This window comes from Sminthopsis crassicaudata, chromosome 4 (genome assembly GCF_048593235.1).
Source record: "Sminthopsis crassicaudata isolate SCR6 chromosome 4, ASM4859323v1, whole genome shotgun sequence".
Classification (NCBI taxonomy): domain Eukaryota; kingdom Metazoa; phylum Chordata; class Mammalia; order Dasyuromorphia; family Dasyuridae; genus Sminthopsis; species Sminthopsis crassicaudata.
This window is the reverse complement of record NC_133620.1, coordinates 27,181,991-27,245,884: the sequence shown is the minus strand read 5'-3', so window position 1 is coordinate 27,245,884 and position 63,894 is coordinate 27,181,991. Positions and strand designations below refer to the sequence as shown.

Genomic DNA, 63,894 nt, shown 5'->3' with positions numbered 1-63,894 from the left:
GAAGTTTAAAAGGTATGCTTAGATCTGAAGTCAGAAAAACTGAAGAGCTTAGGCCCCAGAGAAGCCCAGTCAAGCTCAGAGATGACTAGAGTTGGCTCAAAGGACCCTTGGAGATGCCCCTACCTTGTCCAATCTCATCACCCCCATTTTACAAAGAAGAAAACTAAATTAATTACATCGTTGACTGGCTTTTTTCCTTGTTTTCCCTAGAACACTTCTAGGGTCCCTCTCATCCCTGTGCTTACTATGTACCTATTTGGCACATTTATGCTTTGTCTGCCTCAGTTTCCCCATCTGTAAACTGGGGATGACAACAATAGCACCTACTTCCCAGAGTTCTTGGGAGGGATCAAATGAGATAATATTTGTAAAGTGCTTCATAAACCTTAAAGTGCTACCTACAGAAACTGCTGTTTAGTCTTTTTCAGTCATGTGGCTTGTTATCTCCTCCTCCAACTCATTTTACAGGTGAGGAACCTGAGGCAAGCATGGCGGAGTGATTTGAGCAGGGTCACACAGCTAGGAAGTATCTGAGGACACATTTGAACTCAAGATGAATCTTCCTGACTCCAGGCCCGGCCGTCCCTGCCCTATGGCTCCACCTAGCTGTCCCAGTATGATCTTGGTTGCACTAAGAGCTGTAGTTTTGAGAACTGAGGGACCGGCCCCTGCCCTGACCAGGCCCCATCTGAATGATGAGCTTCAAATCTAACCAATAGTTCAGAAGAACTGTGATAAGCGAGTGTCCAAAGGAGGGCAATCACGTTGGCCAAGGAGCCTCATGTTCATCTCATACAAGACTGGAGATGTTCTAGGTGGAGAAGGCTCCGGAGCCAAGAATTCTGCCCTCAAGTATCTCAAGGGCAGTTATCGTGGGGGATAAGACCCGTTCCTCTTAGCTGCATGTAGGGGAGAAATTTCAGAAAGGCCAATTGAGCCTGATATGCAGAAAAACTGAAAAACCAAAGGTGTTCCAAAGTGTAATGGGTCCCCCAAAGTGAGGGGGAGCATGGCTGAAGGTCTGCAAGAGGAGGCTGCCTGACCACTTGCTGGCTATACTGGCAAGGCAGCCCAGATCATGGGGAAAGAGTTGGATTCAGAATCAGGAGGGCCTGGATTTGGAGCCTGCTTTGGAGACTTATGAGCTGAATGAGTCTGGGCAAATCACTTCAACCCTCCAAACTTTAGTTTCATCATCTGCAAAATGGGCAGAAACCCCACCCCACGTTTGTTGGACTCAGGTCCTCCTGACTTCAGAACGAGTGCTCTAACTATTACACCATCTAGCTCCCCTCCCAGATTTGTTGGAAAGCTCAAACAAGATAATTGTAAAGTACTTGAAAATTTTTGAAGTGCCACAGTCATTGGCTATTGTGAACTATTAATATTATATCAGGAAGATTCTCATTCAGGTCCAAGCTGGACAAGATGACTGAGTTCTTTTCTAGCTCAGATCATTTGGGAAGTGCCACATCCTTAAGAAGCCTTTCCCAATTCCCCCAATTCTTTATTTAAAGTTCTTTCTTGAACTCCCCTCCCCCCAAATTATGATTTTATTGTTACAGAACAAAGTTTCTTAAACTGTGCTTAAGACTCCATATGTGGTGACTTAACTGATTTGGGGGATCATGAATTTATGATTTATCAGTAAATGTTTGATTCGTATACCTGTTTTCTATACCTATATAGCCAGGACTGTGTAAAAGTTTCTCAGACAAAAAGGGATTATGAGTGGAAAAAGTTTAAGAAATTCTGGTATTAGGGCAGCTAGATGACACAGTGGATAGAGCACCGAGGAGAGTAGAGTAGAGGAGAGGAGAGGAGAGGAGAGGAGAGGAGAGGAGAGGAGAGGAAAAGAAAAAGAAAAAGGAGAGGAAAAGAAAAAGAAAAAGGAGAGGAAAAGAAAAAGAAAAAGAAAAAAGAAAAACCCTAGTATGGAGAACTCCCAGTGAGGAAAATACCAATGCAGACCAGAAAGCAAATTGTTCTGGGCCTTAGACCTAATTCATTGGTTGTCAGAGAGAGCAGTCATTCCGCAAGAAATGGGCAACCTCACAATTTCCAGTTCTTTGCCACCACGAAGAGAGCTGCTATAACATTTTCAAACATAAAGGTTCTTTTCCTTTACTTAATCATCTGTGGAAACAGACTCAATAGTGATATTGCTGGATCAAAGGATCAGGTTTTATGGCTCTTTGGACATAATTCCAGTTAGCTCTCTAAAATGATTGGATCAGTTCACAGCTCCATCAGTGACTTGCCCAGAGACATACTGCTGATATGTATCAGAAGTAGAACTTAAAGCCAGTTCTTCTGAGGCAGCCTTTCCTTAAGCAATGTTCTCATATTATTTGTCTATGTGTCACCCTGCCCTAGTAGACCAAGTGTATCACTGAGAAAGCTAGTTACAGGATTCGTGTCTGGCCTAGTTGGGTAACTGTAGCTAAGTCTTCTCATCTGCAAATCGGGTTTAATAATATATATTACATATGACATTAGCATCTACCTCCTAGCAGGGTTGCTTTGAGGATCCAATGAGTTAACCTAGTTAGTGTTTTGCAAACTTCAAAGAATTCTAGGAACAGGAAGTGCTATTGTTCTGGGGCATCCACACTCCCTTCTCTCTCAGCCTTCGGCCAGCAAATAGGTACTTAATGTTGATTGGCTTGCTGAATAGGAAAGAAGTGGGAAGGAGGCCCCTGCCCAGTGGAACTTGGGGGAATCTTTGGGAAGAAAAGATTGACATCCCCGGAAACAGGTACATGATCTGAACAAGTTAGAAAGTAATATAAACAGAATAGAATGATGTGCTAAATGATTGTTAAGTACCCAAATACATGGTACAGAGAAGTCAGGAAGGGAAAAACTGACTATAGGTTGGGAAGGCCAGCCAAGGCTTCCTGGAGTTGAAGTAAGGATGTGGAAATATAGCACTTACACTCTTTCTGTTGTTCTTTGCTTTCATTTTTGTTTTTCTTCCCAGGTTATTTTAACCTTCTTTCTAAATCTGATTTTTCTTGTGCAACAAGATAACTGAATAAATATGTATACATATATTGTATTTAGCATATACTTTAACATGTTTAACACATATGGGACTGCCTGCCATCTAGGGGAGGGGAGGGAAGGAGGGAAAAGTTGGAACAGAAGTTTTTGCAAGGGTCAAATGTTGAAAAATTATCCATGCTTAGGTTTTGTCAATAAAAAGCTATAATAACAAAAATTAAAAAAAAAAAAAAAAAAAAAAAAAAAGAAGTAAGGATGTGGATAGGGGAAGATTATGTGAATGAAAGGGAATTAAAGAATATTGAAAAGTGGGAATCTGTCTCTGTCTGTCTCGTGTCTCTCACACACACTCTCTCCTCCCTCCTTTCTGTGTTTCTCCCTGTCTTTGTCTCTGTCTCTCCTCTCTCATCTGTCTCCATCTCTATGACTCTATTTCTGTGTCTGTATGTCTCTGTGCCTTTGTGTGGCCTTGACTCTCCTTCCTCCTCTGTCTTTTTCTGTTTCTGTCTCCCCATCTCTCATTTCTGTCTCTTTCTCATCTGCCTCTCTCCTGATTCTATCTCTGTTTCTATATCTGTGTCTGTCTCTATCTCTCAGTCTCTCCTTCTGGGTGTGAAAAAAACAAGGAAATCAGCCTGGACAGAGGGTCTGTACCTAGGAAAGCAATGAGAGATAAGGTTTGATAAAACAAAACCACGAAAGACTTTGAAAGTCAGAGTGAGGTATTTGGACTTGATCTGGAGCGATATGACAGGGGTGCTCCAGGAAGATTAGTCTGCAGCCAGTGCAGGATGAAAAGGGGGGGGGGGGGAGGAGGAAGAAGGAGGCTGGAGGGATTTGCTGGAGCTTCTCTGCAGTCCAGGCACCAGGTGATAGTTATGGTAATGGAGAGAAAGAGATGAGCACAAGAGACAATTTGTATGTCAGCTAGGTGTCAAAGTGGAGAGAGCCCTGCACTTGGACCCAGGAAGAATGAGATTCACATCCTGTCTCAGTCATTGGCTGCGTAGCCCTGGGAAGATACATCTTTCAGCCTCAGTTTCCTCATCTGTAAAAGGATAATAACTGTACTGCCCCTCCCAGGATTAGTGTGAGAATCCAATGAGACCTTTCCAAAGTACTTTTCAAACTCTAAAGGGCTACATAAGTGGTAGTTCTGTTACAGATGAAGACAGGGAGATTTAGAAGATAACTCCGAGCTTTCAAGTCGGTGAATTAACCTGGTGGTGCCATCAAGAGAGATAGGGAAATCAGAAAGGCAGGTCTACCTAGGAAGGAAGTAGAGATATGTATTTGCACAGATAATGGGATATCCAGGTGGAGATATTCTGGTAGTTGGAATTGGAAGTATTGGATGGGGAAATCTTACTGCTTAAAGTTGTAATGGACCTTTTCATAAAGAAATTGACTCCTATGAAATGTTCAAGGATAAAAGTAAAGTCTTATACTTAGGTTAAAAAAATCAATTTCTCAAGTTGCCCAAATTAAAAAAAAAAAAAAAAGGCAAATGAAAAGGCCGATGTTTCAATATATAGTAGCAAAAAACCAAAGCAAAACAAAAAACAAAAACTGAATGTAATTTTAGTCATTGGGGTCTAGTGAAGTGCAAGGTCTATGAGTTAACAGTGTGATACAGCAATCCCCTCTCCCCTCAAAATAAAATTAATGTAATTTTAATTTAAAATATTCAGAACTAGATGATGCTAATCTTGCTGTCCAAGTTGAACTACATTTAGAAGTCTCATGCTCCACTTTGGTTGTCATATTTTGGAAAATGATACACTGAAGACTAATTGAGAGTGACTAGGCCAGTGACTGAGAATCAGCTGAAAAAAGCTAGAGCCGTTTGACCTGGAAACACTATCTGCATGTACTAGAAAGGTTGTTCCCCGCTTCTCTAGAGGCAGAGCTAAGAAAAATAGTACCAATGAAAAGAAAATGCAGAAGAGCCAAGTGTGGTTTGACCCAAGGGAACACTTCCTAACAATAAGCTGCCTCAAAGTGGTGTGTCATTTGGGAGGAGAATGGTTTCCCCTTACTGAAGGTCTCAGAGTCATCTTCTGGGTGGGTAGTCATTCAATCAACAATTACTAAGCATCTATTTGCACACTCAGCTAAGTACTGGGTATACTAAAGAGTCCAATTCATGTACAGACTGGACTAGTCACTAGGTCTTTTCCAGCTTAGATGCTATGAATCATCCATTTATCTATGTGCAATGTTTTTAGTATTGGATTTTCTTAAAGAGCATCTTTGTTGGTTTGTGTGAGATTTTCACCCAGGCTACCTAGAACATGCAGAACATGGAGGTGTTCTTTAGCCAGCATCATACTGGATCATGCTCATCTAAGAAATCTTTTTCAAGTCGATGGGGTGAGTAGATTAGCAAAGAACTAAGGGGGAAGGAGCACCTCAGTGGATTGAAATCTTGCCTCTGACTCTATGTGAACATGAACAAATCACTTAAGGTATCTGAGGCTGCTTCTTCATCCATGAAATGGCAATCCTGCCCGCAATATTACTCATGGAGCTTTGTGGTAGAGCTCAAATAAGATCATACATAAAGTACCTTGAAATGCTGATGTGCTTTGTAAATGTCAGCTATTAAGGCCACCGAAAGGAGACGATTTCTGGCTATTGTTTATTAGTATATATTAAGATGTCAGGTTTTGATTTGCATTGGAGGAAGTGCCCAAAGTGATAAAACCATTTTGAAACACAAGCAGAGTTCAGCTCAATTTAAGAAATTCCTATTTTGTTCAAAAATAAAATTTGACACCTTGGAAGTGAGTTTCTTCATCACCAAGCATGGCTAGATAGGTAGAATGATTCCTTGTGAGTGAGGGGTACTAGAGAAGAAATCCTGTTTGAAGAAATTGAGACAGCAGCATTTTCCTTCCTAAGGTTCCCTCATTCTCAGCCTCTCCTCTATCCAGCCCTTTTCCTGCAGGTACCTCTCTACTCAAGAATCTTTAGTGGCTCACTTGTACTTCCAGAATAAAATAAATATAAATATAATTTTCTAGAATAAAAGTCTTCAGCTTAGGGTCGTGATGTTACGTTAAATCTCCACATACTCTAGGTTCTAGCTAAACTATTCAAATCAGACACATGAAGCATTGCCTTTCTTATCATTATGTCTGGAATGGATCCCTCTCCTCATCTCCATCTCTTTTTGGGAGGCTCAGCTAAGGGACATCCCACTGGGGAAGTAGCAGGACCCTCCCAGTTGGGGCGTTCACTCCGCCCTGATTCTCTAATGTTTATCTGTATGTTAGTCTGCATGTAGTTATTAAGCATTCATAATGAAGCATAGGGAACAAAAAGCAAGGCAAAAAATATATATCACCCATCTTCAGGGAACTCTTAGTCTAATAGGTGAGACATGCAAACAATTACATACATACAAGATACAAATGAGATAATATCTGACCCAGCTCAAACTAATTGGGACCAATGACTTGCCTTGGACAAATCACCATTGCCCCCGCTTAATAGGTTAATTGGTTATTAAACACACCCTGTAGGAGTTTTCCACCATTTTAGAAAAGGGGATGTGTGAGGAAGGAAGGAGGACATATTTAGGACACATCAGAAAGACTGTAATCCAGGAGAAACGGAGCAATTAGAGCTCTGAAGAGAGGGACTGCGCCAAACTAACAAGTCTAAAGCTTCTCTCACTTCTGTGCTCAGTGCTCCTTCTTCCTGAAGAGGAGTGGAGCCCACGTCTGGCCAGAAACATTAAGACAATTCCTTAAGATTCTTCTTTAATAAATTTTCCTCAAGATCTGATTTTCAGTGTCAAGACTGGGTTTCTAACAGAGGAAATGTAGAAAAACTGGGACACTAATGCATTGTTGGTGGAGTTGTAAAGTGATCCAACCATTCTGGAGAACAATTTGGAATTATGCCCAGAGTTTTGATTCAGTAATGACATCACTAAGTTTGTATTCCAAAGAGTAAATAAAAAAGACAAAAGGACCCACATGTACAACATGCATATGTGTAGCAGCTCTATTTGTAATGGCAAAGAATTGAAAAATGAGTGGATGCCCATAAATTGGGGAATGGCTGAATGAGTTATGGTATATGAAAATAGAATGTTTGTTATTGTTTTGTAAGAAATGATGAACTGGCTGATTTCAGAAAAGCCTGGAGAGACTTACATGAACTGATGCTGAATGAAGTGAGAAGAAAAGGAAAACATTGTACACAGTTATAGCAAAATTGTGTGATTAGCAACTATGACAGACTTAGCTCTTCTTAGCAATTCAGTGACCCAAGGCAATTCCAGTAAACTTTGGATGGAAAATGCCATTCACATCTAGAAAGAGAACCATGGAGACTGAATACAGATTAAAGCATACAGTTTTCACTTTTTTCCTTGTGTTTCTTTTACTTGCTTTTTCCCTTTTGCTCTGATTTTTCTCTTCCAACACGACTCATATGGAAATATGTAAAAAAAATGAATTTTCAAGAAAAAAAAAAAATGAATTTACCAAAAAAAAAAAACAAAGAAAGAAAAAGGGCTGCAGTGTCACAATTCCATTTGGCCAACAAAGCTGCTGGACACAGCTGCTCAAAAGTTGATGGTGATGCCTCCAAGGAAGTAGCTTTGGGAACAGCCCTGGGGTCCTCTACTAGGAATCTTTTGAAGGTGGTCAGAGGGAATAATCAGTGGTGGCCATTCACAAACTCTAGCAGAAACATTCTTTGATCCACGTATGATTTGGGTGGTTCCAAAGCCCCAAATCTCTTGGATCTGACAGCCTCAGGTCAGTCAAACCTTGGAAGGCTTGAGGTTCCATCCTGACTGGTCATGCTTGGCATGAAAGGTTCAAAGGGCTTTTGTTTTATTGGACAGGGACTGTCAGATTCTTTGCTTGTTTTTCTCCCCAAACTCTTCTAAGGTGTTTTCTAGTCTTGCACATGGAGCCCACACTCATGAAATAGTGAACAGGTTCATTTTGGGCCTGAGATTAAGCGAAACATACCCCAAGCATCACAGGGAGCTCCATTCCATTAAAATACAGAACGATTCCCAGAAACCCCTCTTCTAAAGATTTCTATGAAGTGAACTCAGACAAAAAAACCCCTCCCACAGAAAAACAGTGTAAGAAGGTAGAGGAGATGGAGACCCGTGGAGGCCACCATATCATTATCTTGAGCACAGGGAACGATGCTCAGCTTTAACTGCTTCATATCTGTCTCCCTGGACCAACAGGTGACATTTCAAATCTAGAATTTCAGTGTCTCTTCCAGGGCCATCCTTGTGACAACTAAACTGCTCGGGGCCAGACGCCAAGGTTTGACAGGAGTTTTTACCATGGACTTAATCAACCAAAATCCTACAGAGTCAAACCATAGCCCTTCAAAATAGCAATCTTATAGAGCCTTGCAGTTATGATGCTTTTGCTTGATAATTTATTCTTTTTAAGGGAGGAATAGTGGAGAACTCTTCTCTCCAGGACACAATCATCAAACTTCCAGAAAGTAGTTCGTGAAGCTTTCTTTTAATTCAAGAACAGAAAACATCTCATGACAAAAATCGGCTTTTTTACTGACCAATTCAAAAATGTTGAATGTTCCTTAACGTTTGAAGGATGTTATTTCCCAACAAAAAGATCTATAAGGCTACGCTAGCAGGTGATCAAGGCAGACAGCCTGCACATTTTTATTAAATTCAAACACTTGAAAAACTCAATCCCAAGTTTACAAACACACACCACAAACAAATTGCTCTGGATTAGTCAGAGCAACCCAGTGAACAGACAGTGCCACACAAGCCTCAATCATGCAGGATCCCAATAGTATAAATTGCCTCAAGATTTTTAACAAATAAGCAGCTTAATTAAAAGGAAAGATAGAAAGTTCTTAAATAAAATGTATTTTAGAAAAATGTATTAGAGAAAAAAAAAAAAGAAGTCAAATTGCCTGGCTCTAAAAGGGTAATAATCCTCTCTCCAAGGCTGAGAGTCCTTTATTTCATAGTAACTCAGGGCATATGCATAGAGGGGAGCTGGCTGAGACTGAATCAACTTTAACACAAGTTGACAGTAAACAACCTTTACCAAGATATTAGCTAAAATGATTTTTCTTTCCAGTGTTAGACCCTAAGAATGAGGGTAAGCATTCATAACCCGGGACTCCACCTCCATTGTTCTGGTGACTACAGTACTGACTCCCAGAACCAGAGCTCTGTGCAGAACAGCTGGCCATTTCCTGGGGTATGGGCTACTGGCTCTTTGATCACTTCAGAGATGAGCTCTACAATGACCTCAGTTACCCAATTCAGTGGGGCCAACTCATTCTCTTCAAGAACCAAGCCCTTGGCCCGGCCTAGCCCTCTGCCCCAATTTAGGAAAGGTGGGCAGTTATTTAATACCTAAAATAATTTGGGCAGCTGCCTGAGATGCCGGACATCTAAGAATGTACCCACTGAATTCATGCTATTCATTTCTCTGAGCGGGTCAGAAGGCTGCAGATTTTCAGGCAACACCTGAATGTCCCTTTGGTTTTCCTTCTCAGGATGCTGAGTAAACTCAGGCCTGCCAGTCAGCAATTTGACGGAGGGATTTTTCTTTAAGTCTCTCAGGATGAAGGCAGAGGAATCATCCTCAGGTGAGCTTGAGGCTCTTGGCTGAGCTGCTTGATTTGTGACGTCTCTTAACGCTAGCAGCTCAGGCTTTGGCAGCCAGTGGGCATCCACCACCTCCTGGTTGTAGCATTTCAAATCTAGAATTTCAGTGTCTCTTCCAGGGCCATCCTTGTGACAACTAAACTGCTCGGGGCCAGACGCCAAGGTTTGATCCAATGAATGTTCACTCTTGGTGACTTCGGTCGCATCTGGAAGCTCTTCCTCATCCTCACTACTGTCACTGCTTTGCATCAGCCCGTACCTCTTCATATATTTCCTGGTGGCAAACGACATGTTTGGCGAGATCAAACTAAGCCCCACCATATTTTTGTCTGTATTGATATGGAGAAGGCTGAAGGACGAGTCGGGAAGATTTGGGTTTGTTCGATTGAAGGAGAGCTGTGACAGCTGATTTTCATTTAAATATTTGAGAGCGATGGCATTGGCCTCCATGCTCAGATCCACACCGTTGGGGCTTAAGCCACTCATGCCCACGTTAGTAAAGGACATACAGTTTAATCCAGAGATGACCGCTTCGGGACTGATGCACGCCAATACACTGAAAGATACAGAAGACCAAGACTGAGTTTGAGCCTCCTGCCTAACTGTAACGAGAACACTGGGGAACCAACTCCTGAAACCCCCCTCAATGTGTACATTCTACAGAGACTAGGCTTTCCCTGAAATATCCAGATCCTCCACAATACCTAGACAGACAGGGCAGGGACTTGACTCACTTTCTCAGAGATTCAGATCAGATCAATCTCAATCTTGAGATAGAGTTGGAGACCACAACGTTGAGAGTGGAACAGTCAGACCCATCACTGGCTCCAGGTGAATTCCCTACCTTTTAAAGATGCTTTGCCAAACATGAAAAAGAAATGACCTGCACAGTGACTTGTGGAATATAACCTCTCAGTAAGTCAGGGACAACTTTTAAAGTCAGTGCCAGACACAGCATTAAGTGGGTACACAAAGAAAGGCAGCCACTCCTTTTCTCCCAGATCCAAAACTGGCCCCTTCCCTCAAGGATCTCCTGTCCTGATGGGAGAAGGCAACACGTACATAGACAGAAACACATAATTCATACAGAAGTGGAAGGGAGGCCGGAGATGGAAGAGGGAGGGGGAGCAGAGCATTCCAAGCCAGAGAAATCCTCCAGGAAGGCTTTCTGTTGGGAAGTTGTCTGAGGGTTGAGGGGCTAGAGCTGAGCCTTGAAAGGAGGAAGCATCTCAGAGGATCATGCTGAAATCACAGACCATTACAGTCAAATGTTTCTCAGACACAAAATCCCACTGAATTAGTTCTCACCAAGGCTATTAAAACCACACTTAAGCCCAGCCTACTGCCTTTCAGATGTGCTGTGAACCTCCTGCCAACCTCAATCCCATTTACTATCACAAGGTAGAAAATCTCACTGCAAAATACAGGAAACCGCACCCTGATCCATTCTAACCTCCATTTTCACTTCCTTGAGAAAGTCACTAAAGCCATTTTGGATGTTACCGAAAGGTTCTCTAGGAATTTCCATCTCTACTTCCTGTTCTGCATTGATATTTGAGTAAAATGGAAGCAATGAAGAACTGGAATCCTTCTGCCAAGATATCTGTGAGGTTTTGTCTCTTGCACAAATGGCTAACCCACAGGCCAAGAAATAGAAGGGTCTTGGAAATAGGGCTTAGCTGATAACCAAAATGCAGGCCCCTTTCCATCCCATGGGTCTTATCAAAGCACAATAAATGAGCCAGTCTACAAAAATTAATTGTTGGGTCTCAAAGTCCTTTCACCGAATGTGGCCAGGTCCCGATGAGAGGAGAGGAAACAGCGGAAGGAGCTCGTGAAGCAGCAGGTCCACTTGGGTCTCTGGCCAGAGCTCTTGACTATAAAGTTCTAAAGAGATCTTCATAATATCCCCAGAATATCAGATTCATCAAAATATGGTTATTCTATCCCAAGACTGGACATGTGCCCATTTATCTCAGAAACACAAAAAGATTACCTGGCTTGGTCCACTTTATGTGAATTTTTCTTCATTTTACTTGGGGAGTCAATTTTTACTCCAAGATTTCTCAGCTGCTTAAGGGTGGCATGAAGGACACTGTCCTTGTCTGTCCGACTGGGGTCAGGTCTTTTGATTTTTCTATCCCCCTCATTCTGGGTTCCAGTGCTGCCATTGCTGGGAAGTGCTGCTGCTCTTGTGGATGGGGGCTCAGTGTCTTTGGAAGAAGTACTTAACAGTTGGTTTACCTGCCCCTAATAAAAAGAAATTAAAAACTGATTTCAAAAGTGGTATTAGGGGGGAAAAAAGCTAAGAAAAAACCACTGCTGTTGTTCCCTTGCTCATTCACTTGCCTGCACAGGCTGAGAGAGCATTTATCGTCCTCCAATCCAAAAGCAATGGTAACAAGTCCTCCCTGTGAAGGGCCTTCACTGTGAAGCCAGTGTTGTCTACCCCATTTTACGGTTGGAGAAGCTGAGTCAAGAAGACCCAGCAAGCAAGTTTCTGGAGTAGCTTAGATAAATGTGTGAGTCCTCCTTAACTTTGCATTTTGTTTAATTAGGTACAGACTTATAAAAGCCAAACTAATTTTAGAACCAAGCCTGTATTTCCAAAGATATGGTCTGAATAACAAATATGCTTATGGGGAGGAAGTTCCTGGGCCTAGTTGCCCAGTGTACATTATAGGAAAAATGGAAATATCAACGTGACTCATCATCCACAGATGGTCAGAAAAAGGTGGGATGCTTGATGCCAGCTCAACTGCCCTGCATCCAACATGCAACCAAACTAAGGAACATGGTCACCTATTCAAGTTACTAAAGTCAAAACCTATTCATGGTCTCTAAACAAGTGCCTACCAATCCAAATAGGACAGCACTCAATAGTGTTCTTACCAATAACTCCTGGTAAAACTTCTGATCCTCGAATGGAGACGGCGGCAAGGGCTCCCTCACTTGAGTTGACTCGGCTTGGGGTTCACCCACTGCTGCTGCTGAGGCTCGGCTGTCAGGGTCCGCTGGGGGTTCTGACTGTAACCTCCCACTAATACCTTCTCCCAGTATAGAATTTGGGAGAAACAGTGGTAAGTCAGGCTCCTTTCTTGCGGCTGGGGAAACACTGTTTGAAGAGAGAAGACAGTAAGATACAGGGATCTTAATACTGATGATGATAAATATTGGAGGGGATGTGGGAAAACTGGGACACTAATGTCTGGTTGGTGGAATTGTGAATGGATCCAGCCATTGTGGAGAGCAATTTGAAACCATGCCCAAACTCTGCATACCTTCTGATCCAGGAGTATCTCTACTGGACCTGTATCCCAAAGAGATGATAAAGGAGGGAAAAGTGCAAAAACGTTTGTGGCAGCCTTCTTTGTAGTGGCAAGAAAATGGAAACTGAGTAGATGCCATAGGTTGGAGAATGGCTGACTAAGTGATGGTATATGAATGTTATGGAATATTATTGTTCTGTAAGAAACGATAATCAGGGTGATTTCAGAGAGGCCTGGGGAGACTGACAGGAACTGATGCTGAGGGAAGTGAGAAGAACCAGGAGATCATTGCACACAGTAACAACAAAATTATATGATGATCACCTGTGATGGGCCTGGTTGTTTTTAAAAATTAGTTGACTTACATGTAAAATGTATGGTATTGCCTGTCGTCGGGGGGAGGGAATAGAGGGAGGGGGGGTAAATTGGAAAAATGAATACAAGGGATAATATTATAAAATATATATATATATATAATAAAAAAAAAAAAAAAAAAAAATTAGTTGACTTAGGCCAATTCCAATAGACTTGTGATGGAGAGAGCCATCTGCATCCAGAGAGAGAACTGCATGAACTGAGTATGGATCTAAACAGAGTATTTTGTTGTTGTTTGTTACTGTCTGTTGCTTTTTTTCTCATTTTCTCCCTTTGATTTTTCTTGTACAGCATGATGAATATGGAAATATATTTAGAAGCAATGAACTTTGTTTAACTTATATGGATTACTTGCTATCTAGGAGAGGGGGGAAAATTTGGAACTTGGGGTTTTGCAAAAGTGAATGAAGAAAATTATCTTTGACATGTATGTATTTGTAAAAAAAAAAAAAAAAAAAAAAAAAAAAGCTATTAAAAAAAAAATAAGAAAAACAAAATATGCGAGATATAGTCCACATACCTCTACAATGAATGTCCCTGAGAATTTTTTTTATTTTTGATTGTTTTATTTTTATTTGCTTACTTATCTTAATCCCTCCTCCCCTCCCCCCCCCCAAAAAGATGCCAGGCCAAGTTTCAGCAAGTTAGTGGTCTCAGTCCCTCTGCCCACAGCTACGTATCATAGCCCAGGGCAGCAGTTCTGGAGTTGAGGCTGCTCCATATTGAGTAGGGAAGGATCTGAGGAACTTCCCATTCCACTTCCTCCTCTGGGCTTTACAAGGACTCTTTATCTGCTGTGGGCATATATGCCCCTAGTAAATACTGGAGACAGTCATTCGTTGGGGAACAAGATGAGAAAAAAATACCCCAAACCATCTATTTTAAGAGAGGCACCCTGTACATAAAAGGTCTTATGAATCTGCATCTAATTCTTCCACCACCTGAGGAAGATTTTCAGTGCACACTAAGATTTTTTTTTTCCTGTCCCTTATTCTCAAATACATCAATTCTTTTTGAAGTCCTAGCACCAAAAACTTGAAAGTAAAACATGGCCCTACCTCAAGTTCTTTCTTACTAAAGGAAATGAGATAGAGGTTGATGATCGCTAAGAGCCCTAGGATTAATGCATGATAAAGTAGACCAAATGCAGGTCCCAGCTTGCTTGAGGACTTGAACAGGATAGGGAGGAAACATCAGATGTCAACAGTGTTTGAACAAAGTGTATTAGACTGGAAAGTGAGGCCATGAGTTCTGTGAGAAATGTTGGACAGCTCAGTGGTACAGGAGATAGAAGGCTGGATGTGGGGTCAGAAAAACCTGAGTTCAAATTCTGCCTCAGATACTTATACTTATTGGCTGAGTGAGCCTGGGTAAGTCACTTTACCTCTGCTTCAGTTCCCCATCTATAAAATGAAGATCATAACAGTGTCTCTCTTAAAGGATACTATGTAAATTTCTTTGCACACTCGAACATGCTTTTATAAATGCTGCCTTTTTATCACTGGTTATTACATTTATTATTAGTAGAGTTACTGTTTTTTCCTCAATAGTATTTTATTTTTCCAAATACATGTAAAAAGTACACATAAAAGATGAAAATAAAATATATGTATGAGATTTTGTGTTCCAATTTTTTTCTTCCTCCCCCAAATAGCAAGCAAATCTGATATAGGTTATCCATATACATATTTCCATATTTGTCACGTTGTGCAAGGAACAATCAGCCCAAAAAACCCACAAGAAGCAAACTTAACAAAAAAGGTGAAAACACTATGCTTTGATGCACATTCAGTCTCCACAGTTCTTTCTCTGGATGCAGACAGCATTTTCCATCTCAAGTCTATTGTAATTGCCTTGAATCACTGTATGACTTAGAAGAAGCCACATCTATCATAGTAGATCATCACATTATCTTGTTGTGTAGAGTGTTCTCTTGGTTCTACTTATGTCACTCAGAATCAGTTCATGTAAGTCTCTCCAGACTTTTCTAAAATCAGCCTGCTCATCATTTCTTATAGAATAACATTCATATACCATAATTTATTCAGCCATTCCCCACCTGATGGGCATCCACTCAATTTCCAGTTCCTTGCCACTACAAAAAGGGCTGCCACAAATATTTTTGCACATGTAGGTCCTTTTCCTTCTTTTATGATCTCTTTGGGATACAGACCCAATAGTGACACTGCTGGATCAAAGAGTATGCACAGTTTTATACTTTGTTGGGCATAGTTCCAAATTGTAGAGTTATTATTACGGTTATTTTAATTACTCTTCCCATCCTTGGGCTTCAGTTCACAGCTATAAAATATGCATGCTGGAACACATGTCATTTATCTTCTCTAAAGGCAGAATTTCATGGGATCAGAATTTTAGAACAGGAAATGTCTTAAGAATCATTTCACGAACTATGCTCAAAAAGTGGTCAAACTGTGCATATCCTTTGACCCAGCTGTGTTACTACTGGGCTTATATCCCAATCTTAAAGAAGGGAAAGGGACCTGTATGTGCAAGAATGTTTGTGGCAGCCCTCTTTATAGTGGCCAGAAACTGGAAACTGAGTGGATGTCCATCAATTGGAGAATGGCTGAATAAATTGTGGTATATGAATGTTATGGAATATTATTGTTCTGTAAGAAAGGACCAACAGGATGATTTCAGAAAGGCCTGGAGAGACTTACATGAACTGCTGATGAGTGAAATGAGCAGGAACAGGAGATCATTATATACTTCAACAACAATACTATATGATGATCCATTCTGATGGATGTGGCCATCTTCAGCAATGACATGAACCAAATCTGTTCCAATAGAGCAGTAATGAATAGAACCAGCTACACCCAGCAAAAGAATTATGGGAAACGAGTGTGGACCACTACATAGAATTCCCAATCCCTCTAATTTTGTCCACCTGCATTTTGGATTTCCTTCACAGGCTAATTGTACACTATTTCAAAGTCTGATTCTTTTATAGAGCAAAATATCTGTTTGTACATGTATACATATATTGCATTTAATTTATACTTTAACATATTTAACATGTATTGGTCAACCTGCCATCTGGGGGGAGGGGGAGGGAGGGAAGGAGGGGAAAAATTAGGAAAAAAGGTTTGGCAATTGTCAATGTTGTAAAATTACCCATGCATATGTCTGGTAAATAAAAACGATTAAAAAAAAAAAAAGAATCATTTCACAAGGGCCTACATGCACAAACATATTTATGGCAGCTCTTATGTGATGGCAAGAATTAGAAATTAAGGGGATGCCCATTATGGCTGAACAAACCGTGGTATATGAATGTAATGAAATACTACTGTACTATAAGAAATAGTGGATTTCAGAAAAACCCAGTTTTTCTGAAAGACTTATATGAACTGATACTGAGTGATGTGAGCAGAACCAGGAGAACATTGTACACAGTAACAGCAACACTGTGTGATGATCAGCCGTGACAGACTTTTAGTTCTTCTCAGTAATACAAAGATCCAAGACGATTCCAAAAGACTTGTGATGGAAAATGCCATGTGCATTCAGAGAAAGAAGTGATAGACTCCAAATGCAGCCTGAAACATGCTGTTTTCACTTAAATTTTTTGTGGATTTTTTTCCTTTTGATCTGCTTCCTCTTTCACAACATTACTAATATGGAAATGTTTGACATTGATTATACATATATAGCCTAAATCAAATTGTTTACTGTTTTAGAAAAAGGGGAAGGGAGGGAGGAAAGGAGAGAAATTTAGAACTCAAAAGTTTTATAATAATGAATATTAAAAATTGCAATTGCCTTTACATATAATTGGAAAAAGTAAAATACTTATTAGTTAAAGACAAAAAGTCAAGAATCAGGCAGGTAGATGGCAAAGTGGTTAGCCCTGGGCCTGGAGTCAGGAAGACTCACCTTCCTCAGATACTTATTTGGTTTGTGACCCTGGGCAAGTCATTTAACCCTATTTGCCTCAATAAATAAAACGAGTCTCAATTTCCCCATCTGATTTGAACTCAGGTCCTGGACTTGAGAGCAGTGCTCTTTCCACACTTCTGAAAGCCCAGATTTGAAAGTCTCATTCTCCTGTTCCACAGCCTTCAGCAGGTTCCTATTCTTTACAGGAGAAAAGACAACTCTTTGGCTTAGGATTTTGGGTCCTTCCTAGTCTGTCTCCAATCTCTCTTTCCTCTCCCCCCAATCCTCAAGCCCATCCCAAGGTTTGCGGGCCCGGGCGCCCCTGTTTTTCCCCACTAGTAGGCAGACAAGCTAATCACTCCATTCTGATGAACTCTAATCCTTCCATTAAGATGGAAGATGTCCAAGCCTTCCTAGGTGCCCCATCATGGTGTCCATGTACTGTAAACTCCAGACCTAAACCAGGCACCCTAAGGACTCATGACCTCTGCCTCCTTCCTGCCCTTCTACCCTTAGGACCACCAGGTCTTTCCATCTATCCTTCAACAGAATCCTCCAACCTAGACCCTCCAACCTTGTGGCACCAATAGGCAGATAGGCAGCATTTCAGGAGGAGGGGCACCCCGATTCTACCACAGGCCCCACAGCCATCAAGGGAAGGAACAGCTACAGAGAAGGAGCCCCTCATTCCCATCTGCTATCAACAACCTGCTACTCACAGGGCAGCAAGACAATTGAGCTAAAGCAACATGGGAGACTGAAAGAAGGCAGGAGGCAGCCTGACAAATCAAACTCCCAGAACCTTGACCATCTCCTCTGAGCTTGACAGAGAGAGGCTAAGGGCCTTGGGAACAGCAGCGCTGCCAGTCCAGTGCCCTCAAATACCAGGAGGCAGTTGGTGGAACAAAGGCTAATTCAAGGGGCCTCAAGTTAGACCTGAGGTCCAGTCTAGCCCCAGCCACTTACTAGCTGTGTGACTCTGAGCTAGCCATTTAACCTCTGTCTATCTCAGTTTCCTCAACTGTAAAATGGGTTTAAGAACAGCACCTCCCTCTCAGGGTTTTCATAAGGATTACAAGAGATATCTGTAAAGCATTTAGCACAGTGCCTCACACATAATAGGCATTTAAAACATGTTTGTTCCTTTCCCCTTCTCCTGACATACAGAAGGCACTTAATAATAAATGCTTCTCTTCTTTCCTTATCCTAGCTCCTTCAGCCTCTGGCCATTCAATCAAGCCTTGTCTCAACTCCTGGAAGAAACTCCCTGGACATTTCCACCTCTTGAAGTCTCAGCTCAGCTGTCATATGTAAATTGAAACCAGGGCGGGCACTCTGGCTCTTACGTGGGCCTCCATTATTTTAAGCTGTGAGCTGGTAGAAAGGGTTGTGGTTTTTCATCTCTGTATCTCCAATGCTGAGCCCCAGCCTAGGAACTGAGCAAACTGAACTGGCCCAGAGAACCAAGACCTCCTAGGACGTACTTATATACAGGACTAGATTACAGAGGCTGAAAACTCAAAGAAGGCTCACAAAGTCAGGATTCACAGATTCATAAGAGGGCATAGAAACAGGAAATTAGGACTGGTCAGACAATTCTGGCATGTGTCTAGCAAACTTCCCCTCATGCACCATCAGAGGCCAAACAGGCTGGCTGGACTACTGGTCTGACTCAAAATAGAAGTGTTTATTTTCCAAAATATATCATGTGCCCTGAAAAGTATTATTAAAAGTGGTTAAACTCAGCATATTAAAAATGCAGTCACAGAAATAACATTTTCCCCACAAGGCGGCAGTGTAGCAGAGTGGAGAGAAAAGCAGATTTGCCATTGGCTGGGTCAGCAGTCAATACATGTATTTGTGAAGTATCTACTATGTGCCAGCTCCCAGCCAGCAGATACAGCTCTGCACCAACAAGCTCCAGACAGGACTGACAAAGGACATGACCACCAGAGGCAAGGCCCGAGGACTTGGAGGGCTTCTTGGACAAGGAGGGAGTTCAGCTGAGGCTTTAAAGGAAGTCGAGGATGCCAGGAGGCACAGACACCAGAAATGAGGATAGCCAGAGAGACAGCCAGGGCAGAGAGCTGAAGGGTATTGTTTGGGGAGCAGCTAGGAGGCCCAAGTTACTGACTGGAGAGGACGTGTTGGGGGATCAAACAGGAGAGGACAGGGCAGGGAAGGCAGGACCGTAAAAGCCAACCAGCACCTTCTGCCTCTGCTCCTGCTCGGTGGCTTTGGACAAAGCACTTTACTTCCTAGCCTCAGCTTTCTCATTTGTAAAATGAAGGGATTCAACTAAAAAGATTCAACTAACCCCATAATTCAACTAAAAACTAACTTTCTGGGTCTACAATCTACGGTCTTGTAATTTACATATTTAACTTTTCCAGTTTCATCCTGTGTGATGTAAATTTTCAACTTAGACTCGTCAGCAACAAAGAACATGAAGAAAAATTATAAACTGAACAATAAAGAGCCCCAAATTTACACAAAAAAAGCACGATCCCAGCCAGTGAATCAAAAAGCAAAATCAAAAAACCTAAGTATCAGCTGGGAAGAACTGCAGTATGATTGCTAAAAGTCAGTCATATGAAAACTTCCTGAAAACACAGCTTTCATTTGCTAACTTCTCAAATTAAAAGCTTGATTGGGAGCTTGAGGATCAGACATGACAGTGAGTGAATGCTCTGCCAGTCTCAGCAAAGGAAGACTGACCTTCATTGATGAGTGACATCTATTTATACCCCATCCCCCAACATTAGATTTTCAGACAGCAAAATGACAATAAGAGCTCAATGAAATATAAGCAGAAATTAGCCATCTTCGTCATCTGCAGATTAACAATGCAGCTACGGCTATGAATTACTTTGGCTGAATAATCCAAACTTCATGTTCTCTTCAAATCAGTTAACTATTTCATGTGGAGAAGGTAACAAGGACAAAATGTGGACTCTTGAGCAGTTTGGCCGAACACAAGTCCAACCTGTGATATTTTTTTTTTTTCCCCCCTGAGGCTGGGGTTAAGTGACTTGCCCAGGGTCACACAGCTAGGAAGTGTTAAGTGTCTGAGGTCACATTTGAACTGGGGTCCTCCTGAATTCAGGGCTGGTGCTCTACACACTGCGCCACCTAGCTGACCCAACCTGTGATGGTTTAATCAGGCCCTTGTCACCTAACGCTTCCCAATGAACTGTGACCCCTAACTACATCACCCAATCTGAGTTATGCTGGAATGGTGCAAGAAAGCATTAATTTGCACTGATAAATGTAACATTCCATTCTGAACTGTAAACCCACAGCAATCAGCAAAGATGACATGCCAGGAGTGGGATTTCTGGCTTGTCAAAGACATAATGAGATGGGGAGCAGAAGCATCTTCAACATTTAGGTAGAGATTGTCTGATGGCTTTCCAGATGTGGTGACAAAACACCCTCAAGGATGTACAAAGGGCACATTTTGCTGTTATGACTTGGCAAACAAAAGCTATAGTTTGACAAAAAAGAAACAAAGAGTCAGAAAATGAAAATATTTGAAGTCTCGAGAGAATTTAAAATGAAAAAATTCAAAAAGTGATCCCAACAATGGCAAATATTTTATGTTTGTCAAAGCACGGCTTCTAAAAGAAAATGAGAAAAGTCTCTAAACACTATGTACGCTTCTCCACTGGGACAATGCAATCAATAACCAATCAAGCTTTGAGGCATTCAGCTGGAAAAATTGACCCTCCAGAGGCTGCTTTCACATCAGGAAGACAGAGGTGGCACAGGGGTCACTGGGAGCTCACATATCCAGGTGCCATCTATGTATACATAGCAGGGAAAACCACAGGCATGAATAATACCGCAAACCTGGGCCTGCTCCCCGAGGATCTTCAAAACAAATGTGGGCGACATTGGGCACACAGTGAGGATCCCCATCAGTGCGTTTGTTTGGGGAAGATTAGATTTATATCAAGTGTACTGCTAGAAATCAATACAGATGATTAATTGCTCCTAAGAAGTAATTAACTAAATTCTATTAATGGGACTACAGGACAGATTTCTAAAGTTAAAAAACATATATACATATAATTCAAATTGAAGAGTACGAATTGACTTAGCTTCTTCTGGAAAAAGGTCTACGACTTATAGGATCAAATTAGGTAAAATAAATAAGGCTAATGTGAACTCTTTCCATAGACATATTATGCCACATATGAGAGACCCCCAGGTTCTGGCGGAAATAGCTGTTTGCTAGGAGGAGGCAGCTCTCAGCAGAGGGCCGTGAAATGATTAAGCTGCGGTCCCCAGTTACCCAATGTGATATGTGCATCTAATTGCTACAAGCAAGCATCCTGTAAAAAATGGCTTACTTATCTGTTGGGAGTCTATTACAGGGTCTCCACCCCCTGTCTCTGAGTCATGCTCCTGGGGCCCATAGGCTGCAGGCTGATAGAAGAGGGCAGTACTGGGAAGCAGGGCAGCAGGAAGGATTCCAGGGCAGAGGCCTACAGTTTTAGGCCTGGAGGCTCTTAATCATTTGTAAAATGAGAGGGCTGGTCTCTATGGCCTCAGAATAAGGGAGACCAGCAGAGTACCTCCCCTTCAGCCTGGAACAGGAAGACAGGAAAATCTTTCTTCTGGGCAACCCATCCAATTAACCCAAATGAAGATTAGCCTTCACAGGAAGGCAAACTAGACTGTTTTTGACTTGGTACCAGAGGGTACCACACTGGACTAAGTCAGCCTCAAGAGGTTTCCCCTCCCCTCCAGAGCATCTCCTTTCACCTCCTTTTCAGACACAAGCTGCCCCTCATCCTCACCGAATGACCAGAATCAACAGATGCAGTGTTAAATGGGCATAAGACTACCTTCACTCTGGCTGGAGGCTCCAGAAGCTTCCCAAGAAACCTGCTCACAGAGGAAAAGATTTACAGAAAAGAGATCTCCTCCCAGAGAAGGATTACAACTGAGAGACAGGACAGGACCTTTACAAGACCTACCTTAGAGTGCAGCTGGATCACATAAAACAATGCACTGACAGAGCTCTACCAATTTTATTTTAAATATTAGATCTCATCATCATGACCATCCCTATTCATTTCTGCTAGAGGTGAAATTCTTGGACCGGCGCAAGATGGACCAGAGCAAAAGCATTTGCCAAAAATGTTTTCATTAATCAAGAACGAAAGTCGGAGGTTCGAAGACGATCAGATACCGTCGTAGTTCCGACCATAAACGATCCGGAGGCGTTATTCCCATGACCCGCCGGGCAGCTTCCGGGAAACCTAAGTCTTTGGTTTCTCAAAACATTCTGTTTCCCCAAAGGACAAATATGGTGTGGGTTGTCTTAAGAGTTCACATTTGGACCAATATGATACTATGAGGCTGTCTTTCAGATAAGGAAACTGGGGTATTACACAGCAGAGTGAAGTAACTCAGCCACGATTATGTGGCCCTCCTCCCCAGACCTCGGCCACTTGGGCCCCATCTCTGGCTGCCACTGACTGAAGGAGGGTATTCAACACCCAGAAATGGAGTAGAAACAGGTATATAAGGCCTCACCTAGAGAAAGCCAAGGACGGGCTTGTTTCTTCTTCGACAACGTGGCTACTCTCGTCAAAACTTGGAATATCGACTGCCTTTAATGAAGATGCAATACTGGTACGATCTGTCACTTCATTATTGATGTCCACGGACAAGTGGATGTCTTCGCTCGAAAGCTTGGAATCATCCTGTTTCAGCGAAGTTTCAGACTCCTGATTCTCAACGGGAGAGTCCCAAAACAAGCTGGCCCCTGGGAACAAAAGTGAGGAAGGGGCTGAGAAGGGCTTCTCTGAACATCTTTCTTCCAAGTGTCATCTTTCTAATGTAATCACACTCAGTACACAGAAATCATACCAGGCCCAAATGATGCCTGCAGGACATAACGTGGAGCCTTTGTTTTCGGAGTGACAATAAGAAGTCAGTTACTCTCCCACCTCGCTGCTAATTCATGTCGTCCTATGGACCATTGCTCTATTAGTGAGGAGAAGACTAGCCCTAAGCAGGAAAATGCAACAATCCAGTTGTAATCATGAAAGTAAATGTATTTTTTTGCATTTTTGTTTAGTAAATTCTGAACAACTTTCAGAAAAACTTATCTAATGATAATAATTATAACATAACCCTGGCGGGTAGCTGCTATTACTATTCTCATTTTACAGTTGAGGGAACTGAGGCAGATAGAGGGTCATGCAGCTAGTATTTGAGGTGGATTTGAATTTAAATCTTCCTCTTCTAAGTCCAGGGGGCTCTGTCCACTGGTGTGCCTCCAGCAGCCTCTAAGTTATCCTTCCCAAATATACTGTCCTGGAGGGAGGGCCTACAGGGCCTCTCACTCATCAGGACCATATGCCCCAAGAAGAATGTGCCCAGAAGCAGCAGAGCCAAGGCCCTCAGTTCACTGACCAGATCCGGGGAGAAGGGGCACTAGGGCCCCCTCTTGCCACCTCCCCTGTCTCAGCTATAAGGCTCTTCTGGCCCCATGTGGCACCTTCAACCATCAACTCCCCTGCTCAGATCATCTTTCAGCCAGGACCAGAAAAACCTGCCACAAACTGAGCCTGAGCCATGAGGCCCTAAACCTGCCCTGCCCATCATGGAGCCAGAGGCTGCCAGGCTGACCAGGAGAAGAGTGCCCATGGCCCCTGGAGCATACGTGTTTTGTGTGTGCATGTGCGTGAGATCAGGAGGCCAGGCTGTCCCAGCCCCCAGGCTCATCACCAAAACCGGCCTTGCCCCACTTCAGACTTCTTAGGCCTCATCTCTTTCACACTAAGCCCTGCCCAGGTACCCCCTGCTCCCCCAATCTATGATTCCCCCACAGCTGCCAGGGCAGAGGGACACTTAATTCATCCGGAGCACAGAAGAGCTTGTGAGGAAGGCAGACAAGGGGAACCCAGGCCCTTGGGGGGGAACTGAGGCCTGAAGAGCGGGACTTGCCCAAAGTCACACGTGTGGGAAAGGGGAGATCAGGAGGAAAGCCAGCATCCTATGAGCATGGCCTCAGATCTAGGGAGAGACACCCATGGGCCAACTAGGCTTCAGAGGAGCAGAAGGAGAGGAAGGCCAGAGCAGGCCCAGAAGAGGGGATCGCAGCCAAGGCAGAGGAGGAGGACATTGAAGGAGGGGAAATAGAGTGGAGAGCAGAAGCAGAGAGGTGGAAGAGAAGAGGAAGGTCTGCCAGGTAGGAGGAGTGAATGGTAAGCACTCCCCCTATCCTAGAGGCCCCTAACGCACATCCAGGGAAAGACTGTCACCCCCTCATTTAAGATTTTCCCCCTCATCTCCAACTTATTCTGTCTGTCACCCACTTGGGCCCTAGGTGGCACTGCAGGGGGTAGCAATTCAAATTCCACCTAAGTTCAAAACTGATTTCAGACATGAACTAGCTTAGCTGTGTGACCCTGGGCAAGTCACTTCTCCCTGTCTGCCTCAGTTTCCTCATCTATAAACTGAGGTGCAAAAGGAAACAATAGATCACCCCAGAACTCTGCCAAATGGGGTCTGAACAGGACTGAAATGACCGAAGAGCAACAATGTCTGATTTCTCCACAGCTGGAGAAATGGGGGCCTTCTGTCTCCGCCATTCCACTGAGTTGTTCCAGGAGAATTAGGTCTCTTCCTTTCTCTCAGCACTTAGCACAACAGGTGCTGACATACTATCGGTGCTTAATAAATGTTTATTAACTGATGGGGAAGCTGGAAGAGGATTCTCATACAGGTAGAGGTGGGCTGGGAGATATTTCTTCTAACATTGAAATTCCATGCTTTAGAGCGGCCCAGAAAGAAGGCTTTATGGACAGTCCTAGGGCTCTGGCAGTGGGGAGCACCCATGGATGCTCTTCAGAGAAGAGCTGCAGGCCACAAGCATTTATTAAGTACCTACTATTAAAATGAGGCTTAAGAAAGAACCCTGATGCTGTTCTAACCTTCCTTTATAAAGTGTAAACTGGACAACAGGAGGGTCACTCAGACAAAATGACTCTGTGACTCAGTAGCCCTGGGCACAAACGCTGCCTTGGTTCTTTCTGGTCTTCTTTTTACTCTGTACCCAGAAACCTCAGACTGGCACATTGTACAAACACCTCAGAATAATTCTTCCAGGCCTCAAAATGAGGGGTTTCCTGCGACTGGAACAGGAGTTACCTGTGCTCACAGCGATGCTCACGCTCTTCCTCAGCTGCGGGCCAGGAGGAGGCTGTGCCTCCAGGGAGACAAATTCCAGCTGCTGCTCACTCTGCATGGTGCCATCACCGCTGGAAGTCTGGGAGATGGGGCGTGGAGACTGAGCTTCCAACAGACGCTGAATCTGGACCAAGCGGAAAACAGGCTAATTAACCAGGGAGCAAGGTTACCTAACTTTAAATGACTTAAAAGGGAAACTGAGGCTCTGAGCACTTCTCAGATGGTGCAGCCATCCCCAGAGGGGCCCACCAGGAAACTCTCATTCACCGAGAGATCCTTCAATTTCAGGGAGCTGCCTCTCAGTTTAACCCAGTACCATGGATTCATCATTATTTTTGTTATGAACCTTACTTTTTCCCCCTGAAAAAAAATTCAAGAACCAGAGAATATAATCATGTTGGAATTCCTGCACAAATGTTATATGGAAAGGCTGGAATGGCAAATAATTTAGTATTTTCCCTTATTTAACCCAAAAGGGCACCATGGAAAAGAACTGCCTCGGAGGCAGGCAGACTGCCCAGTCCTGCCTCTCACCCTCAGAACCTAACTTCTTGGGGCCCTGGTAGATCCAAGTTGCAGCAACATCCATCTATACTGGACCAAGGTCCTGATGGACAGATTCTGCTGAAGGAGTTAAGATGATGTATTGCAAGTAAATACTTTTTATACCAGAGAGTGCTAATAACCAGGGATCCCAGAATTCAGAGGTGGAGAGGTCCTCAGCAGCTTCTGGGCTAAGGTAAGCCCCTCTTGAAAAAGATCCCCACTACTACAACATATCTGACAAAGGGTCATCCAACTTCTGCTTAAACACAGCCTTTCTCTCCCCCTTCTCCTCTTGCCCCAGCTGCCCACCAACTTCTATAATAGCTCCCATTCTGACATCCAGACTAAGTTCCTCTTCACAATATCAGGAAAAGCCTGAGCAAGCTGAGGCCGCCATGCAGGAGCAGACCGAGGCCCTCGAGCATCAAAGCCAAGCCCTCGAGCTGGCTGAGGCCCAGGTAGGGATCCTAAAGGGGCAGGAGAGGAGAAAGCACACTCTGGACCTCCGGGTCCTAGACCAGGAGCCAGAGATGGCAGCACCCACACGTGCCAAATCACAAGCATTTCTGCACAAACAAGATGGTTAATACGCTCGTGAATTTGGCTACACAAAGACTAGATTATGTCAAAACTTTCTAGACTTGACGAGACTTTTGTTTTAATGATTTTAATGGATTGTTCCATTAATTCATCCTTAATAAAATGAATTTGGATAATTAATATTAATTTTTTTAAGTTGCCAACAGATTTCTCTTTGTCAAAATCCACAAAATCCACAGTCATTGTATACATCACAGCTGGCACAGGTCAATCTTTAAAGAAGCTTTATTCTATTATTTTCTTCCTATGGACTTCCACCAAAAACCAAACCTGTGAGGAAAATAGCCCACGATCACTGCAGAAACAAGGAAGCACAGAATCTCCAGCTTCCAGAGGCTTCCAGAGAGTCCAACACATCCTTGAGCAATACTCCTCCAAGCAGACTCCCCAGGGGTCAACCAGTAGCTTCTCACCTCACTCTTACTGGGACACAACCGTCCCTGACAGAAGGAACAGGAGGCATTGCACTTTTGGGCAGCTCTTATAAGCCAGATTATCAGGCCATCAAACATGTACCTATCACTTGGTCAATTCCCAGTCAAATGAGGTATTTGTAAGGTGTTAGCACAGTACACACAGCATACAACAGACACTTAATATTTGTTCCCTTCCTTTCCATCTATTACTCCTGGTTGAATACTCAGGGGCCAACATACCTAATCTAATCCTTCTTCTATACAGCAGCAAATATACTAATCAGGAAAGAAACCTTGACATGTTCCTTCCCAGAGTGATCCTCTAGACCTTCAGAAATCCTATCTGCCCATGCAGGAAACCCAATGCACTCATTAACAGGACTTATGTGCTGCAGAAGTGCCCAAACAAGAGGCACCTCAGCCAACTCTGCTCTCTTTAGACAGCCCAGACCAGGCTCCAATTCATCCGGATCAAGCCCACAAGAGCCCAGCTTGGGCACCTCACACCTGTGAGTCTCCTACTCTCCCTTCTATCGCTTGCTCAGGAAACAATAACCCAATTAAATGACCATCATCACTGACAATGACATGGCAGCCTACTGCCCTGTGACTTTCCCCACAGTACCTGGGGCCAACAAGTCAAAGTTCCCCCCATGGCCACCATCCCTCCAAGTGCTATATCACCTTAAACTCTTACAGGGCAGGGCCTTTTGCACATGTATCCCCAGCACAGATTATGGAAGCAGTTTTAAAAGACTCAAATACTTAAAGACAGCTATCATATGTCCCCAGGTCTTCTCTCCCTGGCAAAACATTCCCAATTCTTTCAGCTCATCCCTATAAAACACAAGCTCCAGGACCCTGACCCCACCAAGCTACTCTCCTCTCAATACTGTGTAGCTTCTCAGCTACAGGAGGACATGTTTCCAAAAGAGTTAATGTTAAGCTAGAATATTCAAAATATGAAACAAATCTTAAAACATTTTGCCTTCAACTCACAAACACTTTTAAGCAAGGCCAGGGTTTGGCATCCTTTAAAAAAAAAAACACACAGCTAGGTGGCGCAACAGATAGAGCATCAGCCCTGAAGTCAGGAGTTCAAATCTGGTCTCTTAACACTTCTGTCTGTGGGACCCTGAGCAAGTCACTTAACCCCAATTGCCTCAGGGGGGAAAAAAAGGCAAAACACAAAGGACAATGTGCATTCAATTTCTAGGTAAGTCAATTTAAATAGTCAAGCCCACCTGAGTCTGAAGTAACTTCAGTTGTCTGTCTTGCTCTTTAAGGAACCTGTAGGCATCTGGAGATAATCCCATCATTCCATCGTTGGCTTGCTTGGGTGTGGACATGCATGTTGGGCAAGACTGTGGATTGCTGGAGTAGGCCCCAAGCCTCCCCACAGGTGCTACGTCTGAAGTGCTACAGTTTCCCATGCTCCCTTGCTGTCTCAGGATCATGGGGCTGCCTGAAGAATTCACTGAATTATGGCACAGAGCTGGACAGGCATTCGGATGAAAGGGATGGCTACCCTCCTGAAAAGCATTGCCTTCCTGGAAGAGCCCGTGTTTATGCATCCCTGACCAAACATTTATTTGACCACACTGCAGATGTCCATGGTGCTGACAGCAGCTGCAGACATTAGTGGGACAGTAAGATGGAGCTGGAGGAGCAGACACCTGAATTTCGGTGGGCCTGCCAAAATTCTGGAGTGAAGGAACCAAACCATGGGGGAGCCACTGTGGGGGAGGAGAAGCCTGCCTGGAATCCAGTGGGGAGCACGGTGCCAGAAGGGCCCCTTGGCATGTGTTTCCATTGGAGTAAATATTATGATTTTCTGGGGACTGTTTTGATTTCTGCACCGATGCCTCAGGAGACAATGGTTTGGGGAGCCCTGAGGGAGAAGGTGTAGATGAGAACGGTGGCCCTGAGGGACTCCTAGTTGGGGGCCCAACTAGTCTGTAAGGAGGTGACTGCTTTTCTCTGAGTGCCTTCAAAGAAGGGGCTCCTGGGCCGGATTGACTCGGGAGCCGAACCAAAAGGGGCTCCTCAGCATCACGCACGGGGCTCTGCTTCTGGTCACAATGCTGAGCAAATGAGCTCATCTGTCCTGGATACTGCAGCAACGAAGGGCTGGTCTTGCAATTTGCCATTTTCCTCTCACTGGGCGATGGGCTCGACTCTATAAAACTACCATCCAAAACCAGAGAGAGCTCAGGAACCGAAGGATGGATGGCAGACACCTGGAGATAACAAGGGGGAACGAGGGAGGGGAGGGGAGCCAGAATTAGTTCTTTAGGACCTCTTGCTTTATGCAAGGTCAGCAGTAAGCACACAAACTCCAGGCAGCACATCTTCAAGGGTTAGAGGTTAGCATGGTGTAAATGAAGGGTCCTGCATGTCTGCCTCCCTCAGGACAAGATCACTGGGCATCAACCCCTCCTAGATCAAAGCCAAGGATGATGCAGTGGAGAAGGAAGACAGATCCAGCCTCTTCTAGGAGTAATCTAATCTAACCTCCTTGCCCCAATGTCCATACCCCAAGGCTTCCTCCAAAGAGAGCCACTCCACCTCTCAGACTTGAACAGCTTCCATGTTTGTCAAAGGTTTTCCTCAAAGAACCACAAGACAGGATTAGTGCCAGGATTACCATTCCCATTTTACAGATGAGGAAACTGAGGAACAGATTAGGTGGCCCATCCAAAGCCACACAAACCAGAAGCCTTGTTTGTAAAGGGAACGGCAGAGGAGATTAGGAGGGAGAGGGGACACAGAAGCCTTGCAGCTTTTGCCCTAGCAAAGGCCAGGACTCTGCTTTAATGCTTTCCTGGGGGAAGCCCCACTGCCCTTCCAGGCTGGAATACCTTCTGACTCGCTGGGTGAGGATTAGGGACAGGTCTTGGAGACAAATCTTCATCTACCACACCAGAATCATGGTCACTTACAGAGACCTGCTGCCCCGGGGATAACTTCTGGGAAGCCCTGCAGGAGAAGGAGATTAGAAAGATTAATCAGCCACACAAGGGGCGCTCTGGGCGCAACTGGTAAGCCCAATCACACAAGCAGCGAGAAATCCTCTCCAATGATTGTTCCTTGTGGGTAGTAGGGTAGTACTGAGGGATGTTAGGGCCAGCTGAACATTATATTGAAAGAAAAGTGGGGCAAGAGGCCTTACTAGACCTTCTAGAACCTGCTCAAGAAGTCAAGCAAGCAAACATTTTTTTTCTTTGTCAAAAGGTACATATATTTATGGGAAGAAGTTTCAGACAAAATGAAGAGGTAAGACAGATACCAGGAGGGGTTAAGTATGAAATAAATTTGGGAGAGCAGATAGTTAGCAAGGAAAGGGGCTTTAACAATTAACATGGAAAAGTTCCCCAGTGGAACTCTGTTAACCAGGAGAAATGAATACTGCAAGCATTTATCAAACACCTACTGTATACCAGAGACTGGATACCTATAAAGAATTAGGCAAAAGGCAGTATCTTCATTTCCCAAACAAACTGAAAGAATACATTTTAATATTTAAAAAAAAAAAAAAAAAGGGGGGGGGAACACCTAAAATTTGAATTGAGACTGAGACAAACTAACTCTTACTGATTTGTGATCATGGCCATGTCATCAATCTCATTGCCCCGCTATAAAACACACAAGTCTGTGTGGAGGAAAGTGTTTTGGGAACTTGATGGAACTGTAGGAATGGGAAGTGTTCAAAAGATTCAAGTCAAGAAATACTCATTCCTGTGTATTATGATAAACAAGGCAGACTGAAAAGCCCTTTTATCAGTCAATTCATCCATCCATTATGGAGCATTCACTCAGTTTCTGTGCACTGAGGACAGTCACAAAGCCTGCCTGAAGGGAGATACATTCCATCAAACCATCAAGGTTTCTCTTGCTATATACAAAGATGATATATTCATATTCGTATCTACAAAACATCTACGAGGTGATGGGAGCATTTTCATCGGAAAGCCTTACAAGAAAGATTTGGGGCGTGAACTTTTCAATATGAAATTTTAATATCATGGTCACTAAAATCTTCCCTTACCTTTTCATGGCATGACTCCTGGAGACTTGGTTAAAGAACGCCGCTTCTGCAGGTGGGTTTTCTGAACTCAGTTCAAAGTGCAGAGCACTCTTCTGGGAGGGCTCAACATTCTAAAATGGAAAAGCCAGGAGTTAAGAGAACAGAAACACGGTCACATCCATCTCTAGGCTTTATGTCTGAGACACAGAGGACTGATGGGAACGAGCTCTCCCACCTAAGAAATGAGTGTTCCTCTTCTTCACCACCATCCCTGAGTCACAGGCTTGGTCTGGCTCTGAGAAACCAAAAGCAGTCAAGTACTCGCCACCCAGAAAGAGAGACAGAGAGAAGGGGAAAAAGAGATAGAGATAGAGAGAGACAGACACAGCAAGTGCAGAGAGAGGGAAGGAAAAGCACAGAATGACAAAAATAGGAATATGTTTAGAAGAATTGCACATGATTAACCTATATTGGATTGCTTGCTGTCTTGGGGGTGGGGGGAAAGGAAGAAAAATCTGAAACATGTTTTACAAAGGTGAATATTGAAAATTATCTTTGCATATATTTGTAAAAATAAAATACTATTTATTTCCCTCCCCTGAGGCTGAGGTTAAGTGACTTGCCCAGGGTCACACAGCTGGGAAGTGTTAAGTGTCTGAGATCAAATTTGAACTCGGGTCCTCCTGAATTCAAGGCTGGTGCTCTATCCACTGCGCCACCTAGCTGCCCCAATAAAATACTATTAAAAAAAAAAAAGTCAAGAATATCTTGGGCAAAAACAAAAGGCGTATAATATATCGTGTAAATAAAAAGCTATAAAAAAATAATAAAAAAAATAAAAAAAAGTGAGGTGAGGTGAGAGTGTGGTGTGTATGTGTGTGTGTGAGAGAGAGAAAGAGAGAGAAAATATGAATGTTCTTTCAATAACATCCCACCTTTGAGGCCCTTGCTAGAGATAGACAATTCAGTTGAGGGGTCAGCTTTGAAGTTAAGATAGGTCTTGTTTTGGACCAGCTGACTTCCAGGTACCTGTGGAACATTCAGTTTGAAATGAAACTGTTGGGAAGTAGCAGCTAACAGTACAGGTGTGATGAGGGCAAAAATTCTGCCCTAAGATACAGTAGAGGGCCCTAAAAAGACAGTGTTTGTAATCTTAAAAATCTGAGGGGTGGGAGTGTTCCCAGGAGCTCAGGGCTCCATAAAAACTGCCCAAAGGGACTCAGGAAAATGTAGATTGTCCACAAGAACCACACAGATCCCTAGATCAGGTGAACCAAGAGAAATACTTGAAACTCCTAAGGAGAGCATTAGAATCGCGTAGAGAAAAAGTGGGGAACTTTCCCCAAGTTATGGGCTCCTAGGAAATGAGACCATATTAGCCAGAGCAGCGGCTCCATGAAGAGGCAAGCTGGAGAGACTGAAGGAACCACCTGTTAGTAAAGAGCACACCCAGGAACGCATGTCTAGGAGAGAAGACTCACACATCAGTGGCCTTCCTGGAAACGAAGAATTCACACATTAAAGTTGTCAGGATCTCCCAGGACCAGAGGGCACAGTGAAGATAGAAAATGTGCAAATACACACACACTTATACACACACAGAGACAATACATACACACGCGCAGTGCACACACACTTTAACTCTTTAACACTTTTTTCTCTACGCAATTCTAATGCTCTCCTTAGGAGTTTCAAGTATTTCTCTTGGTTCACCTGATCTAGGGATCTGTGTGGTTCTTGTGGACAATCTACATTTTCCTGAGTCCCTTTGGGCAGTTTTTATGGAGCCCTGAGCTCCTGGGAACACTCCCACCCCTCAGATTTAAGATTACAAACACTGTCTTTTTAGGGCCCTCTAGTGTATCTTAGGGCACAACTTTTGCCCTCATCACACCTGTACTGTTAGCTGCTACTTCCCAACAGTTTCAGAGCTTCTACACTGGCAATTTCTGGCCCAGAGAACTCTGGGTCTTCCCTGGTGATGATGGGACTCTTGGGTTTGCTTGTCCATACTGGCACTGAATCTGCTAGTTGCTCACTTTCTACCTTCCCATGCATTATTTGCTGACTTTCTGTGCAGTGTTGGGGCCCAAGAAATCATTTGCTGCAGCTTCTCATTGGTTTGGGGGATGACTTCAGACTTTTGCTAAGCAAGGGCTGGGGGTGCTGGACAGCTCTTCTCTAAGCTGGCACTTGCTGCCACCTTACCCACCATTCTTCCAGACATGCTCTAACTAGATATTCCTGTGATTTATGTGGGTTTAAATTATGCTGAGTAACAAACTGACCCAAGTGGAAAAAAAAAATTCTTTCAAGCTGATAGAAAGTATTTCAATACCATCCAAGCAATTGAAGGGCAGAGGGGGACAGGCCCTGTAGCCTGTCCTCTCCACAGAACAGACAATGTCACAGACATATACATGCCACCGGCCTGGTTTTTCAAAAAGCCAAGCCAAGGGTCCATGAGAGCAGCCTCAAGGATGCTCTTGTTCTGGTCACAACCATCTCCCTGAAGGGCTATTAAACCTAACGTAAATGGAGAGCTTAACAATGATGCATGAGTCCTGAATGGCCAAGGATACTGATTTAAAACCAAAGATACTTCTAAAAGATCCAAACATCAAGTGTAAGTTGCTAAACTACTACCATAAATCCTGAGTCAGATGGTGACCCTGGGCAAGTCACTTTATCCTGTGTGTCTCAGTTTCCTCATTTGTAAAATGAGGTAGAGAAGGACACAGAAAACCAGTCCAAGCTCTTTGACAAGAGAACCCCTACTGGGATCACAGAGTCAGACATGGCTGAAAGGACTGAACAATTTCAATGGAAAGGAACCAAAGCACTTACTTTGAAAAGGTGTAAGGTCTCCCTGTTGGTTAGTAACTGAAAGCGTAGGTCACTTCCCTGGCCATTTTGGAGAACACACTCATAAAATTCAGGCTCTTTGTGTGTCAGGGAGTAGAGAATGATGACAAAACTCCCAGATTCGGAAAAAACCCTACAAAAAACATATCATATGATTAGAACTTATTTAGTATGCTTAAGAATACAGGAAACTTCTGAAGAAATTACCCAATTAATAAAAATGAATGAATATTGTTATTAAAATTCAAAGTGGATTTGTACATACTTATTATACTTTTCATGAGTAATTTATTCAACTGACATTATTCAACAGACCTTAATATATGCTAAATAATGGCAATTTAAAATTGTTTTACACAAGGGCAGCTAGGTGTTACACTGGATAGACCACCAGCCCTGAAGTCAGGAGGACCTGGGTTCAAATCTGGCATCAGACACTTAACAATTCTAGCTCTGTGACCCTGGGCAAGTCACTTAACCCCAATTGACTCAGCCAAAAAATAAAACAAAACAAAACAAAACAAAAAACCCAACAACAACTGTTTTACATGCCCAATGTAAAGGTTGCCTTTTTAGGCCTACTGGGTATTAGGAGTTATACCCCTACCACATCCAAACATCACATACCCCAAGAAAACTACACATAATTCTAATGGTTTTCAACCTAGTAAGAAATATAATTTATGGTGATAATGATGATGATGGTGAAATACCATTCATGTAGCTAATTATAATTTATTTTTAATCTCTTTATGTCTAGTAAAAGTGATTAAAAGAATATAAAAATTATTTTTAAGCTTCTTGGAGCCTCAGCTCCTTCATCAGTAAAATGAGAGGGATTAAGTTACTTCTAAGATGTTCGGAAGCTCCCAAATTCTTTGAACTGACAAACCAAAGATCCTGCAGGCCCATTTTGGGCTAAGCCGGTTAGGGAGCTTTTGCTTCCACTGATCTAATTCTGTCCCTCTCTAACTTTGCCCCCATGGTCCAGGGGCTTCCATCTTGTCTTCCTTTTCCAGGCAATGAATAGAATCAAGTGATTCCATCCTGAGTTGAGTTTTTGCCACTCAAATCTAAACATCCCTTGTTGCTTCATCAAGTCTTCACACAGCATGGTTTGAACTTATTTCTGCCAAAGCCTTCTCCTAGCTTCCTGGAAATTGAGGCCTGGCCCTGAACACCCCACCCAGCTGAAGAGGGCAGAAGAGGACATCCCCGCCTCATTCTGGAAAATCTGGCTCTCTTCAACTGGCTTAAGACCACACAAGCTTCAGTGGTGGAGATGGCGGATCAACTACATATAATCAATTTTTTAGTCCACTAAATTTCCAAGTTTTTCTCATAGAGTTACCAATAAAGGAATCCTTTTAACTCAGAACATCCACCTATGTGAATAATATAGGATAATAGGATACCCTGAAGCAAATTTAAATAGAATTGAATCAATGTATGCTCCTAACAACAGACTAAATAAACAGACTAAACCATCCTGGCTAGTAAGTCCAGAGAAGGAATCCTTTTCCCCAGCAAATGGTGGCCTGCTATAGCTCGGGGTGGGGAGGGAGAGAGGAAAATAGTCTGGAACTTAAATTATAACAAAAAATAAATTTAATTTTAAAAAAAGAAATGAATTCCAAGTGTCAGACATGGCAAACACTGAATAACATCTCACACACAAAAGAACCCCAAAGTGGATCTATTAACAGAGAGGGAAACAACTGGATCCTGATGTAGGATTCATTCTGGAATCACAGTCTGTGGGTTACACTGTTAACTTGTTTGAGCAAAGAGAAAAACTTGATAGAAAATTAGAATTATTAAAAACAAGGAAAAGATTTTGCAAACAACTACTATAATTCTATCTGAAACAATTTAAGTAAGTTATTGGTGGCAAAAATGAAGAAATGAATGAAAGAAAAAACACAATTTTGAGGTAATAATTTCACACGGAAGTTTGATCTATGAAAACCAACGTTCCAGAGCAAGGAGTCTAAATACTTAAAAAGTGACGAGTTAGCCTTACAACCTCTTTGCCAAACATGTGTCCAAGGACTGTTTGAAGATCTAAGAGGACTGGCAGGTTTCTGCAAATGACATTCTACATCAGCCCCATCTCTCTGCCATCTCACACCTGGTTCCAATACGAAAGCCAAAGGAGATCAATCACTTCTCTCCTAAAATTCCCTCCTACCATTCACACGTTGGATTGAAGAACACAAGGAGTGAATTATCAGGACTCGGCACCAGGTCTGTATAAAGGGAGTGCCCAGGCCCTGCTCAAGTACAGAGTTCCCTTCCAATGCAAATTCTGTCCACAAACAGATGGCAAGAAAATCTCACTTACCTCTCTTGAACTGCAGCACTGAACATATAGCGCAAGCAAAATGCCCACACCCGGGGGCTATAGATGTGAGTGATACCAGACAGCCAACTATGAAAAGGAAAAGGGCAAAAAGAATTCTTATGAGACACAACAAGCATTTGTTTTGCCTGAAGGATGTGCAAAGCACTCTGCTACGTGCCCAGGAACACAAATAAGCTATAGTCCCCCTTCCCTCATTGTGAGGGGTAGAGGGAACACAGAAGGGAAGAATATCTCTGTCTCTCCTCTCCTCTCCCCTCTCTCTCACACATTTACAAACAGAATCTAATAAATAATGATTAAAAAAAAAAAAAAAAAAATCACACTGCACGCTGTGTGGCCTCCCCCTGGCAGCCTCACCACTCTGGCTGACTGGGAATAAATTATTCAGTAACAGCCATTTTCAAACCCCACCCACACGTATAGATGGGATACCCCAATCCACAAAACCACAGATCCTAAAGTAGCAAAGACTCAACAGGTCCTTAACACAAGGAAATGTTGGAACCCCATTCTGATGATCAAAGAGGGAGGGAGCCCCTAATGGCCATCTCCTGCCAGTAGGAAAAAGAGCAAGGATGGGACTAGGAAGCTACTAACTAAAGAAACAGGACATGAGCAGCACAGACCAGGATGTGTTTTTGTGAAGGAGCTTCAAAGCAGGCCCTTACAAGTTAGAGCTGTCACAGAAGCCACCAGAGGGAGCAGCTGTGCACACTACCCAAACAATTCTTCACCCAAATCCTTCAGAACAAAGATCCAGGCCCATCTGTCCTTAAAGATTTCTTCCACCACTACATCCCACAGGAGGCTTCTTTAGCCAGAGATGCTCCCAGCCAGATCATTCACATTTCTAGGAGCACTGAGGCACAGAAATAGCCCTATGAAGTCTGCGTTGTGAGCGCTATGCCCACTTTGGAGCTGGGTCTCAGTGGCTGCAGGCAGACAGGCCGGGAGCACTGCAGTGTGGCCACTCTGGGAGGCCCTTTGGAAATGCCCCACCGATGCTGAGGCCATGCACCCCTTCTGCAGCCTCCCTCCTAAGGAGCTTGAGAGGCTCTACTTCCTATGATTACGGGTAACCCAGGTACTCAGGGAGGGTTAGCAAGCACAATCTATGAATGGGATAGAACATGAGTATGTTGCCACAGATGATGAAGGGCATGGGTTCAGAGAAACTGGGGAATTCTTGCATGAACTGACTCAAGAGGGAAGCAAGGAGAACAATTTATACACTGACATAAGACCAACAAAGAAAACAACTCTGAAAGAGAAAGCACTCCAAGCAGATCAAGGACCCAGCACAATTCACAAGTCTGACAGCGTAATTTAGGCTTGCCACCTCCCAGCTAAAAGTGCAGAAAGACAAACAGACCATCAGACACAGTCAATACAGGAATCTTTTTTGCTTGATGAAACTTATTTGTAATACAGAAGGACTTTTATTAGGAGAAGAGAAAAGCAACAGCGAGAACACTCCAAAAAAAGAAGAAAAGAAAAAAAAAGCATCATTGGAATTTCTTAGACTGTAAAGAAGAAAGCAGAAAAATGTTCAGAAGGGAACACAGGCAGGCAGTATAGTATGAGAACTGCCACATTAAATGTTATAGATACTTTCAAAAATCCCAATTTGTACTTAATAGAAATTCAAAGTTTCATATACGATCTTACTTTTCCATTCTTCCTTGTTTTGAAAATGCTTCTGTTTGTTCATGTTTTCAAGTTGATAATAATTTTAAAATATTTTAAAAGAAGAGAGGTATTAAAAGAGTTAGAGCTTGCATCTTTGAGAGAGAAAGTTTGTGGTTGGGCCAGAATTTGAGCCTACATCTCTCTCTCTCTCTCTCTCTCTCTTTTTTTATTTTTTAATTAAAGCTTTTTAATTTCAAAACATATGCATGGATAATTTTTCAATATTGACCCTTACAAAACCTTATTGAACCTACATCTCTTGACTTCAAGCCCTACACTCTCTTTCCACTGACATCATGTTTGTCTTCTCTACTTCTCTTTTCAATCTCCTCTTGAACTAGATAACAAATCATCTCAAGAGCAAAGACTGTCTTGTATTCTCCTGTATGTCCTTCCAAGAGCTTACATACAACAGATCCTGCTATGTAAGTGCTCAATAAATTTTTCCTGAATATATTCCTGTGAGAATCTCCCGATTCTACCCTACCCAGGAGGATTAAAGCGATCCAAATGGTAACTAAAATCTTTTGATGTGCTGCTGCTATTTGTTTCCTTTTAAATCCATCAGGAGCACTTCTTAAACCACTATTTGCAGTGAGTACATCTGCTTCTTGTATGTGTTTTGGCAAAAACTATGGCTTTCCATAAATTATGCAACACTTACATTCCAACTAATGGCAGAGAATAAACCTTGGGGTCTGATTCAAGCAATAGTAACAGCTTGCGTGTTTCATCCATTGTAAGATACCTGAAAGAGAAGGACAGTTATTTCATTTTTAAATGAAAGCTACTAGGATATACTGTTATCCACAAAGACGTCTTACCTACTAGAGAGAAACAAACTATAAACCAGAAAGGAGGGTCTAAAATAGCCACTCTCACTAAGAAACTTTGTAAGTGGGAAGAGTTTGGACACCTGTATTCCAAGATCTCTGATCCCTTAATGTGGTATTTGTTCAATCTTATGTGATCCTGACTATGGCTCCTTGGTACTTAAATTCTTTCTTTCTGGCTGCTTCCAGTATTTTTTTCCTTTGATGTCTCTCAGCTCTGCTTTTCACATGCCTTAGATCCCTTCTTGCCCTAGAATATCATTCAATCTATGTAGCTCCCTTCTCCCCCTGGAGAATTCCTCCTGGGGCCTTCATTTGGGAAGGGACCTGGGCCAACTAGCCTTCCTTCTTCACCAGGCTCTCCTTTCTACTCTCTGCTCTTTACCACATGTTCCTGCACGGGGGCCTTTTCACTGTTGTTGGGAATTTTTATTAGGAAGTTCCTTTCAGGAGTTGATCAATGCATTCTCCTTACTTTTATTTTGCCCTATGATTATAACCAATCTAAACAATTTTCTCTTATGATTTCTTGAAATATGATGGGATGTCCAAATTTTAATTTTGGTCATAACTTTCAAGTAATGTACTTAATCTTTAATTATTTTTCCTTGATCTGTTTTCCAGGGTACCCCATCTCCCCCGCCTTTTAATAGTAAATACCTACTTTGTCTTCAATGTTTTGTCTTTTATCTTTGGTGTTGGGTTTTTTTTTTGTTGTTGTTTTTAATTTCTTTTTCTCTTGTGGAAATATTAATTCCATTTGGGCTATTCTAATTATCAAGGCAGCTACATGATTCAGTGGAGAGAAAACTAGGCCTAGAGTCAGGAAAATCTCAATTCAAGTTCTGCTTCTGACACAAGAACTGTATGACCCGAACAAGTCACTTACTCTCTCAATGTCTCAGTTTCCTCAACTGTAAAATGAGGATAACATCTGCCTCACAAATTTGTTGTGAGGATCCAAAGAGGAAATATTTTTTAAAGACTTAGCAAAATACCTGGTACATAGCAGGCACTTAATATTTACTTACTCCCTTCTCTTCCCTTCCCTTAAAAGAGTCCATTGTTTGGGTATGGTTTTGTACTTTTTATGTTAAGCTCTTAATTTTTCCCAGTCTTTCCTTCAAAATTCTCATTTCTTTTCAAACTTTTTCACATTTTCATTTCATTTACAAAATCCATTTTCTTTTCTTTTTTTAAAAGCTTTATAAACATTTACTAATGCTCCAAGCACTTTGCTAAACTGAGGCTACAGAGTCAAAAATGAAAGTTTCTTCTTTCACGAAGCTTACTTTCAACTGGGGAAAAACAACATTTCATATACATACAACAGTATTTTATATAAAATCAATTTTCAGTTCTTTTTCTTTTTAACTCTTGCTTTATTTCTTACAAAAATTTTAATTGAACTTGTATCCAAGCTGAGTTTTACTTCGAGATTTTGCTTGTAGAAGTTTTGAGTTATTCTGTTCTAAGTCTGAATCACACACAACACAATCATTATAATAGTGGGCTTTATGTCCACTACATACAAAAATAGGGACACTAATACACTGTTGGTGGACCATTCTGGAGAGCAGTTTGGAACAATGTCCAAAGGATTATAAAACTGTACACACTCTATGATCCAGCAATACCATTGCTAGGCCTGTATCTCAGAGAAATAAAAGGAAAAGGCACGCACGCATCTACTGTTTTACCAAGAGAGCTATTTTCTAACAGTTTCTTCAACATTTGTCACTCTTCTTTTTTTGCCAACTTTACCAACACAACTAGTATAAAGATGATCCAGAGAAGCTTTAGTTTGCATTTTTCTAATTTCTAGTGAGTTGGGGCATTTTTTCATATGGCTATTAAGAACTTGGTTTCTTCCATAGAAATTTGCCTTTCTGTCTCTTAAGCCAATTAAAAACTGGGTAATGACTCTTATTCTTATACATTTGAATGTTCCTTATCTAATGATGGAAATAAGATCTTTTTATATTTTGCCCCTCATTATCTGCCTCTATTTAATTTCCTAACAAATCAGGTTAACATGATTTAGAAATCTGGGTGTGATAGAGAATAGTAGACAGATGGAAAAATAGTAGAAAGAACTCCAAGTTGAGAGTCCTAGGACTTGGGTCTGAATTTCTACTCAACTCCCTGTGTGGGCCAGTCCCTTCTCCTATGTTGAAGGAAGCTTTTCCTTCTGTAAAAGAATAGGGAGGTTCAGAGACCAACAGGAAGGAATAAGACAGGGGTTCTCAAATTACAGCCCGCACGCTGGGTTATGGCAAATGGGCTGAGGGGTGGAGACAGTGTGAGTTTTTGTTTTTACTATAGTCTGGCCCTCCCATAGTCTGAGGGACAGTGAACTGACCCCCTATTTAAAAAGTTTGAGGACCACTAGAATAAGATGATCTCTTCCCAATTCTAGTTCTGGATCTCAAGGAATAACACAGCTCCAGTGCTTATTCATTGTATCTAGTTTATACATTTCCATAAAAAGATGCAAGCTGATAGTGTTCTCCCCATCACTATCCTGAGTGACTATCTAGTTCAGAAAAGTAAAACCCCATCATTGAAGTCAGTTTGGCCATTAAGATGGGTATCCTAAACAGATTAGGACCTAGGCTGGTTTTACTCAGAGGTAATCAAAGAGCCCAGAAACCTTTACAAACACGCCAATCTAGTCCAAGTATTGCAAATACACCACTCAAGAGCAGGGCAGAAAGGCTAAGTAATAATGGCAGAATTGTTGGGTGCTGAGGGCTGGACTAATAAACTTAGAAGTCCTTCTGGAAGAGAGATTTGCCAGCTCACCTTCTGAGATTCCTTTCAAATCCTAAGTCTATGATTTTCTGAATATGGGCAGTATCTACTTGGAAGAAAATTTGATATCCTTTTACCATTCCTGACTTTTCTTGGAGGAAAAATAAAATATATAACTGTTAAACCTGTACCAAACTTTGTACATATTGAGGTAATTTCCCTTTACCTTTCACAGTTGCCTTAACTATAGAAAAACTGCCCCAGTTATTTAGGCAGCCTGTACAACACAAACATTTCAGGTGAATATACTTATTACTTACCCACACTTACAGGTCCCCTGAATTTGAGCAATATTCATATGACTGTTCAAGTTTCTTGCCAGAGCTGTTGGAATAATGGGAAGTGGCTTCACAGGAGTGCATCGAAAGGAATTGGCTGGAGTCACCGCTGCCCAGTGGAAATCAAACTGCAGATTGTCCAGGTGTTCCCTGGAAGTGAGTCGGGCTCTCAAGGGGAGCAGCTTGCAGAAGTCCACAGAGTCTTTGCCACACAAATGATGCTGCAGAGCCTGTGAGAAAACACACCATCAATGTCTACCCACAGCACTTGGGAGCTGCTCTTCTCCTTGGCCATGAGTGATGACTTCCAGCACAATCAGGAAACACTAACGAATTGGGGCCTACCACTTGGCAATTCTCTGTCATTTCTTCCTTGTAACCAGGAGGATCGGGACAAAAAAATACTGCAGTTAACAAACACTAACATGTCTCCTGTGCTGCCAGCCACCAGCAAGATCTCCCCCTAGATACTCCATCACCTAAAAACCCTTCTCTACATTGATTAATTCAGCAGAGAATGGTTTCACTAAGTGTCCTCTGGACTGGTCAGGACACATCTGGAGGGTCAGGGTTAGTCAGAGACACTACATTTTAAATAAGATCAACATACTGGAAAAAGGACGACCTGAATGGGGAAGGGTCTGAGGCTATTCCAACCTGGCAAAGGACACAACAGCATTCTTCAAGGCCCTAAGGGGCACTCAAGTGGAAAATAATAAGACTTGTTCTGTGTGGTTCCCAAAGACAGGCGTAGTATCACTGGTTACAAGTTACAGGGAAGCTGATTTGTGGACACTGAAAAATAATTTACTACCTAGTGAGGTAGTGAGCTCTCCATTAATAGAAATCTTCATGCATACTATTAGTCAGCTTCCTTACACAGTACTAAGGCCTGGACTCAAACTCTAGAGTCCCTTCAGGTTCTTTGCCTTATTCACCACTTTCCAAAAGTGCTTTCCATTTTTCTGGCTTTTCTGCTGTAATTTGGACAAAGGAAATCCTATCTCCTAGGAGGACTAGTTCCATTTAATTCCACTCATTAACTGAATTATTTATCAAGGTGGGACACAGAAACAAAAATAAAGCAGTCCCTGCCCTCAACAAACTTACATTCTTTGGGGAAGAGAGGGAGGGAAGGGTAACAAGACAAGCATAAACAGAACTAGTAAGCATATGCAAAGTAATTTCCAAGATGAAGGACAGCATCCTCTCACCCTCAGCTAAATTATCAATGATTGAAAACATACACATTTAAAAAGACAAACTCTAAACTCTGGTTGATTTCTCCTTGGATGCTACAAGGGGACCAACCAACCAAAGGAAGGCTTTGGGGAGATATCAGGGATAGGCCATTTCTGTTGTCTGGGGCCATCACACTAAAGGCAGAAACTCATCACTAAAACTGGGGCAAAATGATAAGATCTGCTCAGCCACAAAGAACATAAACTATGTGGGAGAAGGGCTGCCATCAGCATCAGTAAAAAAAAGCAACACTAGTAAAATCCTAGATCCCATCTTTAATTGGAGATGAACATACTTACTAAAAAGGACAAGGTCAAGCTACAAAAAAGCAGCTCTGTGTGCTACAGGACATAAGATCAATTATCAATGTCTTAGAAACTTCTAGGGTCTGCCTGGTGAGAACTGGAACAAAAAAAGCCCTGGTTCTTATTTGAAATAAGATACCAGATGATATCCCATCTATTAATAAACCCAGTCCTTACCTCAAAGGGTTAAGCTCCCATGTTACTATTCAGGGATCAGAGGACCATATATAATTATAATCATATATTACCAACAGCAGCTCACCTTAAAGATTGAGTTAAAATCTTCAGCATTGTGGATGATCATATCTGTGGGGCAAAGTCCCTCTGTGTTAACTGTACATGGAATCACAAAGTCTCCGGGCAAAGGAGCAGTAGGGACTTTTCTGAGACATCCAGATACTTCTCGGCCAGGATCAAAGCGGTCTATTTTCAGCTTCACACCTTCCTCATCTAAAAAATCCAAAATTTTGTTCACAATGCTAATCCATGGAACTGCCATCTCACCATCATCATCATCAAGCATTTATTAAGCACTTACCATGTACCAAGCATTGTGCTAAGTGCAGAGAATACAAAGAAACAAACAATTCCTGTCCTCATGGAGTTCCCAATCCAATGGGGGAGAGAACACTGACCAATTACATACAAACAAGAAAGAGGGAAGGTGCATGGAAGGTAATGTTGCAGAGAAGGTTTCAATAGCTGGGAGAACGGAGGGAGGGAATAGGAAGGAAAGGGGGAATCTCTTTCAAAACTTGAGATATCCAGATTTGATTCAAAGAGAGAATATTAGACATATTTGGTTACACAGATAAACTTCTCTCACCTTATAGGAAAGTGGGAGGGGAAAGGGGAAAAGGGAAGGGGTAGGTTAATAATAGAAGGGAAAACAGAATTAGTAGGGGGAAAAGTATAAGAAAGGGGGAAAGGCTCTAAAGGGGGAGGGCAGTTTGAGGCAAACGGTGCTCATAAGTAAAATACTGGGGAGGAAGGAAAGGGGAAAAGGAAAAAGAAAAGTATAATTGGGAGTAAATAAGAATGCAGGAAATACAGAATTAGTAGTTTTAACTGTAAATGTAAATGGGGTGAACTCTCCCATAAAGTGGAAATAGATAGCAGACAGGATTAAAAGCCAGAACTCTATAATATGTTGTTTACAAGAAACACATTTAAAGCAGAATGATACCTACTAGAGTAAAGATAAAAGGCTGGAGCAGATTCTATTATATTTCAGATAAAATTTTTTTAAAAAGCAGGGGTAGCCATCCTGACATCAGATCAAGCAAAAACAAAAATTGATCTATTAAAAAGAGATAAGGAAGGAAACTATATCTCGCTAAAGGGTACCATAGATAATGAAGCCATATCAATACTAAACATATATGCACCAAGTGGTATAACATTTAACTTCCTAAAGAAGAAGGTAAGACAGATGAAAGAAGAAACAGAAAACAAAACTATAATAGTGGGAGACCCCAACCTTGCTCTCTCAGAACTAGATAAATCTAATCACAAAATAAATAAGAAAGAAGGAGGTAAAAAGAATTTTTAAAAAGTTAAATATGATAGATCTTTGGAGAAAATTGAATGAAGGCAGAAAGGAATACTCTTTCTTCTCAGCAGTTCATGGAACCTATATAAAAACTGACTATATATTAAGACATAAGGACCTCAAAATTAAATGCAGAAAGGCAGAAATAGTAAATTAATTTTTTTTTTAAATCATGATGCAATAAAAATTACATTCAACAGAAGGCCAGGGGAAAATAAACCAAAACTTGGGATCTCAGCTAAAACTGGAAGGAAGGTAGGAGACAGAAATGAGGGAGAACATTTCAGGTACAGGGTCAGTTAAGGAGCTAGGAAAAATAGAGTTAGGGAATGCAATGGGTTCAAGGGACAACAAACAGACCAGTGTTGATGGATTACAGAATACTAGGGGAGAGCGTAAAGTGAGAGAATTCTGGAAAAGCAATGTGTTGTAATGTTATACCATGTTTTAAAGTCCAGACAGAAGATTCTGTATTCAATACTAAGGGTAATAGGAAAATCTCTGGAGTTAACTGAGTATGGCACTTTAGGAAGGGTATGTTGGCAGCTGAATCAAAGACCAACTGTCATGAGGTAAGAACTGAGGCAGGAATCCATCACCAAGCTGCTCCAGGCAGGAGATGCTAAGGGGCTGCATCAGAGAGAAGAGGACACAGATGAAATACTGGTAAAGGGGAAATGAAGGTTCTGGTGACATCTCATCTGGTGGTGAGATATGTGCCATGAGTAGGGATTGAGGAGTTTAGGATTTGGACATCAAGACTAGGAAGCTGGATGATTGAGAAGGTGAGATGGGTGCCTGAAACAGCGAGAGGAATATCTGGAGAAAAGATCACAAATTCTATTTTGGGCATGTTGTACTGGAGATGACTGTGGGTCATATGGTTTAAGATGTCCAAGAGTATTGACATAATGCAATTCAAGAGAGAGATCAGGTCTGGAGAAATCAATTTGAGCCTCAAGAGCATTGGAATTACTGAGAACTGGTAAGATCCCCAACTAAGAGACTATGTAACCCAGCTTCTTAAAATCATAGCCGAAGGTGGGGGGGGAGGTGTCAAAAAATTAGGATTTATTGCCAATGCTTGATATGCATACCTACTTTATATGTCTATGAGTCACTTAAAAAAAAAAAAAAAAAAGGGGGTCACAAGTGGAAAAAGTTTAAAAAGCCCTGCTAGTGAGTAAGATTGGGAGTTTGTGAGGGTGATCTGGGTGAAACCCCAAAAAAAGATGGAAAAGAAGAGGTCAAAGTGGGAGGAAAGAAGTATCACAAAAATATTGAGAACAAAAAGAGAAGATAATCAAGAGTTTCAAAGCCTGCAGAGAGGTAAGGAAAAAGATTGAGAAAGGGCTATTAGATTCAGCAATTAAGGAATTATTGATAACTATGGAAAGAGCAGTTTTATTTGAAACATGAGGTCAGAAGCCAGACCACAGAGGGTTTAGGAGAGAATAAGAAGTAGTGTAGATATCTGGCATCTCCAGGAGTTTAGGCACAAAAGGAAGGAGAGATATGGGACAAGAGTTAGGGAGGATACAGAGTAAGTGAGGGTTTTCTGAAGATGGGGTGACCTAAGGATAGGGAGACATGGGCATATTTATAGGAAGCAAAAAAAGAGTCCATAGTCAAGGAGAACTTGAAGTGCAGCTGAGAGAAGGGCCAATCTTCTGGAGAAATCAGGATGAAATGGGCTTCCGAGTATCTGTGAGGAGCTTGCTTTGGCAAGAAGGTCACTCTCCTCACATAAGACAAGGATGAAGCTATGAGGGAAAGCAGCTTTGTGATGAGAGGAGGAGAAGCAAGGGAGCTCACAGCAAATGTCTTCATCTTTTCAGTGAAATAGGAGGCAAGTTTCTCAGCTGAGAGGCTGTGGAGGGAAGCCTTAGGAGGCTAGGCAGTGAGGGAAGTATAAATGGATTTCTCACCACAGGAAGGGCCCGGTTGAAATTATATAACATAAATCATAGTGGATCAGTCAGCACAATTTCATGATTTTTTTCCATCTCAGGAATAGACCAAGAGCCAAGGCAGCAGGTGGCAGAGACAATCCGTTTTGGAATTCCAGTATGGAATGCAGAGTTGGGCTGCTTCATCATGTGGTCCAGAGGAAGGGAGAAAAGCATACTCAGAGTGAAGGAGAGCACCTGGGAAAAGCCTGAGGGGCAGAAAGTGTGCAGCTTACTGGGAGGTTGAGTAAAGGTTAGGGGTCAAAAGGCAGAGGGGAAACGGGAATGATAAAAGATGAGGAGCAAAGAGCCCAGTCTCAGAATTCATGAAAATGGGAATTGAATATTTGTCCATGGTAGCAAATTCAAGGGCACCACCATCTGAGATGGATGGCAAGTGGGTCACGGGAAATGACAAAGTGGAAGAGCTGAAAATCTACCATGTTTGAGGGAGTATCAGTAGGTGAGCTTAAGTCCCTGAATATAAGGGCAGGAGACAAGAGGAAAGACTGAGTGAAGCGGTGTTGAGCTCAGCAGTTAATCAAACCAGAATGAACCTTCACCAAAGCCCATCAAAGACACTAGTCATAGCCCCAGATGCTGGATTGTTCTGAAGTGTTACCTTCATCTATTAAGAGAGTCCCCAGCAAAAAACACGACAAATTTGGGTCATTCTGCTTGGCCTGACGATAAGCAAGCCGCAAGGCCTTCTCGGTCACCACAAGCTTCGGATTCCTGTAAAATATGGAAATGCATTTGCTACCTTGAGCTTTATGTTTTGAATGAGATCTGTTACATGAGCTTCACAATTCGCAATATATTTTTAGGCACTATGAAGTCTAGACTTCCGCATGGTGGAAAAAACCTTCACTTGACCTGATTGACCCCTCCAAAAGCTCTTTTCTCATTGCTCTCTTGCCACAATAACTTGAGTCTTCTCTTGAAAACCAAAAAAGGCCCCATGGCCAAACCCAATCACTGCCTCCACCCGTTGATCTTCCTGCTGCATGTCAAGCCATGACCTCAACACAACAGACTCAACTTGACTTTTCTCCTTTTGCTCATGGGGCTTACACTATCCTTTCTCAGCTGAGCATTTCCTAACCTCTATTTCCTGTCCCAAATCCCAAACAGCTTGGTAAGTACATCCCTCCACTTGGATAGCTCTCCTCGGGTTCAACATATCCAACCACACTTTCAAAGAGAAGACTCCTCCCCCTCCCTCTGCACTGCTCAGGCTCAGAATCCTAGTGTCATCTCCAGGTATTTCCCAGCTTCATCCCCCTTCTGTTCCCTCCTTTGTCATTCCACACTGCCTCAACTCCCTGACAGGGCTGATCACCTCATATCCAATCATCACCTGGCCAGTTTCCTCCCATCCCCAGGTCGCCCTTCCTAGACTAATCAGACCAGACTGACCTTCCTAACATTGCTCTCTCCATTTCATAAACTCATTCCCCAAATCTAAGCTCCTCAGCCTACCATAGCCCTCCAGATCTTCCACCAGGCCAAAACAAATACACCCTCCTCCCTTCCAGTTAGAGTGTCCTCACTGCCCCATGCTTAGCAAGCGTATACTATTCCCCTTGTCAGAAATGCCCTCCTCTTCCTCTCCGTTTATCCCAATGCCACATTCCCTGAAGACCTCATTAAAATCCTAAGGACTTTAACCCTTCTCCCTGAGGTCCTCACAGATGCTCCTCTTTTCAGAAAACCCACATATCGTACAACCACAAAGAAGCCGAGACAATGAACTGTCCTCCCTCCCCCCAACAGCTTTTATATTCTCTCCTTCCCTAGCTTGAGTTCCTTTCAAGAAGAGAGCATTTTGTGCTTTGAGAGTACAAAGTACTAAAAACCTAGCAGGGACCTGAGAGCAGCAGGCCAACAGGAGAGCCAGAGAGGTTTCTTAGAGGACAAGACAATGGGATTCATGAAAAATGAGCTGAGAGCTTTGAAAACAAAGAAGGGGAGGAACAGAAAAGCAGGGTCAGAGTCTACACCTAAAGCCTCTTTAACTTGGTTTGCTCCAAGTTACAATCAAGAGAACCAAAGGATAACACTTCTTACCTGTAATAACTGAGATGTAAATACTTGACATCTCCCATTGGGGTTGGATCCCAAAGCATTCTTTTTGAGGGAGGAAAGCTGAAAGATACCATTTTGCTTGAAGTAACCCTTTTAATTGAAGTACAAATAAATGTAAATTTGGTTAAAACATGCTTAGCTTTTAAAAATGTCCAGAGATTCTTGGAATCTCTGAAATTCTTGGATCTAGCATCTAGGAGCAAGGACTAATTAATTCTTGGACCACTAAAATAATAGCAGATTAAATTATTTAAGTCCCCTAAAGTGGTGATTTGTAATATGCAGCTGGGTGGGTACTGTAGATAAAGCACTAGGTCTAGAGCCATGTGTTCAAATCCAGCCTCCAACATTTAATTGAGTCCCAGGAAAACTATTTAACTTCTGTCTCAGTTTCCTCAACTGTAAAAGATCAAAAATAGCAGCATTCTCCTCCCAGGATTCTTGTGAGGCTTCAGTGAAGTAGTATTTGTACGTTCTTGGAACATAGTAGGCTCTTGATTCCTTCCTATTCCTTCCTCTTCCCATATTTCTCTTCCCTAATAAGTTTTGTTCCCCCCCCCCATCCCCAGGCAATTGGGGTTAACTAACTTGCTCAGGGTCACACAGACAGAAAGTGTTAATTGTCTAAGGCTGGATTTGAACTCAGGTCTTCCTGACTTCAGGGTTGGTGTCTACCCACTGTGACACTTTGCCGCCCCTTCTAGTAAGTATTTTTAAACAATGACAGTCCTGAATACCTCAAGGAACGCCTTCTTTCATCAGTCTCCTAGCAAATGCAGAGAAGCATGATGGGAGAAGGCCGACAAGGTCCAACCTCATCATAGGATGCTCTCCAAACAGGACTTCAGATGTAGTCAGTTTGACCAACCCAAGAAAAACAACTCTCACATATTAAAACAGATGAACCCCGCTCCCCCCCAAAAAAAGAAAGCTCTGGACCAAGCCAAAGGTTATCATAAACAACTTCCCATTTAAAGCTTTAATGTTTTTCAGCAGAAATATCCCATACTAGTCCCCACACATGCAATAAAGATGCTCAGTCTATAGGACATTTCCCCATAAAACTCCTAAAAAACCATCTTGACAAAAAACACCAGTTACTCAAAGTGAGATAAAGAGTGAGCTGGTTAGCTAGCATCATGAGACTATAAAGTCAATGGGTGAAAACATGGAAAACCATAAACAAGCTCTTCTATTTCTACTTTCAACAATGGGACATCAACAGAATGTTCTAGTTTTCCTACTTCTATAACTCTTAGTTCTCTTGCAGAGGAGTTTTCCATAGAATTCCCAGTTGCAATCAAGGAACCCAACAATGATAAAGCCATCAGAATTCACCCAGTTAAGCCTAAATCTGCCTAGTTCTCTTTGTTCTAACTCACCTCAGAGGCCGTTCTCTAGTCTGCACGAGGCCCTTGAAGAGACAGCACCTTAGAGCTCGCCTGGCACAGTGTCTTAGCTCTACAAATTAGCTGCTTGGATTGGCTACAAATTGGGCTGCACAAAGATGCCCTTCCAAGAACTTCTACTTAGGGCTTTAATGAGGAAGTTGGAGGTTGAGGGGGGGGCACCAGAAAGCTGATCAGCCCTCTGGGGTCTTGTTTCAGCAACCTTACACCAAGAACATCTGGCACAAAGATAATCTGAAGCCAGAAACCAGCTGATCAATGTAGTCTCCAATTCTTCCCACATACTGAGAAATCAAGAGACAGGTGGCAGAGTCCAGAAAGCCAGGGGTCTACACCTGAGGGGTCCAGGAGCCAGAGCTGGATTCAAGTCAAAAAACTCTCACAAAAAGGGAAGGGAAAAAAATCCCTGTCCGTGCATGGAAACAGTTGTCTTTTATGAACATTGAAGGCTGTGATACGTTACATGGCATGATTCGGATTTTTTGAGGAGACAGGAACAATTGATATGTATTTCCCTACTTTCTGTGGGTCTAAATGGATATAGAGGCGACCCCCACAGAAGAGAGACAGAGCCAATCTCATCACCATTACTAGAAAAGTCTACTTTCTCAAGAGACAGAGAGGAAGACAAAAAACAAAAAAACCATTCCAGCCTAGATACAGGAAGAACATTCACAAAGAAATCTTCCTAAACCAAGACGTTGTCTTCCTCCTACCACTGATCTACAGATACCCGTCCCAGAAACATAATGTCCCAAGAGTTAGAACTCTTTCCCTTAGGACAGACATAACCCATTCTACTTGGCAGTCCCCAAACCTTTATTTCCCCCAAGGCTAGCCCTAACATTTCAATCTCTTTCTAGGGTTTCTTGCCCGGTTCCACAAATGTGACCATTCACAGAGCAGTCAGGTGGCGTCTCACTTCTCCCAGAATGTGTATTTTTGTGTCTTTGGTTAATATGTAACATAGAAGGTCCACAGATAGGGTCATCCATTGGGAGTGTGAGACTTGGCAAAACACAGTGCCCTTCACTTTCTCCCCCTTCGCCAAGGAGCATCTCTCCTTCAGGAGACCAATGTGAGATGGTCCCCACAACAGTTCTTCCTCTCCTCTCCTCTCTCTTTCTCCTGGCTCATTCCCCACGGTCCACAACCTCACTTATGAAATCTTCACCTGACTCCATCATTCCTGTGAGCCATCGTCCCATGGTTCCCTTTCTGAACCAAATTCCTAGAAAAACTGTCTGCCGTGTGGCCCCCAATTCTCTCACTTCTCAAGCCCATGCCAGCTGGCTTGCAGCCGGGGTGGAGTGTTCAGGAAGACTAGCGCCTCTGACGCGAAGGCTGCTGGGCCCTTTTCGGGGCTGCTTTCCACCTGCCCCCACCCCCATCCACCTAACTCTCTGCTGTGATATAAGAAGCTGTAGCAGGTGCAGATAAGCCAAAGCAGACTGAGGGCGGGCGACCAAGGGGGCTCAGACCCCACGGTGAGTTAGGGGTGTGTCTATCCCGGGCATATAAATCCTGGGGGAAGAGGTGGATGAGAACAGTCTGTTCCAACGGCCATGAAGGCAGATGAAGCAGGTGCTGGGGAGCACTTGGAGCTTGGTTAGACGTCCAAGTCACCCAGGTCATCCACCATCTCGAGCCACGACCAGTCGTCTGGACCGCCCCGCCACCGGACAGGGAGGGCTCTGGAAGGGAGAGTGAGGAGGGCGACTTCAGACGAGCTTTCTGGATATAAAGCGAGGCTGCATCCCGGGCCTCCTCAGTGCCCACAGGTTTAACACTCAGGCGACCCCCGATCTACAACTTGCCTGGTCTCCCTTTTGACCTCCAGTCCCTTACACGGGTGAACGTCCCAAAAAAGCGACCGGGATGAGGAAGCCCCAACGAACCTCACGTGTCCAAGCGGTGAGCTAGAGCCTGGTCTCGGGCGGACCCCCGCAGGGAGCCCCAGCCCTCACTGGAAACACCAGGAACCTTCCCAATCTATGAGTAGTGCAGACCTCCTCTTACCCAGCGTTGTCTGACCTCGCACTGCACGTGTCGGGCATCAGGATGGCAGAGAGGAAGCCCACTACCCCTTCGAAAATGGGGCAAGGCTTTACTCGGAAAATCTCAGAAAAGGGGCAAGTGAACTAACCCTCCCAAAGGAGAAGCTTTTATAAAGCAGCAAGATTTAAACTAATCCAGAACCCACCAGTTCTTACATACGACAACAGCAGAATTCAGGAAAAAGAGTAGAAACAGACAATGAGCAGGGGAGGCAAACAGTGAGAACGGCGGCGGGGTCCCACACACCTACCTGGGATCCATCCGGGTCTGACAGGACGCGCTAGCTGCCTCGAACGCTAAGGAAAACAAGGAGATGCAAGATGTCCCTTCTCACTGATGCATCTTAGCAAACATTCTTTCCTCATCCATGAAACCATCATTGTTACATAGCAAAGATTTTTTTTACCAGAAAACTCAGAAGAATCAACCTATTAATCTCCCAAATCCCACAAGACACGAACTTCCCGAACAATCCACAGACTTGCCAAACTCGGGGTTTAACCCCGTGGGATCGCGTAACTAGACGTGAGGGGGTCGGGAAGTGTGGCCACAGCAAAGGTTTCCAACACCGGGACTGAGCTTCGGAGCCCGCGGCCCTGGTTCGGACGCTGCCAGAGCCGGGCTCACACAGACACTCCCTGGGCAGGAGGGCTCCCGGTCAGTAGGTTTAAGGAGCCCGGTCACTCTCAGGGGCCGCCTCTGCGCAGAGGCCGAAGTTCTTTTTCACAAGGAAGAGAGAACTGGACTAAAGAGAACTCTGGGCCGGGAGGGACCGAGCTAATCCCGACCGATGTGGGTGGAGGGAGACTGCAGGCGGGGAGCTCCCTCCGGGCGGATACTAAACCTCTCAGCCTTTACGAGGCTTTCCCAGCAAGCCGGCAGGAGACCTAAGCCAGGCCCGCCCCCTCCCCCAGGCCCCGCGCCAGCGGGCACACCCCGGCCTCTTCTGCAGTCCGGACCCGAAGCACCCGCACCGCCCGTCCCTGCGCCTGGGACTCTCCCCGCTCTCTCCGGGGCTTCCCCCTCGCTCAGACGGGGACCCCCCAGGTTCGCCTTCCTCACACCCCCACAGCTGAGCCCGGGTCCGGTACACAGAGAGCACCGGATAAAGACGGAGGGGGCAGCACCGGGTCCTGCGCCCTCGCGGGACGTCCCGCCTACCTCCGAGCGGAGCGCCTCCGGCCGCCAGCCACTCCGGCCCGCGCCTCCGTTTTCCTCTCGGTCTGCAGCGCACCTCCTCCCGGCACCCCGGCCCCCTGGATCACCCGGCGGCGGCGGGGGGCCGGCTGCGACCCGTTGGCGGGGCGGGAACCGAAGCGGCAAAACGAGGAAAACCGGGAGGGAGTGGATCCAGCCCACCGCCCCGCTGACACGGACGCGGCGTCGGCGCTGGTGGGCGGGCCCCCGAGCAGACTGACCAATCAGCGCTGAAGACTGTCCTGTCCCCGACCAATGGAGAGCCGTCGTGGAGACCGCTCGGCCTGCGCGCCCAGCCGGAGTCCTTCTCCCTCCATCCAACCCCGCCCTCTAGGCCGGCTCTTCAGCGAGGTCCCGCCCCCGCGCGCCGAGGCATTTTAAACTCTCCCCCTCAGCCAACGGTCGGGACCGCCTAGCGCGTGCGCAGGAGCGTGTGAGGGGAATCTAGCAAAGGAAGCCGGAAGTGGAAGCCAGTTTGGCGTTGCCTAGGAAACGGCGTCTGTTTTCCGAACGGATTTAACATTCCATGGCAGGGGGTGCCTTTACACTCTTCTGCGCAGGCGCAGGATATTTCCAAGGACCGGAAGTCTGTTTCCAGAGTTCCTTAAAATGAATGATTCCACACCTGACGTCATGTATCTCTGCGAGGCTAACTAAGCATTTTAAATAATTTGTCGATTTTGGTCCTCTCCCCACCCTACGCTTTAAAAAAAGTTTGGAATGACGAGCTAGGAAAGGAGTGTGTTGCCCATGGAAATAGACAAATTACCTTCATTCATCCATCACGGTTTAGGGACCGACTGCGCACAGAATAGGCAGTTGCGCAGCGCCGCAGAGCGGAGAGCGCTGGATCTGGAAACGAAGAAGATTCATCTTCCTAAATTCCAATCCAGCTTCAGCTTTGGTAACTGATCCTGGGCAAGTCACTTTCCCCTGGGTGTCTGTTTCCTCATCTGTCAAATGAGCTGAGGAAGGAAATGGTCAATATCTTCAAGATGCAAGAAACCCCCAGTGGGGCCCAGGATTGTTCTGGACATTCAACCGAACCACACACTGGGATTTGGCAAATCACTTAACGTGCGTCATCTGTGAAATGCCCCAAATTAGGTTTCTGCCTTCTCGTGGTGAGGATAAAATGCAATCATTCTTGTTCAAGTCAACTCGCTGGGAGCCCATCGGGGGTTTTCCTGGCAGACACTGACTGGGGAGTTTTGCCATTTCTTTATTTTTACATTTTGCTGGTGAGGACCTGAAGGACTACATTTTACAAAAGGTAGAATTGGGCTGTATCGAGGACAGTCATTAGTCCTACCGGCATCTTCTGAGAGGGATCAAGCTCAGGAAGTTCCAAGAAAAGTTCTGCCCTTTCCCCAACTTCCCCTCCCCCCATCAATGCCTTTCTATCCACAGACATAACAGATATATCCACAGTTGCCTAAATGTCTCCAGTGAACTCAGCATGGTCTCAGCCACCAAAAAGTCCAACGTTCCATGAGAAACGGACATGGAGCTAGGCTAGGATTTGGACAAGATTTGGGGTGATTGTGACTTCTCATCTAAAACAGAGATCAGCAAACTGCTTCCCCGGCCAACTTCATCCTCCTCCTTGTCTGAATATGTATAAATTACCTGAAGAAAAGGTTACAAATATATCTTAGAGACAATATATTTCCTCCAATCTTAAAATAAATATTCTAACAGGATTGTTATAAATGGAGGGCGTGTCTATAATAAATGTTTCCTTACCTCTATTTTGTGGTTTAAATGTTGTACTAAAATGTTATTATAACCAAGTGTTGCACATATGTAACTGTAATCAGCAAGTACTACTATCCTGCAAGGTTCAGAGGTTAAATGAAAAGTAAAAGGTCCTCCATCATCTGGCCAACCTATCTTTGAAATTTTATCAAGTCAAATAACACTACCAAATGCAATCTGAGCCAGATGAAAAGGTAATCAGAAAATATTTGGCAAAACAAATAAAAATATAAATATAAATAATGTTACATTTTTAAACTGAATTATTACATGGTATTAGCCTAGAATCCTCATGAAGGATTCCCCATTTCTATTTGACTTTGATATGAATGTGGTGCATCTATTGTCAGGAATAATGTAAACTTTAACTGGTTCTGTCCTATTGCTGTTGACAAACTTATCACACACACACACACAGGGAAGACAAATCCCTGGGCCTGTCTTGTTGGAATGACTGAAGCCTACTCAACTCACCAAATCAGAGACAGGACCGCTCTTCTGTGAGCAGGCGCTCTAGACACATTCCCACCCTACAAATCTTTGGAACCAACAACTTCATTATCCTGTATTAGCACGCCTTATTTCCTCCTGCTCTATCATGCAGTTGCTGACATAGATATAATGCACATCTTGACTAGGAACCTCCCTAGCTCCTCCCTAACTCTCTGGACCCTGCTCTTATTTCCTCTTTCTCTTTTCCCTCTGACTTTTAAATAATCCCCTTCATTCTCAGCCCAATTTTCCATTCAACTCTGCTCTTTTTATCATGAATGTTTAAAAGTTCTCTATTTCATTGAATTTCCACCTTTTCCATGGCTCATCATATTCCAAGGTCTCTGGTCCTTTAATGTAGAAACAGCTAAGTCTTATATTATCCTGACTATGGCTCCACTATATTTGATTGTTTCTTTCTGAATGCTTGCAACATTTTCTCATAGACATGGGAGTTCTGGAATTTAGCTGTAATATTCCTGAGCATTTTTATTTTGGGATTTTTTTCAGGAAATGAGAGGTAGATTTTCTTTCAATTTCTCTTTTACCCTTAGTTCTAGAATTATCAGGACAGTTTTCCTTAAGACTTTTTATCTCCCCTGTATCTATTTTCCAGGTCAGACTGTTTTTTCACATTGTTTTCTATTTTTTCATTCTTTTGGTTTTGTTTTATTGTATCTTGGTTTTTCATAAAGTCATTAATTTCCATTTGCTCAACTCTAATTTTTAAGGAGTTATTTTCCTCATCCTCTTTTCCCATTTGGTCAATTTTGCATTCTTCTCATTAGCTTTTGGTTTTGTTTTGTTTTTTTACATCACTCTCATTTCTCTTCCTAATTTTTCTTCTATCTCTTATTTGATTTTCAAAATCCTTTTGAGCTCTTCCATAGCTTGAGACCAATTCTTATTTTTCTTGGAGGCTTTGGATGTAGGAGCTTTGACTTTGTTTTTTTCTAAATGTGTGTTTTGATCTTCCTTGTCACTTTAAAGTCCCAGGCTTCAGGGATTTTGTGCAGTTGTTTCAGAGATCCGTTTGACTAGTTTGAGGAAAGCAACTGGCATCTATTGTTGGGGTCCGATGAATTCACAATGGCCTTTCTTTTTGGCAAAAGATAGCTTTATAAGAAGAGGTTACAGACAAATGAAGAGGTTAAATAGATATCAGGAGTGATTATTATGAAATAGAATTGGGAGAGCTAGGAAGGGGATTATAACAATTAAGGATAGAAAAGACAAGTTTCCTAATGGAACTCATAATTAACCAGGAGATAGGGAATATTCCATGAGGTGGGAGTACTCTACTGACTATAACAAGGAGAAAGACACAATGAGACAGAATGCTGTGGTGGGCTAACCCAAAAGCAAAGATGGCATAGGCTATGTATGGACAGATTCATAGGAGAAATTTAACCTCAGGGCTTTGATATAACTTGATTTTCTAATTGGATAGTAAAGTAGGATTACCCAAACTTCCACCGGGGGCGGGACTATATAAATTGAGCTGATCCCCATCAATGCTCCTTTCAGCTTGTCTCAGGAAATAATCTTATCAGTACTTAAGGCTTTCTCAGCCAACCTATCTAGTGATCCAAGACTTCATCACTTCAAGGGTCCCGAAAGTTCTTAGTTCTTCAGAGGTGGTATGATCCAAAAAGTGTGCTTGAGTGACCACAAGCTGTTTTTTCTGCCCTGGAATTGTGAGGACGGTCTGTAAGTTCTGGTGCAAAAACAACAGAGTACTTCACCAGTACTGGTAAAAGATCTCCTTCTCACCAGCTGATCAACCCCTTTATGGTCTATGGGCTAAAAACTCTGGAAGATACCCGTCCCTTGGCTACCACATGTTGTTATTGCTGATGGTTTCCCAAGGTCCTCTCACCCTAGTGAAACAAACCCTTCCTGCCCTTGCTGTTTCTGGGCTGAGAAGTCTGGAAACCATTAGTGCTGATGATTCAAAAGTCCCAAGGCCCATTCCTCATTTGCTGGACTCCCACCCTGGTGCAACAGAGCTTTCTTGCTGATCTTCGTCTTCCTCTGGAAAATTATTCCACTCCATTTTTTTATGTGTTTTGACCCTCTAAAATTTGTTTAGAGTCATTATATAAAGGGATTCGGAGGGGTTTAGGGAAGAACTTGGATGAGTTCCTGCCTTTACGCTGCCATTTTGACTCCAACAAGTCATTTACCATCACTTTTAATCAAATAGTGAGTTCTTAATATAGTATCCAGAGTCTTTATGTTTATCAAATACTAGGCTACCCAACTAATTGGCTTCTGTATATTATGTGCCTAATCTATTTCACTGGCTAAGTTTTTTGTTTGTTTGTTTGTTTTGTTTTTTTTGTTTTTAACTAGAACCAAATTGTTTTGAAATTGCTGCTTTATAGTATACTTTGAGATCTGATCCTACTTCATTTTTTTTTTCATTATTCTCTTGAGATTCTTGACTTTTTTTGTCTTTAAAGAAATTTTGTTATGCTTCTAGTTCTATAAAATAATACTTGGTAGTTTAATTGGCATGGCACTAAATTAGTAAATTAGATATTATTATCGTTTTTATTATATTGAGCAATTAATATTTCTCAAATTATTGAGATAAGTCTTTGTGCTGAGCTCATTGTATCTTCAAATCAGAGATTGGGAGTGCCAGACAGATGTAATTCTAATCCAATCTTCCTCTTGACAGTAGTTGTGGCTGTCCTGAAATTTATCTTCTCTTTTCCCCACTTAACCTGCTGGGAGAGTAGGAATGGCTTTTGCTTTTCCCACTCCCTGTAGAAATTGCCAATCTTTAAATAATACCTATTTATGTCACCCTTAGGCAACATCTTTTTTATTGAGACAATGCATACACACAAGCCTACTTGTAGACACCTATTTTATACAAAAAAGAAGGGAATAATTGTAGTGGCTGCAATAAACTTGAATATACCCTTGGTGGAAAGTTATTGGGAGTTGGGAATTTGTTTTCTTTGATTATAAATGTTTCCTAGAGATTTGGGAATTTTTTGTTTTATTTTTTTCATTTTGGATTGAGGAGGGAGAGGCAAGCTTGGGCTAGGGTTTTCTTCCCCCAGCCTCCAAAACAGAGAAGAGAATATCAAAGGAGTGCTACATTTTTTAAAGTTACATGTTGAATGTATTGTGTATTTTTTAAAGCAGATTCTAAAAAAAAAAAAAAAAAAAAAAAAATTCTCAGACTCATGTATAATCTTCTATTCCACAATGTATATGGAAAGGTTTGTTTAATTTGGAACTTAAATTCAAAATTAAAAGTCATTAAAGTGCATATTCTTTGACATTGGTTACTCAGCATTTTCCATCAACAACTCTGCTAGGTTTAGACTCCTTGGGACATAATATCTCCTTCAGGATAACCTGATTATCTGAAATCTCATCATCTTTTGACTCTTTTGTTTTCCACACTCCATGTCCTCATTGCCTCTTCTCTGATTGAAGGACTGGAGTGGTGGAACAAAGTCTTCTTTTATTGAGGGCTCAGAACTTTCCAAATAATTCTCCATTATTTTTCCTCTTTCTTTTTTCCTTTCTTCCTATGTTCCTTCCTTCCTTCCTTCTTCCCTATTTTCCTTTCCTTTTCTTTCTTTCCTTTATTTTTCTGAGAGGCAATCAGAGTTAAGTGACTTGTCCAAGGTCACACAACTAATGTCATTTCTCTCAGGTCACATTTGAACTCAGGTCCTCCTAGCTCCAGCACCGTGCTCTAACCATTGCACCACCTAGCCGCCCCAACTTGCCATTTTTAATCAGCAGCTCTGCTTGGTTTTGACTTACAGAAGCATTATTGCAAATCCCCCAAACGCACACTTATATGAATTATATGACTTATGTGAATTAATGTGGAGTAAGTTGAGCAGAACCTGGTTTAACAATGTATCCAATAATAGCAACATTAAGGATTTTTTTATTATGAACTTTGACATTAAAAATGTATCTTCCATGGATATGCCAATCCTGTACACATAGAACAGAAAGAACTGTACATAAAAGAGTGAATCTCTATTATTTTCCTTCTAAAATATATAATGAATTCAACATGAAAATTTCAAGGCTGTTCTGCTTGTCTGATTCTTTCTGAACTTCTATTCTCTAATATACATATTTTTAAATGCTTCTGTTTTCTTTCTTTTTTTTCCCCTTTTGATCTGATTTTTCTTGTGCAATATGATATTTGTGGAAATATGTAGAGGAATTGCACATGTTTAACATATATTGGATCACTTGCTGACCAAGGGAGTGGGATGGTGGGAAAGGAGGGAAAAAATTAGAACATAGGATTTTGTAGGGGTGAAGGTAAAAAATTATCCATGTACAAATTTTGAAAATAAAAAGCTTTAATTTTTAAAAAATGCTACAATGATGACCCTATATCTTTTTTCTCTTTTCTTTCCTTTTTTTTTTTTTTTTTTTTTAATTGGCTCTCCCTGTCTCAAATTCTTCTCTCCCTCCTATTTCCAGTTGGAGGGGAAAAAATGGAATCCTTTGAACAAATATGATCAAGCTAGACAATTGGTTTTACAATATACATGGAAATACTTATTTCATTTAATAGTTGTTTAAGTTCAGAATAAAAATATTAAACAAAAATTTTCAAAAGAAGGAAAAGAAAGCAGATGGGAGATGCTTTCTGATTTCTAATAGGAGCAGCTAACAGGAAGCTTTGAGTCAAAGCACTCAAAATGTGTCCCTTGATTTCCTGGGTTTGGGTTAGGATTATGGACTGGTATTTGGGCTGCCTACGTAAGGAGGGGGAGCACAGACACTTGATCCATGCCATTGACCAGTAAGTAGGGACACATGTCATAAAAGACATTGTATAAATATATAAACTGCACTGAGATCAATGAACCAAGCACTGCCAGCCACAAGAGACACAAGATTAGGAGACAGCTCTCTGGGAACCATAGAGATTTTGGCATTTTTGCCTAATTCACCTCAGTATTGGGGTGAGCCCTATCTTCCAACAATAGAATAAACAATAATGTCTCTCAGACATTAAAGTGTAAAATTGTACATTTAGTCCTCATCGCCTTCATCTTAGTCGTAATGTATTGTCTGAGATCTTCCTAGCTTTGGGCCAGCTATAAACTTAGGTTATTCCCTTTTGTTTCCCTCCTCTGACTGTGTCAATTCCTAATTACAATAATTTGCTTAAAGATCCGCGTTTCTATTTTTCTTCAACTCTAGAAAGGTCCTTGTCATCAGTTCAGATATAATGACTGATGTCTCTTTTTCCCTCTGTCACATGGGAAGAGTAACTTCTACTTTAGGGAAGCCTCAGTTCAGGAGATGATAAAGCTGTGTTACCATCAGCAAGTCACTTAGTGCTTCTGAGTCTCAGTTTCTCCATATACAAAATGGGGATAATGATATTTATGTTACCTAATCCAGACTTTGTAAATCTTCCATCCCCATGGAAATATGATTTTTTAAAAATTATGATTATTATTAGACGTGTATAAACATATGTAAAAATCAGCATGAAAGTGTGAGGGTGAGAGACTGTGCCAGTAGGGGGAGAAGTGTGCATGTCTAAGGTAGAAGGAACTCTTGTGGGAAGGATGTGGCCATCACACAAACAGGAATTAAGCCTGGTTTTGTTTCGATTCCTAAATAAGGCCCTAAGATAATAGGCATTGCAGCTGAAAGCTGATCTGTCCAAGAAAAATATAGAGCCTTAGGGACTAAAAACCCAATTGCCTCCAGGACCTTGTACTTGTTCTGAAGGGAGTAAATAGGACCATGACGCAAACACAAGGAACCCTCTCCAAAGTTCATTTGATGGCCTTTTGATCTGTGGACATGAAGATGTCCACATCTGTGATGCAGCAGATATGTCCTCAAATTGTTATTTGTCCTCCTTGTGTTGGAGGAGCTGGACACAAGTCACTTCTATGCACGAGTGTCCCTAGTGACCTTTAACAAATAATTTTTCTTCTCTGCAGTTTCCTCATTTAGTTTGGGTGTTGGGTAAAAGGCTTAAAAAAGAAAAAAAACAATTAGACTGGATTGTTGGTCTCTGAAATCTTTCATTTCATTGAGGAATATCAATAGCCACAATAGAAAATGGAGCACAGTGGATGTATGAAGATAGTTCACTTGTGACAACTCTGTAGGGAAATTATCTCTACCAAGGTGAGCCCAAGCACAAACAAGCTGATATTCAGGTTTCAAGAAGAAAAGCATTTGGACTGAAGCCACGTCAGCTGGCTGAGGCACAAGAATTACCCCTTGGACACAGTCCAAGGCCCTTTGCCTTCAGTGCCAGGGCTATCTCCTTGACTAAGGTGTGATAGCTGATAGCTGAGTTTATAGATATTCCTATAGATTCCTCAAGAAATTTTCCGTTTCTTCTGGTGCTGCTTCCATAATGGCTGCCTATGATTTCAGAAAAGCCTGGAAAAACTTACATGAGCTAATGCTGAATAAAGTGAACACAACAGAAGAACCTTATACACAATAATAACAAGACTGTGTGATGATCAGCTGTGACAAACTTAGCTCTTCTCAATATGACCCAAGACAATTCCAATAGACTTGAGATGGAAAGTGGCATCCACATCTTCAGAGAGAACCATGGAGACTGAATGCAGATCAAAGCATAGTATTTTAACCTGTTTTTTTTTTTTTTTTCTGTCACATGGTTTTTCCCTTTTGTTCTGATTTTTTGCTCACAAATTGACGTTTAAAATGATTGTATATGTATCACCTATATCAGATTGTTTGCTGTCTTGGGGATAAATCAGGTAAGAGAGGAAAGGAGAAAAAAAATCTGAACTCAAAATCTTACAAAACTGAATGTTGAAAACTATCTTTATATGTAAAATTGAAAAAAATATTATAAAATGCATATGGCTGCCTAAATTTATCATCTTCTTTCTGCTCTTTTCTAGTCTCTACATATCCTCTAGATCACCAGGGTGTTTTTAGGGCAAACTCACAAAAGGAAAGAGGACAAAGGATATGAACAGACAATTTTCAGATGAAGAAATTGAAACTATTTGTAGACAAATGAAAAGATGCTCCAAATCACATTGATCAGAGAAATGCAAATTAAGACCACTCTGAGATACCACTACACACCTGTCAGATTGGCTAAGATGACAGGAAAAGATAATGATGAATGTTGGAGAGGATGTGGGAAAACTGGGACACTGAAACATTGTTGGTGGAGTTGTGAAAGAATCCAAGCCATTCTGGAGAGCAATTTGGAACTATGTCCAAAGGGCTATCAAACTGTGCCTACCTTTGATCCAGCAGTGTTTCTACTGGGGTTGTATCCCAAAGAGATCTTAAAGGAGGGAAAGAGGCCCCATGTGTAAAAATGTTTGTGGCAGCCCTCTTTGTAGAAACTGGAAACTTAATGGATGCCCATCAATTGGAGAATGGCTGAATAAGTTATGGTACATGAATGTTATGGAATATTATTGTTCTATAAGAAATGACCAGCAGGATGATTTCAGAGAGACCTGGAGAGACTTACATGAACTGATGCTGAGTGAAACAGGCAGAACCAAGAGATCATTGTACATGGCAACAAGACTATACTATCATCAATTCTGATGGACATGACTCTCTTCAACAATGAGATGATTCAGACCAGTTCCAATTGTCTACATACCTCTGGTTGAGGACTGTGAGAACTAAGTGTGGACCACAATATTGCATTTTTATACTTTCTGTTGTTGTTTGCTTGCATTTTGTTTCCTTTCTCAGATTTTTTTCTTCCTTTTTGATCTGATTTTTCTTGTGCAGCAAGAAAACTATACAAATACATATACATATATTAGATTTAACATGTATATATAACATATTTAATACATTTAACATGTATTGGACTACCTACCATCTAGGGGATGGTGTGGGGAAGAAGGAGGGGAAAATTTGTAACAGAAGATTTTGCAAGAGTCAGTGATGGAAAATTACCCATACAGAAAACTGGAAATTAGTATGGCAGAAATTAGATATGGATCCATACTTAAGACC

General features: G+C 42.5%; 1 protein-coding gene across 2 annotated transcripts; it reads right to left on the bottom strand.

Moving 5' to 3' along the window:
• Positions 1-8,503: 8,503 nt before the first annotated feature.
• On the bottom strand, positions 8,504-53,985 carry STIL (STIL centriolar assembly protein). 2 transcript variants are annotated; one of them, XM_074266007.1, is made up of 17 exons: positions 53,602-53,985; positions 52,691-52,736; positions 48,956-49,063; positions 47,508-47,620; positions 43,647-43,834; positions 41,820-42,067; positions 38,577-38,660; positions 36,203-36,289; positions 33,841-33,991; positions 31,015-31,124; positions 29,828-29,945; positions 28,211-29,206; positions 25,366-25,528; positions 22,741-22,972; positions 12,539-12,761; positions 11,643-11,896; positions 8,504-10,202 (listed from the first exon to the last, which is right to left on the bottom strand). In XM_074266007.1, exons 2-17 carry the CDS (start codon positions 52,699-52,701, stop codon positions 9,392-9,394), a joined length of 3,897 nt encoding a protein of 1,298 aa, XP_074122108.1. In that variant the 5' UTR covers positions 52,702-52,736; positions 53,602-53,985; the 3' UTR covers positions 8,504-9,391. The 2 variants fall into 2 exon arrangements, with proteins under 2 accessions (XP_074122108.1, XP_074122109.1); XM_074266008.1 differs by having other exon boundaries at positions 48,956-49,033; positions 53,602-53,743.
• Between the last annotated feature and the right edge of the window lie 9,909 nt (positions 53,986-63,894).

Coding starts and splice junctions, on each gene's coding strand:
- STIL (XM_074266007.1), bottom strand. Junction 31,125..33,840: donor AGACCTTACACCTTTTCAAA/GTAAGTGCTTTG, acceptor TTTCCATTTTAG/AATGTTGAGCCCTCCCAGAA. Junction 29,946..31,014: donor AGGAGTCATGCCATGAAAAG/GTAAGGGAAGAT, acceptor CTTCTCCTGCAG/GGCTTCCCAGAAGTTATCCC.